General features: G+C 46.5%; 1 protein-coding gene across 1 annotated transcript; it reads left to right on the top strand.

Annotated features, from left to right (window-relative positions):
* The first annotated feature begins 5,600 nt into the window (after window positions 1-5,600).
* On the top strand, window positions 5,601-57,627 carry mpp4a (MAGUK p55 scaffold protein 4a). The gene is made up of 21 exons (XM_055871912.1): window positions 5,601-5,965; window positions 14,354-14,475; window positions 15,537-15,614; window positions 16,785-16,868; window positions 18,557-18,688; window positions 24,176-24,257; window positions 25,381-25,466; window positions 25,607-25,684; window positions 26,096-26,292; window positions 27,287-27,345; window positions 30,223-30,240; window positions 30,347-30,388; window positions 30,514-30,534; window positions 30,671-30,685; window positions 32,633-32,686; window positions 34,281-34,430; window positions 37,092-37,172; window positions 40,114-40,207; window positions 43,422-43,530; window positions 45,417-45,551; window positions 57,433-57,627. The coding sequence occupies exons 2-21, from the start codon at window positions 14,365-14,367 to the stop codon at window positions 57,616-57,618; spliced, it is 1,812 nt and encodes a 603-aa protein (XP_055727887.1). The 5' UTR covers window positions 5,601-5,965; window positions 14,354-14,364; the 3' UTR covers window positions 57,619-57,627.
* Window positions 57,628-64,562: the final 6,935 nt, after the last annotated feature.

A 64,562-nucleotide genomic window follows, 5' to 3' on the forward strand; every position in this document is an offset into this window, starting at 1 on the left:
ACTACAGGTCAGGGTAGTGGGGGGGGGGGATACTACAGGTCAGGGTAGTGGGGGGGGGGGATACTACAGGTCAGGGTAGTGGGGGGGGGGGATACTACAGGTCAGGGTAGTGGGGGGGGATACTACAGGTCAGGGTAGTGGGGGGATACTACAGGTCAGGGTAGTGGGGGGGGGATACTACAGGTCAGGGTAGTGGGGGGGGGGATACTACAGGTCAGGGTAGTGGGGGGGGATACTACAGGTCAGGGTAGTGGGGGATACTACAGGTCAGGGTAGTGGGGGGGGATACTACAGATCAGTGGGGGGATACTACATTATCCCCCCACTGATCTGGGGGGATAATATTTTTTATTAATAATGTAAAATTAACAGCTGTACAGAAAGACTCATGTGAAGGGCAAACTACACAGGAGGAACTTCTTGATGCAATTACAGCCTTTAAGGCTGGGAAAACTCCAGGGCTGGGTGGCATACCAGTGGAGGTTTACCAAACCCTTTCTGATTCACTCAGAGGACTGTTATTAGCATGGTTTAACCACTCCTATAAAATGTGTAGATGATCAGATACTTAACAATGTGGTCCGATTTCATTTTTACTGAAACAAGACCCAATGGATAAATATAAAGATCCAGTCCATTTAACAAATTGGAGACCCCTTACACTTCAGTGTTGTGATGCAAAAATGATATCTAAATGCTTAGGACTTAGAATTAAAAAGGTGTTGTCGGATATTAGTCATCCTAATCAGACAGGTTTTTTACATGGACAATACATTTTAAATAATATAAGACAAGTACCGGAACCAATGGAACACATTGAAAACTGACTTTGAAAAGTTTTTTTATAAACTAGGACTGGAATTTATATTTAAATGCATGGAATATTTTAATTTTGGAGAATCTCATAAAATGTGTGAAAGGTATGTATAGTAATCCTAGGTGTAAAATTGTAAATAAAGGCTACTTCTCAGAAACTATTAAACTGTCGTGGAGTAAAACAAGGTTGTCCACTATCGGCATATCTATTTATTATGGCCATCCTTGCTAACATGGAAAGGAAAATACCTGTCTATTTGTGGAAAAATTCACCTGAAAACTGTTGTTCTGATTAAAGAAGCAATAAAACTGGCCTTCTTTAGACTAGTTGAGTATCTGGAGCATCAACATTTATGGGTTCGATTACAGGCTCAAATTGGCCAGAAACAAATAACTTTCTTCTGAAACTTGTCAGTTTATTTTTGTTCTGAGAAATGAAGGCTATTCCATGTGAGAAATTGCAAAGAAACTGAAGATCTCGTACAACGCTGTGTACTACTCCCTTCACAGAACAGCGCAAACTGGCTCTACCCAGAATAGAAAGAGGATTGGGAGGCCCCGGTGCACAACTGAGCAAGAGGACAAGTACATTAGAGTGTCTAGTTTGAGAAAGAGACGCCTCACAAGTCCTCAACTGGTAGTTATATTAAATAGTACCCGCAAAACACCAGTCTCAACATCAACAATGAAGAGGCGACTCTGGGATGCTGGCCTTCTAGGCAACGCTGCAAAGAAAAAGCCCTAACTCAGACTGGCCAATAAAAAGAAAAGATTAAGATGGGCACATAACACAGACACTGGACAGAGGAACTCTGCCTAGAAGACCAGCATACCAGAGTCGCCGGAGTCTGCATGCTACGTGTTGCTTGGTCTATGTTGCTCTGCATGTCTGCATGCTACGTGTTGCTTGGTATATGTTGCTCTGCATGTCTGCATGCTACGTGTTGCTTGTCCTATGTTAGTCTGCATGTCTGCATGCTACGTGTTGCTTGGTCTATGTTGCTCTGCATGCTACGTGTTGCTTGGTTTATGTTAGTCTGCATGTCTGCATGCTACGTGTTGCTTGGTCTATGTTGGTCTGCATGTCTGCATGCTACGTGTTGCTTGGTATATGTTGCTCTGCATGTCTGCATGCTACGTGTTGCTTGGTCTATGTTGCTCTGCATGTCTGCATGCTACGTGTTGCTTGTCCTATGTTGGTCTGCATGCTACGTGTTGCTTGTCCTATGTTGGTCTGCATGTCTGCATGCTACGTGTTGCTTGTCCTATGTTGCTCTGCATGTCTGCATGCTACGTGTTGCTTGGTCTATGTTGGTCTGCATGTCTGCATGCTACGTGTTGCTTGTTCTATGTTGCTCTGCGTGCTACGTGTTGCTTGGTCTATGTTAGTCTGCATGCTACGTGTTGCTTGTCCTATGTTGGTCTGCATGTCTGCATGCTACGTGTTGCTTGTCCTATGTTGCTCTGCATGTCTGCATGCTACGTGTTGCTTGGTCTATGTTGGTCTGCATGTCTGCATGCTACGTGTTGCTTGTTCTATGTTGCTCTGCGTGCTACGTGTTGCTTGGTATATGTTGCTCTGCATGCTACGTGTTGCTTGTTCTATGTTGCTCTGCATGTCTGCATGCTACGTGTTGCTTGGTCTATGTTGCTCTGCATGTCTGCATGCTACGTGTTGCTTGTCCTATGTTGCTCTGCATGTCTGCATGCTACGTGTTGCTTGTCCTATGTTGCTCTGCATGCTACGTGTTGCTTGTTCTATGTTGCTCTGCATGTGGTCACTGCTCATTGTTTGTCTGTATTGTTATTGTAATTGTTTTTAATAACCTGCCCAGCGATTGCGGTGGAAAATTAGCTGGCTGGCAAAAACAGGCACTTTTTACTGAAACGTTGATTAATGTGCACTGTCCCTGTAAAAATAAAATAAACTCAAACTCAACCTGACAGAGCTTGAGAGGCTGTGGAGAAGAATGAGAGAAACTCCCCAAATACAGATGTGCCAAACTTGTAGCGTCATACCCAAGAAGACTCAAGGCTGTAATCGCTGACAAAGGTGCTTCAACAAAGTAGTGTGTGTAGAATGATGAGGAAACATTTTTTTAAGTCCGTTTTAAATTAAGGCTGTAACGTAATAAATTGTGGAGCAAGTCAAAGGGTCTGAACACTTTCCGAATGCACTGTATATATATACAGGCAGCAGAACGTTCTCCATGGCGTCTCCAGACTCTGTCACGTCTGTCACGTGCTCAGTGTGAACCTGCTTTCATCTGTGAAGAGCACAGGGCACCAGTGGCGAATTTGCCAATCTTGGTGTTCTCTGGCAAATGTCAAACGTTCTACCATTCCACACATTTTGTGTTAATAAACTAGTTTTGGCAAGTCGGTTAGGACATCTACTTCGTGCATGACACAAGTAATTCCAGAAAATGATGCCATGGCTTTAGAATAAATAAAAGCTGAAATAAATAATTCTCTCTACTATTATTCTGACATTTCACATTCTTAACATAAAGTGGTGATCCTAACTGACCTAAGACAGGGGATTTGTACTAGGAATAAATGGCAGGAATTGTGAAAAACTGAGTTTAAATGTATTTGGCTAAGGTGTATGTAAACTTCCGACTTCAACTGTATATATACACTACTGTTCAAAAGTTTGGGGTCACTTCGAAATGTCCTTGTTTTTAAAAGAAAAGCAAAAAAAAATGTCCATTTAAAATTGTAGTGTAGACATTGTTAATGTTGTAAATGACTGTTGTAGCTGATTTTTAATGATATATCTACATAGGGGTAAGAAGGTCCATTATCAGCAACCATCACTCCTGTGTTCCAATGGCACGTTGTGCTAGCTAATCAAAGTTCATAATTTTAAAAGGTTAAATGATCATTAGAGAACAATTTTGCAATTATGTTAGCACAGCTGAAAACTGTTGTTGCTGATTAAAGAAGCTCTGGTGACCAACTGGACCTGGTACTGTAGAACTTGAACTCTTGACCTCCTTTATGGCACCCAGAATGCAATGTTTATTGCCCATAATGCAACATGTATCGTAGAAATGGAAACTACTGGTTTGGGGGTATTGTGTATATAGATGGTGGACTGGGAACTAGGGTACAGTCATATAGCTATCCTAGCTCTGTACTACAACATCAATAACTAGCTCTGGCTACTGTACAATGACTGTTACCTCAAACGTATAGCGTATAGCTTTCCCTCATCCCAGATTGACTATTATCAGATGAATGCTGAATGGTATTTGTCCATGCTGCAATACTACCACTTTTGGGTCGTCGGGCAAACTTAATGATGGTGTTGGAGTCGTGTCTGGCCGTGCAGTCATGAGTGAACTGGGAGTACAGGAGGGGTCTGAGTACGCACCCCTGGGGAGCTCCAGTGTTGAGGATCAGCATGGCGGATGTGTTGTTACCTACTCTTACCACCTGGGGGCGGACTATCAGAAAGTCCAGGATCCAGTTGCAGAGGGAGGTGTTTAGTCCCAGAGTCCTTAGCTTAGTGATGAACTTTGAGGGCACTATGGTGTTGAACGCTGAGCTGTAGTCAATGAATAGCATTCTCACATAGGTGTTCCTTTTGTCCAGGTGGGAAAGGGCAGTGTGGAGAGCAATAGAGACAGCATCATCTGTGAATCTCTCTCTGTTTAGGTCCCAAATGTCTCCCTATATAGTGCACTACTTTTTACCAGGGCCCTATGGTGTAAAAAGTAGTGCACTATATAGGGAATAGGGCGCCATTTTAATTTTTATTGAATTTAATGTTTTTACCCCTCCTTCAGAGGACAAATATATTTTAGTTTTTTTTACAGCTTTTTTGTTACATAGACATTTAATATAGACATTTAATATAGACATTTAATATAGACGTTTTACATAGACATTTTACATAGACATTTTACATAGACATTTTACGTAGACATTTTACATAGACATTTTACATAGACGTTTTACATAGACGTTTTACATAGACGTTTTACATAGACGTTGAAAATAGACAGTTAACATAGACATTTAACATAGACATTTAATATAGACATTTAACATAGACATTTAACATAGACATTTAACATAGACATTTTACATTCATAATATCATTAATACATATAACATTTTTTTATTTTTATTATCCATAAATAATTTTTATATTTTTATTAATCAGTATATTTGAGTTTAACCATAACATGTGTTGTAATATTTGTTCTGTCTTTTCTGGAGGATAAGAAATTGTTTAAGAAAAAGGGTGATACTTTAATCTGTATAAAGGGGGGAAAGCCGTTTTTAATCAAAGGATGAGTCTTTCTTTATAATCTACTAGAGAACCATTTTGGGTTTAAGTATAATTTATGTACGAGTGAAGCTTTTAGTGAGAGGTCTAATGCTTTAATATTTAATCATTTTATCCCCCCCCCCAAACTCATATTCATTATATAAATAGGCACGTTTAATTTTGTCTGGCTTTGCATTCCAAATAAAAGCTAGAAAAGTGACCAAGTTGTTCAATGAGACTGTGCCATTTCACTTGTTGCTGCCAGTCCTTAATGCCCGCTGGCCCGATGGCTAGGCTAAAAGCAGAAAGAGTTAAGAGGCTTTGTGTGCCAGCTCAGGACGGCCAGTGAGGATACTCCCTGAGAGAAAGGGGGAGGGGGGAGGAGAGGGGAAAAGAGGGGGAGGAGAGGAGAGAGGGGTGCAGGAGAGGAGGGGGGAGGAGAGGAGGAGGACGGGGAAAAAGAGGGGGGAGAGAGAGAAGAGATAGCTCAGTTCATTCGCTCTGCTGCTGGCTCAGAGATTAACTGGGATAGAGAGGGATTACAGTCTGCCATCCCTAGGAACGCTTTGTTGTAAAATCACAGACATGTTGTCACCGGGGCTGTGTACTTTGTTCTGAAACATTACCTCAAAGATAAGGTGAACGTCACTGGATAGTTGCCTTACACTGAAGAGACCTGTTTCGCTGAAGAGACCTGTTTCGCTGAAGAGACCTGTTTCGCTGAAGAGACCTGTTTCGCTGAAGAGACCTGTTTCGCCGAAGAGACCTGTTTCGCCGAAGAGACCTGTTTCGCCGAAGAGACCTGTTTCACCGAAGAGACCTGTTTCACGAGGTCAGGGGTGAAGGATCAAGGAATTGTCTGAGAAGGTAAGGTTTCATTTTTTTACTTTTGTAAACATTGATTGGTAAGGTTGTTGTCAGTGATGGCGTGCCTGTATCAGAGAGAGTCAACTATTTGGATCAACTTTAAAAATAACAATCAGTCATACCACTGATCACATAAATACAATCCACTCTAGTCATTTTGTTCTCCTTCGGTCCATATTAAATTGTAGTTTTCCTTTGTACTCAAAACAATAGCTATTCGTTTTAAGAAAGCACAGTACAATCCACCATCTGACCTCGTCCAAGGACTTCAATCACAGTATGATAAATCCCTCAGTTTTCTCTTATATAATATCTGAGGTTTGTTTTAGCATTTAATCCCTGACTTCATCCATATGTTTACATATAGAACAGATCACCAATGTCAATGGAAGTTAACTCTAACCCTGGATGCTCCTAACTCTAACCCTGGATGCTCCTAACTCTAACCCTGGATGCTCCTAACTCTAATCCTGGATGCTCCTAACTCTAATCCTGGATGCTCCTAACTCTAACCCTGGATGCTCCTAACTCTAATCCTGGATGCTCCTAACTCTAATCCTGGATACTCCTAACTCTAATCCTGGATGCTCCTGACTCTAACCCTGGATGCTCCTAACTCTAATCCTGGATGCTCCTAACTCTAACCCTGGATGCTCCTAACTCTAATCCTGGATGCTCCTAACTCTAATCCTGGATACTCCTAACTCTAATCCTGGATGCTCCTAACTCTAATCCTGGATGCTCCTAACTCTAACCCTGGATGCTCCTAACTCTAACCCTGGATGCTCCTAACCCTAACCCTGGATGCTCCTAACCCTAACCCTGGATGCTCCTAACTCTAATCCTGGATGCTCCTAACTTTAACCCTGGATGCTCCTAACCCTAATCCTGGATGCTCCTAACTCTAACCCTGGATGCTCTTAACCATAACCCTGAAAGCTCCTAGTTCTCTGGTTTATTTTTAAATCTTCCGTTGTGTTGGTGGGATGTGTGGGGGGGTTAGCTCAACCCAGATGTGTGATGATAAAAGGTTACAGCAACAACTTTCTGAGTATTAGTCAACTTTAGCTACATCCTCTATTGTAACACACGGACAGTTGACTAGATCAACGTGTTTGCACAGCGTACAGACACCTGACCCAGCCAGGTCTCTCTAGTGACCCAGCCAGGTGTCTGTCTCGTGACCCAGCCAGGTCTCTCTAGTGACCCAGCCAGGTGTCTGTCTCGTGACCCAGCCAGGTGTCTGTCTCGTGACCCAGCCAGGTCTCTCTAGTGACCCAGCCAGGTCTCTCTAGTGACCCAGCCAGGTGTCTCTCTAGTGACCCAGCCAGGTGTCTCTCTAGTGACCCAGCCAGGTGTCTGTCTCGTGACCCAGCCAGGTCTCTCTAGTGACCCAGCCAGGTGTCTGTCTCGTGACCCAGCCAGGTGTCTGTCTCGTGACCCAGCCAGGTCTCTCTAGTGACCCAGCCAGGTGTCTCTCTCGTGACCCAGCCAGGTCTCTCTAGTGACCCAGCCTGGTGTCTCTCTAGTGACCCAGCCAGGTGTCTCTCTAGTGACCCAGCCAGGTGTCTCTCTAGTGACCCAGCCAGGTGTCTCTCTAGTGACCCAGCCAGGTGTCTCTCTAGTGACCCAGCCAGGTGTCTCTCTAGTGACCCAGCCAGGTGTCTCTCTAGTGACCCAGCCAGGTGTCTCTCTAGTGACCCAGCCAGGTGTCTCTCTAGTGACCCAGCCAGGTCTCTCTAGTGACCCAGCCAGGTCTCTCTAGTGACCCAGCCAGGTCTCTCTAGTGACCCAGCCAGGTGTCTCTTTAGTGACCCAGCCAGGTGTCTCTCTAGTGACCCAGCCAGGTGTCTCTCTAGTGACCCAGCCAGGTGTCTCTCTAGTGACCCAGCCAGGTGTCTCTCTAGTGACCCAGCCAGGTGTCTCTCTAGTGACCCAGCCAGGTGTCTCTCTAGTGCCCCAGCCAGGTGTCTCTCTAGTGCCCCAGCCAGGTGTCTCTCTAGTGCCCCAGCCAGGTGTCTCTCTAGTGACCCAGCCAGGTGTCTCTCTAGTGCCCCAGCCAGGTCTCTCTAGTGACCCAGCCAGGTGTCTCTCTAGTGCCCCAGCCAGGTGTCTCTCTAGTGACCCAGCCAGGTGTCTCTCTAGTGACCCAGCCAGGTGTCTCTCTAGTGACCCAGCCAGGTGTCTCTCTAGTGACCCAGCCAGGTGTCTCTCTAGTGCCCCAGCCAGGTGTCTCTCTAGTGCCCCAGCCAGGTCTCTCTAGTGCCCCAGCCAGGTCTCTCTAGTGACCCAGCCAGGTCTCTCTAGTGCCCCAGCCAGGTGTCTCTCTAGTGCCCCAGCCAGGTCTCTCTAGTGACCCAGCCAGGTGTCTCTCTAGTGACCCAGCCAGGTCTCTCTAGTGCCCCAGCCAGGTCTCTCTAGTGACCCAGCCAGGTCTCTCTAGTGCCCCAGCCAGGTGTCTCTCTAGTGACCCAGCCAGGTGTCTGTCTAGTGCCCCAGCCAGGTCTCTCTAGTGACCCAGCGAGGTGTCTCTCTAGTGACCCAGCGAGGTGTCTCTCTAGTGCCCCAGCCAGGTGTCTCTCTAGTGACCCAGCCAGGTGTCTCTCTAGTGACCCAGCCAGGTGTCTGTCTAGTGCCCCAGCCAGGTGTCTGTCTAGTGCCCCAGCCAGGTGTCTCTCGAGTGCCCCAGCCAGGTGTCTCTCGAGTGCCCCAGCCAGGTGTCTCTCGAGTGACCCAGCCAGATGTCTCTCTAGTGACCCAGCCAACATGAGGCCAGCTATGGAGGCTGAGACAGGACCACCCCAGGGCCTCTATGAGAATGGGGAGTCTCTAGCGTTAAAACCTTCATTGCAGGAATACCCTATCACTTCCATTGTTTGTTAGCTAGTGGTGGCTACAGTTAGCGGTTTGTAAAGACTGTTTAAAGGAAACAAAACCATGGATTATAGTTTCTCCTGGCCCAGAGACCACTTTCAGGGTGGGGAACCATCTAACATCAAGTTGTAAAATCCTGAACTTCCCCTTAACATGCAATAATACCAGTGAGACAGGAACATTCCCCTTTAACATGCAATAATACCAGTGGGAATGGAACTTCCCCTTTAACATGCAATAATACCAGTAAGATCAGAACTTTCCCTTTAACATGCAATAATACCAGTAAAATCAGAACTTCCCCTTTAACATGCAATAATACCAGTAAGATCAGAACTTCCCCTTTAACATGCAATAACACCAGTGAGATCTGAACTTCCCCTTTAACATGCAATAATACCAGTTAGACCAGAACTTCCCCTTTTAAAATCAAATCAAATCAAATTGTATTGGTCACATACACATGGCTAGCAGATGTTTTTGCGAGTGTAGCGAAATGCTTGTAAAAATGCAATAATACCAGTTAGACCAGAACTTCCCCTTTAACATGCAATAACACCAGTGAGATCTGAACTTCCCCTTTAACATGCAATAATACCAGTAAAATCAGAACTTCCCCTTTAACATGCAATAATACCAGTAAAATCAGAACTTCCCCTTTAACATGCAATAACACCAGTGAGATCTGAACTTCCCCTTTAACATGCAATAACACCAGTGAGATCTGAACTTCCCCTTTAACATGCAATAATACCAGTTAGACCAGAACTTCCCCTTTTAAAATCAAATCAAATCAAATTGTATTGGTCACATACACATGGCTAGCAGATGTTTTTGCGAGTGTAGCGAAATGCTTATAAAAATGCAATAATACCAGTTAGACCAGAACTTCCCCGTTAACATGCAATAATACCAGTAAGATCAGAACTTCCCCTTTAACATGCACTAATACCAGTAAGATCAGAACTTCCCCTTTAACATGCAATAATACCAGTAAGACCAGAACTTTCCCTTTAACATGCAATAATACCAGTAAGATCAGAACTTCCCCTTTAACATGCAATAATACCAGTAAGACCAGAACTTTCCCTTTAACATGCAATAATACCAGTAAGATCAGAACTTTCCCTTTAACATGCAATAATACCAGTAAGATCAGAACTTCCCCTTTAACATGCACTAATACCAGTAAGATCAGAACTTCCCCTTTAACATGCAATAATACCAGTAAGACCAGAACTTTCCCTTTAACATGCAATAATACCAGTAAGATCAGAACTTTCCCTTTAACATGCAATAATACCAGTAAGATCAGAACTTCCCCTTTAACATGCACTAATACCAGTAAGATCAGAACTTCCCCTTTAACATGCAATAATACCAGTAAGATCAGAACTTCCCCTTTAACATGCAATAATACCAGTAAGATCAGAACTTCCCCTTTAACATGCAATAATACCAGTAAGATCAGAACTTCCCCTTTAACATGCAATAATACCAGTAAGATCAGAACTTCCCCTTTAAAATGCAATAATACCAGTAAGATCAGAACTTCCCCTTTAACATGCAATAATACCAGTAAGATCAGAACTTCCCCTTTAACATGCAATAATACCAGTAAGATCAGAACTTCCCCTTTAACATGCAATAATACCAGTTAGACCAGAACTTTCCCTTTAACATGCAATAATACCAGTAAGATCAGAACTTCCCCTTTAACATGCAATTATAGGGTTAGTTTGTAAAGTGGTGAGGTTTTAATAATGGGTACAGGGTTAGTTGGTATAGTGGTGAGGTTTTAATGGGTACAGGGTTAGTTGGTATAGTGGTGAGGTTTTAATGGGTACAGGGTTAGTTGGTATAGTGGTGAGGTTTAATGGGTGCAGGGTTAGTTGGTATAGCGGTGAGGTTTTAATGGATGTAGGGTTAGTTGGTAGAGCGGTGAGGTTTTAATGGGTGTAGGGTTAGTTGGTAGGGAGGTTTTAATGGGTGCAGGGTTAGTTGGTAGGGAGGTTTTAATGGGTGCAGGGTTAGTTGGTAGGGAGGTTTTAATGGGTGTAGGGTTAGTTGGTAGTGAGGTTTTAATGGGTGCAGAGTTAGTTGGTAGGGAGGTTTTAATGGGTGCAGGGTTAGTTGGTAGGGAGATTTTAATGGGTGCAGGGTTAGTTGGTAGTGAGGTGTTAATGGGTGTAGGGGATAGTTGGTAGTGAGGTTTTAATGGGTGCAGGGTTAGTTGGTAGGGAGGTTTTAATGGGTGCAGGGTTAGTTGGTAGGGAGGTTTTAATGGGTGTAGGGTTAGTTGGTAGTGAGGTTTTACTGGGTGCAGGGTTAGTTGGTAGGGAGGTTTTAATGGGTGTAGGGTTAGTTGGTAGGGAGGTTTTAATGGGTGCAGGGTTAGTTGGTATAGTGGTGAGGTTTTAATGGGTGCAGGGTTAGTTGGTAGGGAGGTTTTAATGGGTGCAGGGTTAGTTGGTAGGGAGATTTTAATGGGTGCAGGGTTACTTGGTAATGAGGTTTTAATGGGTGCAGGGTTAGTTGGTAGGGAGGTTTTAATGGGTGCAGGGTTAGTTGGTAGGGAGGTTTTAATGGGTGCAGGGTTAGTTGGTAGGGAGGTTTTAATGGGTGTAGGGTTAGTTGATAGGGAGGTTTTAATGGGTGCAGGGTTAGTTGGTGTGGTAGGGCCATTTTTCTTTGTTTTCACCTCCCCTTTGTGTCACAAAGTGTAATGAATTGACACTCCAGAACAGTAGGACACAGGCCACACAGTAGGTGGAGGCATTACACCTCTCCCGAATGTTGGCGGACCGTAGAAAAAGAAAAGAAGAAGAGACTCACAACCACGTTTTTCTATGTATGAAGCTGCTATTCAATGGGCTAATAGTAGTACGGCCAAAATCAGTGTTTCACTAAAAAAAATTGTACATATCTATTTTCTCTATCTCTATTGTCTCTGTCCTCCCTGTGTCTTTATCTCTATTGTCTCTGTCCTCCCTGTGTCTTTATCTCCGGTGTCTCTGCCCCCCCTGTGTCTTTATCTCTATTGTCTCTGTCTCCCCTGTGTCTTTATCTCTATTGTCTCTGTCCCCTGTGTCTTTATCTCTATTGTCTCTGTCCCCCCTGTGTCTTTATCTCTATTGTCTCTGTCCCCTGTGTCTTTATCTCTATTGTCTCTGTCCCCTGTGTCTTTATCTCTATTGTCTCTGTCCCCCCTGTGTCTTTATCTCTATTGTCTCTGTCTCCCTGTGTCTTTATCTCTAGTGTCTCTGTCTCCCTGTGTCTTTATCTCTATTATCTCTGTCTCCCCTGTGTCTTTATCTCTATTGTCTCTGTCCCCTGTGTCTTTATCTCTATTGTCTCTGTCCCCCCTGTGTCTTTATCTCTATTGTCTCTGTCTCCCTGTTTCTTTATCTCTAGTGTCTCTGTCTCCCTGTGTCTTTATCTCTAGTGTCTCTGTCTCCCTGTGTCTTTATCTCTATTATCTCTGTCTCCCCTGTGTCTTTATCTCTATTGTCTCTGTCCCCTGTGTCTTTATCTCTATTGTCTCTGTCCCCTGTGTCTTTATCTCTATTGTCTCTGTCTCCCCTGTGTCTTTATCTCTATTGTCTCTGTCTCCCCTGTGTCTTTATCTCTATTGTCTCTGTCCCCCCTGTGTCTTTATCTCTATTGTCTCTGTCTCCCCTGTGTCTTTATCTCTATTGTCTCTGTCCCCTGTGTCTTTATCTCTATTGTCTCTGTCTCCCTGTGTCTTTATCTCTAGTGTCTCTGTCTCCCTGTGTCTTCATCTCTATTGTCTCTGTCTCCCTGTGTCTTTATCTCTAGTGTCTCTGTCTCCCTGTGTCTTTATCTCTATTATCTCTGTCTCCCCTGTGTCTTTATCTCTATTGTCTCTGTCCCCTGTGTCTTTATCTCTATTGTCTCTGTCCCCCCTGTGTCTTTATCTCTATTGTCTCTGTCTCCCTGTGTCTTTATCTCTAGTGTCTCTGTCTCCCTGTGTCTTTATCTCTAGTGTCTCTGTCTCCCTGTGTCTTTATCTCTAGTGTCTCTGTCTCCCTGTGTCTTTATCTCTAGTGTCTCTGTCTCCCTGTGTCTTTATCTCTAGTGTCTCTGTCTCCCTGTGTCTTTATCTCTAGTGTCTCTGTCTCCCTGTGTCTTCATCTCTATTGTCTCTGTCTCCCGGTGTCTTTATCTCTAGTGTCTCTGTCTCCCTGTGTCTTTATCTCTATTATCTCTGTCTCCTGTGTCTTTATCTCTATTGTCTCTGTCTCTCCTGTGTCTTTATCTCTATTGTCTCTGTCTCCCCTGTGTCTTTATCTCTATTGTCTCTGTCTCCCCTGTGTCTTTATCTCTATTGTCTCTGCCCCCCATGTGTCTTTATCTCTATTGTCTCTGTCCTCCCTGTGTCTTTATCTCTATTGTCTCTGTCCTCCCTGTGTCTTTATCTCTATTGTCTCTGTCCTCCCTGTGTCTTTATCTCTATTGTTTCTGTCTCCCCTGTGTCTTTATCTCCATTGTCTCTGTCTCCCCTGTGTCTTTATCTCTATTGTCTCTGTCTCTCCTGTGTCTTTATCTCTATTGTCTCTGTCTCCCCTGTGTCTTTATCTCTATTGTCTCTGTCTCTCCTGTGTCTTTATCTCTATTGTCTCTGTCTCCCCTGTGTCTTTATCTCTATTGTCTCTGTCCCCCTGTGTCTTTATCTCTATTGTCTCTGTCTCCCCTGTGTCTCTTCTTCTGCCTATCGCTTTCTCTGACCTTATCCCTGTCTGTCTTTGTCTCTTTTTCTGCCTGTCCCTGTCCATGTCTCTGTTCCGGTACCTGCCCCTGTCTCTTCTTCTGACTGTCTCTGTCCCGGGTCCCTGTCTCTTCTTCTGTCCGACTATGTCCATGTCTCTGTTTAGGTGTCTGTCCCTGCCACTTGTTTATGACTCTGTCCCTGTGACTGTCTTTATTCCTGTCCCTGTCTCTGTTCAGGTGTCTGTTCCTGTCTATGTCCCTGTCTCTTCTGCTGCCTGTCCCTGTTCCATTCCCTGTCTCTGTCTCTGCTTGTCTCTGTTCCAGTCCCTGTCTCTGTCTCATTTCCAGTCTATGTCTTGGTCTCTGCCTGTCCCTGTCTCTGTCCCTGTCTCCGCCTGTCCATGTCTCTGTTCCGGTCCCTGTCTCTTTCTCTGTTCCAGTCTCTTTCTGCCTGTCTCAGCCCCTGTCTCTATTCCAGTCTCTGTCTCTGCCTGTCTCAGCCCCTGTCTCTATTCCAGTCCCTGTCTGTCCCTGTCTCTATTCCAATCCCTGTCTCTATTCCATTCCCTGTCTCTGGCTGTCTGTCCCTGTCTCTATTCCATTCCCTGTCTCTGCCTTTCTGTCCCTGTCTCTATTCCAGTCCCTGTCTGTCCCTGTCTCTGCCTGTCTGTCCCTGTCTCTGCCTGTCTGTCCCTGTCTCTGCCTGTCTGTCCCTGTCTCTGTTTCGTGTCTCAATCTAAATTGCTGTATGTCTTTATCTCAATCTCTTCCCCCCCTCCCCAGGTCTGACAGAGATGCTGTCTGGTGTGGTAGAGGAGGTGAGGCTGGCTATCCACAGTGACATCAGTGGGTCTGAAGTCCTCTACAGCCTTCTCAGTGCCCCCTGGCTACAGTTCCTACTCAAGGTCTCAAATCTTTATTTTTTGATACAGTCTCTACTAAAAGGCTGTCATCTATATTTATTTTATACAGTCTCTGTCATCTAATCATTAATCCAACCCTTTATGAGCCAGACACACATCACCCAGATGTTGGCCATACATCTTCATCCTCCTGCATAAAATACTACTATAATGACATCTCTAAGTGTTAGTTAGCTTCTTATCAACCATACATGCTGATTTTACCTAGTAATCCATACCTTTTAATACATACATACAGACATACATGATAGTGACATGGTACATGAATTATATGTATCTAATGCTTGTTATCTTGGTGCTTTATACAGTAGTCGCTACGCTAGCCCTCTTTAATGTTATCTTGGTGTTTTCTACAGTAGTCGTTACGCTAGCCCTCTTTAATGTTGTCTTGGTGTTTTCTACAGTAGTCGCTACGCTAGCCCTCTTTAATGTTATCTTGGTGTTTTCTACAGTAGTCGCTACGCTAGCCCTCTTTAATGTTATCTTGGTGTTTTCTACAGTAGTCGCTACGCTAGCCCTCTTTAATGTTATCTTGGTGTTTTCTACAGTAGTCGCTACGCTAGCCCTCTTTAATGTTATCTTGGTGTTTTCTACAGTAGTCGCTACGCTAGCCCTCTTTAATGGTATCTTGGTGTTTTCTACAGTAGTCGCTACGCTAGCCCTCTTTAACGTTATCTTGGTGTATTCTACAGTAGTTGCTACGCTAGCCCTCTTTAACGTTATCTTGGTGTATTCTACAGTAGTTGCTACGCTAGCCCTCTTTAATGTTAACTTGGTGTATTCTATAGTAGTCGCTACACTAGCCCTCTTTAATGTTATCTTGGTGTATTCTATAGTAGTCGCTACGCTAGCCCTCTTTAATGTTATCTTGGTGTATTCTATAGTAGTCGCTACGCTAGCCCTCTTTAATGTTATCTTGGTGTTTTCTACAGTAGTCGCTACGCCAACCCTGTTTAATGCCTTACCTAGTGCCTATCTGTCTGTTTTGTCTCTGTAATGAACAGGTAAAGATGCATTGTATTGCATGTCTGTTCTCTCTACAGGTCTACGAGTGTCTGCAGAAGTTCAGAAGGCTTCCACCCAGTCCCTACCTGCCTTATGCCTCTGGTCTCTCTCACGAGGTCAGTCCACCCAGTCCCTACCTGCCTTATGTCTCTGGTCTCTCTCACGAGGTCAGTCCACCCAGTCCCTACCTGCCTTATGCCTCTGGTCTCTCTCACGAGGTCAGTCCACCCAGTCCCTACTTGCCTTATGCCTCTGGTCTCTCTCACCAGGTCAGTCCCTACCTGCCTTATGCCTCTGGTCTCTCTCACGAGGTCAGTCCACCCAGTCCCTACCTGCCCTATGCCTCTGGTCTCTCTCACGAGGTCAGTCCACCCAGTCCCTACCTGCCCTATGCCTCTGGTCTCTCTCACCAGGTCAGTCCCTACTTGCCTTATGCCTCTGGTCTCTCTCATGAGGTCAGTCCACCCAGTCCCTACCTGCCCTATGCCTCTGGTCTCTCTCATGAGGTCAGTCCACCCAGTCCCTACTTGCCTTATGCCTCTGGTCTCTCTCACCAGGTCAGTCCCTACTTGCCTTATGCCTCTGGTCTCTCTCACCAGGTCAGTCCCTACCTGCCCTATGTCTCTGGTCTCTCTCATGAGGTCAGTCCACCCAGTCCCTACCTGCCTTATGCCTCTGGTCTCTCTCACGAGGTCAGTCCATCCAGTCCCTACCTGCCTTATGCCTCTGGTCTCTCTCACCAGGTCAGTCCCTACCTGCCCTATGCCTCTGGTCTCTCTCACGAGGTCAGTCCATCCAGTCCCTACCTGCCTTATGCCTCTGGTCTCTCTCACCAGGTCAGTCCCTACCTGCCTTATGTCTCTGGTCTCTCTCACGAGGTCAGTCCACCCAGTCCCTACTTGCCTTATGCCTCTGGTCTCTCTCACGAGGTCAGTCCATCCAGTCCCTACCTGCCCTATGCCTCTGGTCTCTCTCACGAGGTCAGTCCACCCAGTCCCTACCTGCCCTATGCCTCTGGTCTCTCTCACGAGGTCAGTACGCTAGACTCTTAGGGAAGCGTCTGAAATTCTTTTTTTACCAGGGCCTAAAGGGGTCTGGTCAGAAGTAGTGCACTATATAGGGAATAGGGCTCTGGTCTAAAGTAGTGCACTATATAGGGAATAGGGTAGAATTTAGGACGTACACCCACTATCCGACAGAGAACTGGATGACTTGGGCTAACTGTGCAGGATCATGAATGACAGCTAATGGTATTGGTCTGGGGTTTGGGTATGCCTGTTAAACAGATCCTGTCCAACATCAGAGCAGTACCAGCCCCGTCCCCAGAGGCCAGACAGCTCTATAGTCTACTGAAGTCCCCCCATCTACAGGTAAGCTGTCAGAGCTTTCATTCACCTTATTCAGACCGTTGGGCTTTTACTGTCAGAACAGATTAGACTACTTGTGGCCTTCTCCCACTAGCGTGCTAACCCGAACATTAGCATGCTAACCCGAACACTACCGTGCTAACCCGAACACTAGCATTCTAACCTGAACAATAGCGTGCTAACCCGAACACTAGTGTGCTAACCCGAACATTAGCGTTCTAACCCGAACACTAGCGTGCTAACCCGAACATTAGCATGCTAACCCGAACACTAGCGTACTAACCCGAACGTTAGTGTGCTAACCCGAACGTTAGCGTACTAACCCGAACATTAGCGTACTAACCCGAACACTAGCGTACTAACCCGAACGTTAGCATGCTAATCCGAACACCAGCGTACTAACCCGAACGTCAGTGTGCTAACCCGAACGTTAGCGTACTAACCCGAACGTTAGTGTGCTAACCCGAACGTTAGCGTACTAACCCGAACACTAGCGTACTAGCCCGAACGTTAGCGTGCAAACCCGAACACTAGCGTGCTAACCCGAACACTAGCGTACTAACCCGAACACTAGCGTACTAACCCGAACACTAGCGTACTAACCCGAACACTAGCGTACTAACCCGAACACTAGCGTACTAACCCGAACACTAGCGTACTAACCCGAACACTAGCGTACTAACCCGAACACTAGCGTGCTAACCCGAACACTAGCGTACTAACCCGAACGTTAGTGTGCTAACCCGAACACTAGCGTACTAACCCGAACGTTAGCGTGCTAACCCGAACACTAGCGTACTAACCCGAACATTAGCATGCTAACCCGAACACTAGCGTACTAACCCGAACACTAGCATACTAACCCGAACACTAGCGTACTAACCCGAACACTAGCGTGCTAACCCGAACACTAGTGTGCTGTCTTGATTATTTTCCTTTCAATAAACTATTGTAGATGCGTAAAATGGCCGATGAAGTATAGCTTGACTCGGCTCAGTTTAGCTTGGCTTAGTATTGTGAAAGAGGCTATAGGACTTCCCTCTGTTGATCTGTGTTCCCCTTGCTGACTAACTGACTGACTGGCTAACTGACTAACTGACTGGCTAACTGACTGACTGGTTGGCTGACTTGCTGACTGACTGACTGGTTGGCTGACTTGCTGACTGACTGACTGACTGACTGACTGGTTGGCTGACTGACTCACTGACTGACTGACTGGTTGGCTGACTGACTCACTGACTGACTGACTAACTGGCTGGTTGGCTGACTAACTGACTGGCTAACTGACTGACTGGCTCGTTGGCTGACTGACTGGTTAGTTGACTTGCTGACTGACTGACTGGTTGGCTGACTTGCTGACTGACTGATTGGTTGGCTGACTTGCTGACTGACTGATTGGTTGGCTGACTTGCTGACTGACTGACTGGCTGACTTGCTGACTGACTGACTGGTTGGCTGACTTGCTGACTGACTGACTGGCTGACTGGCTAACTGACTGACTGACTGGCTAACTAACTGACTGACTGACTGGTTGGCTGACTTTCTGACTGACTGATTGGTTGGCTGACTTGCTGACTGACTAACTGACTGACTGGCTAACTAACTGACTGACTGATTGGTTGGCTGACTTGCTGACTGACTGATTGGTTGACCTACTTGCTGGCTGACTGCCCGTGTTCTTCCTCTCCCAGGCCCTCCTCTCAGCCCATGACATGGTGGCCCAGAGGGACTATGAGCCAGTCCTCCCTCCGCTCCCTGAGGACCTGCCGGAGGACGAGGAGGCCATGCGGATCGTCTGTCTGGTCAAGAACAAACAACCTCTGGTAAACATGTCGACTAGAACTCGACAATCCCACAACACAATGCTGTTACACTCACACACTGCTGTATTTTATTTATATTCACCTTTATTTAACCAGGTATTTATATATTATATATATAACCCTTTATTTAACCAGGTATTTATATATTATATATATAACCCTTTATTTAACCAGGTATTTATATATTATATATATAACCCTAACCCTTTATATAACCAGGTATTTATATATTATATATATAACCCTTTATTTAACCAGGTATTTATATATTATATATATAACCCTTTATTTAACCAGGTATTTATATATTATATATATAACCCTTTATTTAACCAGGTATTTATATATTATATATATAACCCTTTATTTAACCAGGTATTTATATATTATATATATAAGCCTTTATTTAACCAGGTATTTATATATTATATATATGACCCTTTATTTAACCAGGTATTTATATATTATATATATAACCCTTTATTTAACCAGGTATTTATATATTATATATATAACCCTTTATTTAACCAGGTATTTATATATTATATATATAACCCTTTATTTAACCAGGTATTTATATATTATATATATAACCCTAACCCTTTATTTAACCAGGTAGGCTAGTTGAGAAAAAGTTCTCATTTACAACTGCGACGTGGCCAAGATAAAGCAAAGCAGTTCGACACAAACAACAACACAGAGTTACACATGTAATAAACAAACGTACAGTCAATAACACAATAGAGAAAAAAAGAAAGTCTATATACAGTGTGTGTAAATGGCGTTAGGAGGTTAGGCAATAAATATGCCATAGTAACAGAGTAATTACAATTTAGCAGATTAAACTGGAGTGATAGATGAGCAGATGATGATGAGCAGATGATGGTGTGTAAGTAGTGATACTGGTGTGCAAAAGAGCAGAAAAGTAAATAAAAACAATATGGGGATGAGGTAGGTAGATTGGGTGGGCTATTTACAGATGGACTGTGTACAGCTGCAGCGATCGGTTAGCTGCTCAGATAGCTGATGTTTAAAGTTAGTGAGGGAAATGTAAGTCTCCAGCTTCAGTGATTTTTGCATTTCGTTCCAGTCAGTGTGTGTGCAAATGGCATGATGAGGTAAGGCAATAAATAGGCAATAAACTCTGTTACTGATGACGGCTCACAGTAGCTATAGGCACATTATCACGGGGAATACCCTGTGGCGTAAGTATCATGAACATGCAAAACAGTAATCTCTATTTATACCGTCTGTTAGTCACTCTGAAGACAAATCAGATGCTATAACCCGTAATGAACTGTAGTGGCTGCTTCTCTCTCTCTCTCGTAGCTCCCCTAAAGACTTCTGTCTCATCCCTGGGGCTGTTAACTTGTTGACTGGGGTCCTCGTCCTAATGTAACCTCAGACTCTATCTCTACTTATAAGAACGGTGGACGAGGTAGTGCCAGCGGAAGGTTTCTCCGTAGTCGTTGGGACAGCCTGCGGCGCATCACCCTCGAGAGACTCGTCCATGGGAGGAGAGCGTGGTCAGGGGAGTACTTAGCCGTGTCAGGGGGCCACAGGGACAGTTATACCTCTGCTGACCTGCTGGCCCCCCTGCTCCCTGGTCAGTCCCGGCCCCTCGCCCGCTTCGAGTCCGTCGGGTCGCGACACCTCCCTCGCCAAGACTCCGTAGGCAGCTGCAAGCTGTGTCGCCAGACAGAAGATCTCTGGGAGAGAGGCCTGAACCACTCTGCTCCCTCTGTCTGCGGCCCTGTACACACAGACGGTAGGAAGACAGAGGGGACACAGGAAGCAACTACAATACGTGTTAGTGTATTGTATTGCTTCAGATTTTCATCGTGTCACTTTCATTACTTTTTTTATCACTTTCTTTCCAGGAAGTATTTTTAAGTACGTGTGATTCGTCCTCATCATCACTGTGCCTAGTTACTTCTTTCTGCTGAGTTGGATCTTCTTAATGATCATAAATGTTTCTGCTTTCTTTCTCTTCCATCTTCTCCTCTAACCTCTGACCTCTAACCTCTAACCTCTACGACTGTCTTCCTCATCCACCTGTGGAGATAAAACATCGCCTGAGGACAAACAGAACGGAGACAACAGGAATTACGACCTAGGAAAGGGGCACTATGCCTACCCTCCTCCCTCTCACTGGAAGGGCCCCGTGCCAACCATCACTAAGTCCCCTGTCCGTCACTCCGCTTTGGGGGGCCACCCCTGTAAGACCCCAACTCCTGGTAGTAGTAGTAGTGGTGGCCCCCGGGCTCGGACGGCTCCCTCTAGCCCCATGACCAGGCGTCGGAGATGGCTAGGCTCCCAGAACGGAGCTAGCAGGGACCCCTCTCTGGATACGAACAAGCAGCCCAGCCTGGACGAGCTGAAGAGTACGGTCCAGGCTGTAGCCAGCAGCATAGAGAACAGCAGTAGTGATGTGCGTGACCTGAGCCAGAAGATGGTGTCCGCCACACAGTTGATGTCAGATAGCGTGGATGAGAATGCGCTAGCTCTCAACCTGCTAGTGGAGGTGGTCGATAAACTGCAGGGACTCATTATTGAATCCAAGTCTCACGACACACCTCCATCGCCTCCTCCTCGACCCATACTCTTCCCTTCACCTCCCTCTCCTCCACCTCCTCCTCGACCCATACTCTACCCTTTACCTCCCTCTCCACCGCCTCCTCCTCGACCCATACTCTACCCTTTACCTCCCTCTCCTCCACCACCTCCTCGACCCATACTCTTCCCTTCACCTCCCTCTCCTCCACCACCTCCTCGACCCATACTCTTCCCTTCACCTCCCTCTCCTCCACCTCCTCCTCGACCCATACTCTACCCTTTACCTCCCTCTCCACCGCCTCCTCCTCGACCCATACTCTTCCCTTCACCTCCCTCTCCTCCACCACCTCCTACACCTCAGCCTATACTCTTCCCTTTACCTCCCTCTCCTCCACCTCCTCCTCGACCCATACTCTTCCCTTCACCTCCCTCTCCTCCACCTCCTACACCTCAGCCTATACTCTTCCCTTCACCTCCCTCTCCTTCTCCTCCTCCACCACCTCCTCCTCGTCCTCGAGTCAAACTCTTCCCATCTCCTCCCCCTAGCCACTTTTTCTCCTCCTCCTCCTCCTCTTCCTCCTCCTCATCCTCCATCTGTGCCTATATGGATAGTCACCTCTCACCTCCAAGTTCCAGGAAGTCTTCCTCAGTCTTGGGTCAGAACGGCAGCAGTAAGAGGAGGGTGACCATCAGTGGTCCTCTTCAGAGACCTGGTAACGGACAGGACCACCTCTCCAACGGGTTTTCTGGTTCAGGTTCTAGAACACCGGAGAGTTCTAGAGCAGAGGAGGACCAGAACACCACAGGATGTTTTTCCACTAAGAAGAAGAAGAAGAAGAAGTAACTCTCCTGGTCCCCGCTCCTCCTTCATTTGCTCTGCTGTCTTCAACAACGAACATAACCGCGAAAGGTAAATAGACTGAATTCAGTTGACGGGGTTAACATCCCTAGTATTCTGCCTCCTGTATTTGGACTGTTAACCTCCTGTGATCTCAGTCAAAGGTACAGCGGTACATTCCTTCAGTCCAGTGTATAACTTACTTACTATCTCTCTTTTAATCTTGTCTACTGGTTATTGGTTACTCTGTCTGACCATTCTGGCATCTCTTCATTCTCAAAAATTCGATTCAACTTTCCATCACCATCACCATCATCATCATCATCATCATCATCACCACCATCATCATCATCATCTGCCTCCTTTGCCCTGCTGTTTCATATCATTAATTTCCTCCTGATCACATCTGTTCCTACCTGTATCACCAGCTCCATCAGCTTGACAGGGCATGTTTTGTTGATCGTCATCGTGTCCATCGCCATCGTGTCCATCGTCATCGCTTTCCTCTTTTCCCGTTTTCCCATGAACCAGAACGTGTCTTGTGTCATGACGCTGGCCTGGGGGTAGATTTATGACAGTCATAAATACCTCTCCCACCCTTTTTTCCTCTCTCTACCCTACTGATGTGACTATTGAAAATCCCTTGGTTAACATAGAGATTCTAGGGAAATCAGAAGGTGGGGGGAAATTAACCATATTTTGGTAATCCGACCAGTTGAACATATGCGTTGGTACTTAATGAATATGATGTCAGTTCGGTTGTCATCTGAGACATTATGACTGATGACAGGACGACATAAACTGTATCTGGGAAAGTCTACACATTATAGTTATCAGATTCATATGGAATTGTTGTGCAATTTAAATGTTAAAATATAAAATTATTTGTGATGGGATGAAATGTGATTTTAGCTTCTAAAATGTGAGATGTGGGTTTTCATGAGTGAATTAGGCCCGACTCAGTGGCCCGCCCACGTGAAGAGACGTTGGTTATAAACTATGAAACACACCCTCCTCTCCCTTCCTATATAAAGCCTTGACGACAATATAACTTCCTGTTCCGGGTACATTAGGATGACGATCCGATGTCAGAAGGGTTCAGATAATAACTACAGAACGAAGCCAACCTCAGCGTGAGCTTTGGTTGCGAATGGTATGAACTTTGAACTCTTATTCGCTACAGAAGTGATACCTCCTAGACGTTAAGTTAGCAACAGCAGCTGTAAACGTGGGCTAGGAAAGAACAGGCAGAGTATCCCGTCTACCACACAACGACGTTACTACAACGTACCCAATTTACCACCAGAGACATTCTTCCGAGGACAGGAAGATCTCTGTTGGCCAACATGACCAGCATCTATGACCAACCTACCGAAGCGCAGCTCAGAGTAAATATTTATTGCATTTTCCTTTTCCAAATGGGCGGTAATTTAGAATGCATAAGATTCTGTATTTACGATAGAGTAGCTGCCTACGGCCCGATAGAGACATCGCTTCTCCCTTTGTTCTTCAGTCTCCCGCTCTTTCACTCAAACCCAATCCCCTTTTCTTTGTGTAACCAGCTGTCATATCTGTTCCGTCCGCTAGGGACATTTTCCTTTACGACATAATTTGTAATCAAGGTATGATTCATTCTGTGTATATGTAATTCTGTGTGATTAGTTAGGTATTTAGTAAATAAATAATTAACCCCAATTTTGTATTGCTGATTCAACTTGTTAGCCAGGATTCATGAAGATAACCAAGAATTTACAACTTTCTGATGAGACTGAAATAAGGTGACGATTAATATTGACTGCTATTGATGTAAAATATTACTAGGTCTTTAAGAGTTTATTCAGAAGATAACAGCTCTATAAATATTGTTTTGTGGTGCCCCGACTTTCTAGTTAATTACATTTACATGATTAGCTCAATCATGTAATATTAATTACAGAGAAAGGATTTTATAGAATAGCATGTCATATCACTTAATCCGGCATAGCCAAAGACACGACACTAGTCTCCATTCACACAGAACACTTCAATTAGGGATTTTAACTTTTATGTCAAAGAAATGCATGTGATCACTTTTTTAATCTTGTACCCACCAGGGAGCCACGATAAAGAGGGACGAGGAAACAGGAGAGATATTCATAGCCCGGGTGATACACGGAGGCCTTGCAGATCGCAGTGGTGAGTCTGTCTGACTGGGTTCATTCACACTATTGACCTTTTCTTCTCAAATGTATTTACCTAGCCTTGACTTCCACCTAGCCTTGACTTCCACCTAGCCTCGACTTCCACCTAGACATGACTTCCACCTAGCCTTGACTTCCACCTAGCCTCGACTTCCACCTAGCCTCGACTTCCACCTAGCCTCGACTTCCACCTAGCCTCGACTTCCACCTAGCCTCGACTTCCACCTAGCCTCGACTTCCACCTAGCCTCGACTTCCACCTAGCCTCGACTTCCACCTAGCCTCGACTTCCACCTAGCCTCGACTTCCACCTAGCCTCGACTTCCACCTAGCCTCGACTTCCACCTAGCCTCGACGTCTACCTAGCCTCGACTTCCACCTAGCCTCGACTTCCACCTAGCCTCGACTTCCACCTAGCCTCGACTTCCACCTAGCCTCGACTTCCACCTAGCCATGATTTCCACCTAGCCTTGACTTCCACCTAGCCTCGACTTCCACCTAGCCTCGACTTCCACCTAGCCATCATTTCCACCTAGCCTTGACTTCCACCTAGCCTCGACTTCCACCTAGCCTCGACTTCCACCTAGCCTCGACTTCCACCTAGCCTCGACTTCCACCTAGCCTCGACTTCCACCTAGCCTCGACTTCCACCTAGCCTCGACTTCCACCTAGCCTCGATCCACCTAGCCTCGATCCACCTAGCCTCGACTTCCACCTAGCCTCGACTTCCACCTAGCCTCGACTTCCACCTAGCCTCGACTTCCACCTAGCCATGATTTCCACCTAGCCTTGACTTCCACCTAGCCTTGACTTCCACCTAGCCTCGACTTCCACCTAGCCTCGACTTCCACCTAGCCTCGACTTCCACCTAGCCTCGACTTCCACCTAGCCTCGACGTCCACCTAGCCTCGACGTCCACCTAGCCTTGACTTCCACCTAGCCTTGTGTGCTTTTTTTGTGGCTAATATAGAAACAATTGCCTGACTTGAGAGACTAGCATTTACCTGTACAGTCATGATTATCTCTATAAAACCTCTTAGCGACTTGCTGCTACCTGAGTCTGCAAGATCAAGTTGTGGATCCGAGGTTTCCTTACCAGAAAGTGTGTTTGTTGTGCAGGCCTTCTGCATGCAGGGGATCTGCTGGTGGAGGTGAATGGGAACCCTGTAGAAGGACTGGACCCAGAACAGGTCATACAGATACTGGTAAGTTATTCTTCTCTCTCTCTCTGTCTCTGTCTCTCTGTCTCTCTGTGTCTCTCTGTCTCTGTCTCTCTCTCTCTCTGTGTCTCTGTGTCTCTGTGTCTCTGTCTCGTTATTGTTCTGTTTTAAACTCATCCCTCTAGGTCCAATCTCAAGGCACAATTTTGTTCAAAGTGATTCCAAACACCCCACAATCAACTAAGAGCCAACAGCCAGCCTTGGTGAGGTCACCATAATAATCTCTCAAGAATCCAGCTAGTTTCCTAATAGCATGTGTGTTGTTTGTTTACTCATGTCCCTCCTCTCTGCTCCAACTTCTTCTTCTGCTTCTTCTTTGTCTTCTTCTTCTTCTTATGCTGCTTCTTCTTTTTCTGCTGCTTCTTCTTCTTCTGCTTCGTCATCTTCTTCTTATTTTTTTGCTGCTTTGTCTTCGTCTGCTGCTTCTTCTTTTTTTTCTTTTTTTGCTGCTTCGTCTTCGTCTGCTGCTTCGTCTTCGTCTGCTGCTTCGTCTTCGTCTGCTGCTTCGTCTTCGTCTGCTGCTTCGTCTTCGTCTGCTGCTTCTTCTTCTTTTTCTGCTTCTTCTTCTTCTTCTTCTTCTTCTTCTTCTTCTTCTTCTTCTTCTCTCTCCTCAGCTGTATGTGCGGGCCATGGCAGACTACTGCCCCCTGCAGGACCCAGCTATCCCCTGTCCTGACGCTGGCATGGTCTTCAGTAGAGGAGACCTGCTGGAGATAGTTGACCAGACAGACATCCACTGGTGGCAGGCTAGGAAGCTGCCCAGTGCCTCAGCCTGCGCCGGCCTCATCCCCTCCACCAGTCTGCTCAAGAGGTGGGGGGTGACAGACAGATAGACAGACAGACATAAACACCACAGCCTTCACAAGAGGTGGGACACCACCTGAGATCAATTCCATTTCAATTCAGTCAATCAGTTTACTTCCTGAAAATTGAATTGACCCCAAACCTGGAAGACTCCTAAGTTAAATAGTAGCCAGGCCAACATAACACAGTTACAGCGTTCAATGTAAATTGTTGGTCCCATTTTTCATGTGCAAAAATAAAAATATCACAGTAATGGTCTATATGCACAAAAAGCTTATTTTTCTAAAATGTAGTGATCACATTACATCCCTGTTAGTGAGCATTTCTCCTCTCCCAAGATAACCCATACACCTGACAGGTGTGATATATCAAGAAGCTGATTAAAGAGCAGGATCATTACACAGGTGCACCTTGTGCTGGGGGACAATAAAAGGCCACTAAAATGTGCAATTTTGTCACACAACACAATGCCACAGATTATTTTATTTTTTTGACAGTTTGAACTGAACCCAGGTCAGTGTGCTCATCCTGGTCAGTTCCCATGGAAACCTCTGAGGTGCCGTCCTGCTCCAGATGGTCACCTGGTGTCCATTCTTTATTGAACACACGACATTCAGAGTCCTCTTTTCGCTTTTTTCCCCTCGCTATCATTAAGCTTCAGTCATAGGATTTTTCATGTCGATGTTTTCGGGCATGTACTGTGAGCGTAGATTCGAATTGAGAGCGTGAGCACAGTGACTGTCTGGATGTAGGCCTTATACCAGCAGCTACTAGGTTACCACGCCATCTTTCAGAGCATTGGAAGAAGTCATTTTCAGGCCATTAAAACCCAACTCGGATATAATGACATTTATATATATAACAGCCCGATTTACATGAAAATGTAGGTTACCTTGGCTACGCAGACAATCGATCTGAGATCGACTTAAGTTTCCGGGATTTGTTGTTGTTGTTGTTGTTGTTGATTTAACCCCCTGGCCTCTCTGGTCTCCATTGTGCAGCAAACAGAGGGAGACGTGGTGGTCACAGCCTTTCCAGGCCCACACCTGCATCAAACCCTGTGAGTAACAGCACTAGACTGTCTGTACACCTATAGTATCACCTATACACTCTGTTTTAATGCCCACAAGTCGAGCTGTATTTATTAAGGATCCCCATTAGTTCCTACCAAGGCAGCAGCTACTCTTCCTGCATGTATTATGGATCCCCATTAGTTTCTGCCAAGGCAATGGCTACTCTTCCTGTGGTTTATTATGGATACCCATTAGTTCCTGCCAAGACAGCAGCTACTCTTCCTGGGGTTTATTATGGATACCCATTAGTTCCTGTCAAGGCAGCAGCTACTCTTCCTGGGGTTTATTATGGATCCCCATTAGTTCCTGCCAAGGCAGCAGCTACTCTTCCTGGGGTTTATTATGGATCCCCATTAGTTCATGCCAAGGCAGCAGCTACTCTTCCTGGGGTTTATTATGGATCCCCATTAGTTCCTGCCAAGGCAACAGCTACTCTTCCTGGGGTCCAGCAACATTAAGGCAGTTATATACAATTTAAAATATTACATGACAATACATTTTATAACACATTAAGTGTGTTCCCTCATTCCACTACTCTACTACCACATATCTACAATAAAACACCCACGTGTCCATGTGTAGAGTATGTGTGTTAGTATGTGTATGTACCTGTGTGTCTCTTCAAAGTCCCCGCTGTCCCATAAGGTGCATTTTTATCTGTTTTCAATCAAATGTTACGGCTTTCCTCTACTTTGAGCCATGAGAGATTCACATATTCTTCATGTTAGCTCTCCGTGTATATTTAAGGGCCAGCCGTGCTGCCCTGTTGCCCTGTTCTGAGCCAATTGTAAATTTCCTAAGTCACTCTTTGTTTGTAACTGACCACACGACTGGACAGAAGTCCAGGTGTGAGAAAACTAGGGCCTGTAGGACCTGCCTTGTTGATAGTGTTGTTAAGAAGGTAGAAACTAGGGCCTGTAGGACCTGCCTTGTTGATAGTGTTGTTAAGAAGGTAGAAACTAGGGCCTGTAGGACCTGCCTTGTTGATAGTGTTGTTAAGAAGGCAGAGTAATGCTTTATTATGGACAGTCTTCTCCCCATCTTAGCTACTGTTGCATCAACATGTTTTGACCATGACAGTTTACAATCCAGGGTAACTCCAAGCAGATTAGTCACCTCAACTTGCTCAATTTCCACATTTATTCATTACAATATTTAGTTGAGGTTTTGAGATTAGTGAATGATTCCTCCCAAATACAGTGCTATTCGTGTTTTAAAATATTTAGGACTACCCATTCTGAAACTGACTCCAGCTCTTTGTTAAGTGTCACAGTGATTTTCAGTCGCTGTAGTAGCTGACGTGTATAGTGTTGAGTCATTCGCATACATAGACACACTGTCATTAGTAAAACATTGAAAAAAGTAAGGGGCCTAGAGCGCTGCCCTGGGGAATGCCCGATTAAATTAAAGAACACCCTAGTTGTTCTGTTAGACAGTTAACCCTCAAACCACAATATAGCAGGGGATAACAGATACGTTTTTCCATCAGCAGACTATGATTGATAATGTCAAAAGCTGCACTGAAGTCTAACAAAACATTCCCCACTTTTTATCATAAATTTCTCTCAGCCAATCATCAGTCATTTGTGTAAGTGCCGTGCATGTTGACTGTCCTTCCCTGTAGGCGTGCTGAAAGTCTGTTGTCCATTTGTTTACTTTAAAATAGCATTGTATCTAGTCAAACATAATTTCTTCCAAAAGTTTACTAAGGGTTGGTTGGTAACAGGTCAACGTTCACAAAGCCGCAAGGCCAGATGGATTACCAGGACGTATACTCAAAGCATGCACAAACCCACCCGCAAGTGTCTTCCCTGACATTTTCAATTTCTCCCTGACCGAGTCTGTAATACTTACATGCTTCAAACAGCACCATAGTCCCTGTGGCCAAGAAAGTGAAGATAACCTGCCTAGGACTAAAGGCTAGAGGCTGGTCATGGCTCACATCAACACCATTATCCCAGAAACCCTAGACCCACTCCAATTCACATACCGCACCAACAGATCCACAGATAATGCAACCTCAATCGCACTCCACACCACCCTTTCCCACCTGGACAAAAGGAACACCTACTGTACACTACCAGTCAAAAGTTTTAGAACACCTGCTCATTCAAGGGTTTTTCTTTATTTTTACTATTTTCTACATTGTAGAATAATAGTGAAGATAGTGAAACTATGAAATAACACATATGGAGTCATGTAGTAACCAAAAAAGTGTTAAACAAATCAAAAAAATATTTTATATTTGAGATTCTTTTGAGCTATTAAACAACGGTATTGTCTCCACTGTGAAGTCTGAAAATGCCATAACGAGCTCACGCTCATTTTGTGTTGCCAAAGGAAAAGCGCCTTGGTATATTTTGCCCTTTCTCATATTCAGAGATTTCTCAGCCAAAAGAAAGAGAGACACTCTCTCACGACGTAAGTCCCGTCCTTAACGAATTCTCGCGTGATTTCAACACTTCCCTTTGTGTCACGTGAAAGAAGCAATCCCCTGTGTAAATTCACTGTTAAGACTATTGTTGATGTAAATGTTAGAGATAACTACTGATACAGTTAATTCAAGGGATCTCTCTATGTCAAAACCCTTAATGGTGCCCCCTCTTTCAGTTCATTTGGAAAGGATAAACAAAATGAATTAAATAAATCAGATACATTTCATTATTCAAGTCATTGTTTAGTAAATTATCTTGACTATCCATCCAGCCAAAGTCACAACACTCTTATAGTATGATTTATAGATAAGATGCATAGAGCTTCTGTAAAAGAAGGACCACAAAGCTTCACCTCACGTTGCGTGTTTGGTGTTTCAGTCCAAATGTCTTATGAGTTCTGTTTCCTTTGTCTTCTCTGCTGACCCTAAGTGAGCATGGCTGGTAATGGTACGTACAATATATAAACGTATACTTTTTGTTGGGGGGCGGGGATCTTGGACATTGATCGAGACAGTAGCAGGATCTCTGTTTGACCTTCTGTTTTCTCTTCCAGAGGACGACGTTAAGACCAACAATGGGAATGGTGCCATAGCAGGTAACCACGTCATCCTTATTCTATTTCATATCACTCTTATAATAATCTGTTGTGTACTAACTACTATTGCTACGTAATAACAGGCAGTGAATTAACACACTTTTTTAAAATCTGTCTTTCTATAGACGAAGAAGATTTTGAATCTGGTAGGTAAGTCTTTGTAGAGTCATGTTTTTTGATAGATTTTTTTTTCAATATAGGGTGTAATAATAGAGACTAATAACAGAGACTGTTACTCATGAGGTTTTCTTCTCTTTATTTTCCACCGTTGTGATATTCTAGAGGACCTCAGAGAAGGTCAATATACCAATTCATATTTCTTGCTGTGAATCGTTTTGTCAACTTACCATTTGACTGTTTACTGTAGTAGTTATGTACCTGTATTCTCTTGGTTTGGAGAGTATAAAATAATATTATAATGAATTTTCAGAAGAGGACAATACAGTGCCTTCATAAAGTATTCACGCCCCTTGACTTTTTCCACATTTTGTTGTGTTACAGCCTGAATTTAAAATTGATTATATGTAGATTTTTTGGTCAATAGCCTACACACAATACCCCATAATGTCAAAGTGGAATAATTTTTTTAGATTTTCTTTGAAAGGCACTAAAGTATAACTGCAAAAAAATGTGGCAAAGTAATTAACTTTGTGTTATGTTTGGAGGAAATACAATACAACACTTTACTGAGTACCGCTCTCCATATTTTCAAGCATAGTGGTGGCCGCATCATGTTATGGGTATGCTTGTCATCGTTAAGGACTGGGGAGTTTTTCAGGATAAAAACAAAACAGAATGGAGCTGAGCACAGGCAAAATCCTAGAGGAAAACCTGGTTCAGTCTGCTTTCCACCAGACACTGGGAGATGAATTCAACTTTCAGCAGGACAATAACATTAAACTCAAGGCCAAATCTACACTGGCGATTAATTCACCTTTCAGCAGGACAATAACCTAAAACACAAGGCCAAATCTACACATTAAATACCTATAGAGTTACAGATTTGACTTAAATCTACTTGAAAATCTGTTGCAAGACCTGAAAATAGTTATCTAATAATGATCAACAACCAATTTGAGTTTGAAGAATTTGGAAAAGAATCATGTGCAAATGTTGCACAATCCAGGTGTGGAAAGCTCTTAGAGACTTACCCAGAAAGACTCAAAGCTCTTAGAGACTTACCCAGAAACACTCACAGCTCTTAGAGACTTACCCAGAAAGACTCTCAGCTCTTAGAGACTTACCCAGAAAGACTCACAGCTCTTAGAGACTCACCCAGAAAGACTCAAAGCTCTTAGAGAATTACCCAGAAGACTCACAGCTCTTAGAGACTCACCCAGAAAGACTCACAGCTCTTAGAGACTTACCCAGGAAGACTCACAGCTCTTAGAGACTTACCCAGAAAGACTCACAGCTCTTAGAGACTTACCCAGAAAGACTCACAGCTCTTAGACACTCACCCAGAAAGACTCAAAGCTCTTAGAGACTTACCCAGAAAGACTCACAGCTCTTAGAGACTTACCCAGAAAGACTCACACCTGTAATCGCTGCCAAAGGTGCTAAAAATATTTAACTCAGCGGTGTGAATCCTTATGCAAATTATATATTTCTGTATTTCATTTTCAATAAATGTGTAAAAAAATTCTAAAAACATGTTTTCACTTTGTCATTATGGGGTATTGTGGGTAGATGAGTGAGAATTAAAACATATATTTATTCAATTTTGAATTCAGGCTGTAACACAACAAAATGTGGAATAAGTCACGGGGTATGAATACTTTCTGAAGGCACAGAGCAGCTCACAGATTACTGCACCTGTACATAGCCCATCTATAATTTTGCCCAAACAACTACCGCTTCCCCTACTGTATTTATTTATTTATTTTGCTCCTTTGCACCCCATTATTTCTATCTCTACTTTGCACATTCTTCCACTGCAAATCTACCATTCCAGTGTTTTACTTGCTATATTGTATTTATTTCGCCACCATGGCCTTTTATTGCCTTTACCTCCCTTATCTCACCTCCTTTGCTCACATTGTATATAGACTTATTTTTCTACTGTATTATTGACTGTATGTTTGTTTTACTCCATGTGTAACTATGTGTTGTTGTATGTGTCGAACTGCTTTGCTTTATCTTGGCCAGGCCGCAATTGTAAATGAGAACTTGTTCTCAACTTGCCTACCTGGTTAAATAAATAAAATAAAATGAATATAATAATATCGTAATGAATTTTCCCAGTGTATTCCGAAGAGGCGGAAGAAGGAACACATACCATGAATGGCATCTACATCCGTAAGCTGGTTTTTTGATTGACACTTTTATTAATCAATCATTCTTCTTTTTTTTGTAAGGTAACGATGCTCCCACCATATATTTACAGCTTTGTTGTTGTTGATGACGATGATGTTAATTTCGTAGTCGTTTATGTTGTTGTTGATGACGATGATGTTAATCTCGTAGTCGTTTATGTTGTTGTTGATGACGATGATGTTAATCTCGTAGTCGTTTATGTTGTTGTTGACGATGATGTTAATCTCGTAGTCGTTTATGTTGTTGTTGACGATGATGTTAATCTCGTAGTCGTTTATGTTGTTGTTGACGATGATGTTAATCTCGTAGTCGTTTATGTTGTTGTTGTTGACGATGATGTTAATCTCGTAGTCGTTTATGTTGTTGTTGATGACGATGATGTTAATCTCGTAGTCGTTTATGTTGTTGTTGACGATGATGTTAATCTCGTAGTCGTTTATGTTGTTGTTGACGATGATGTTAATCTCGTAGTCGTTTATGTTGTTGTTGACGATGATGTTAATCTCGTAGTCGTTTATGTTGTTGTTGACGATGAAGTTAATCTTGTAGTCGTTTATGCTGTTGTTGATGACGATGATGTTAATCTCGTAGTCGTTTATGTTGTTGTTGACGATGATGTTAATCTCGTAGTCGTTTATGTTGTTGTTGACGATGATGTTAATCTCGTAGTCGTTTATGTTGTTGTTGTTGACGATGATGTTAATTTCGTAGTCGTTTATGTTGTTGTTGATGACGATGATGTTAATCTCGTAGTCGTTTATGTTGTTGTTGACGATGATGTTAATCTCGTAGTCGTTTATGTTGTTGTTGACGATGATGTTAATCTCGTAGTCATTTATGTTGTTGTTGTTGTTGATGATGTTAATCTCGTAGTCGTTTATGTTGTTGTTGTTGACGATGATGTTAATTTTGTAGTCGTTTATGTCGTTGTTGACGATGACGTTAATCTCGTAGTCGTTTATGTTGTTGTTGTTGTTGATGATGTTAATCTCGTAGTCGTTTATGTTGTTGTTGTTGACGATGATGTTAATCTCGTAGTCGTTTATGTTGTTGTTGACGATGATGTTAATCTCGTAGTCGTTTATGTTGTTGTTGACGATGATGTTAATCTCGTAGTCGTTTATGTCGTTGTTGACGATGACGTTAATCTCGTAGTCGTTTATGTCGTTGTTGACGATGACGTTAATCTCGTAGTCGTTTATGTCGTTGTTGACGATGACGTTAATCTCGTAGTCGTTTATGTTGTTGTTGACGATGATGTTAATCTCGTAGTCGTTTATGTTGTTGTTGACGATGATGTTAATCTCGTAGTCGTTTATGTTGTTGTTGACGATGACGTTAATCCCGTAGTCGTTTATGTCGTTGTTGACGATGACGTTAATCTCGTAGTCGTTTATGTTGTTGTTGACGATGACGTTAATCTCGTAGTCGTTTATGTCGTTGTTGACGATGATGTTAATCTCGTAGTCGTTTATGTTGTTGTTGACGATGATGTTAATCTCGTAGTCGTTTATGTTGTTGTTGACGATGATGTTAATCTCGTAGTCGTTTATGTCGTTGTTGACGTTGTTTCCAGCGGGATTCCGGCGTAGCTTCCGTCTGTGGCGGAGGATGACCCAGTCCTGCTCCTGTTCTCCCAGCACCCAGGCTCTGTCCAGCCCCTACGAAGAGGTGGTCAGCTACCAGAGACGACCTGACGACCCGCACAGACTGATCATCCTCGTAGGTGAGGAGCTCACCGCTTATATATTGTTTATATTCTGTATCAGAAGATAATGATGATGATAAATGATTTGTTATTGTCCATTGTCACGGGGAAAACAGAAATGACTGTTCCTAAACCCTCTGAAACAGTCTTACACACACAGCTTATAGGTTGGGGTATGACATCTACTGTAGTGTGTAGTGGTGTAGGACTGACACAGTGTGTGTTTACAGGTCCTTCTGGTGTAGGACTGACACAGTGTGTGTTTACAGGTCCTTCTGGTGTAGGACGGACACAGTGTGTTTTCTACAGGTCCTTCTGGTGTAGGACGGACACAGTGTGTGTGTTTACAGGTCCTTCTGGTGTAGGACAGACCACAGTGTGTGTTTACAGGTCCTTCTGGTGTAGGACTGACACAGTGTGTGTTTACAGGTCCTTCTGGTGTAGGACTGACACAGTGTGTGTTTACAGGTCCTTCTGGTGTAGGACGGACACAGTGTGTTTTCTACAGGTCCTTCTGGTGTAGGACGGACACAGTGTGTGTGTTTACAGGTCCTTCTGGTGTAGGACTGACCACAGTGTGTGTGTTTACAGGTCCTTCTGGTGTAGGACGGACCACAGTGTGTGTTTACAGGTCCTTCTGGTGTAGGACTGACCACAGTGTGTGTGTTTACAGGTCCTTCTGGTGTAGGACGGACCACAGTGTGTGTTTACAGGTCCTTCTGGTGTAGGACGGACCACAGTGTGTGTTTACAGGTCCTTCTGGTGTAGGACTGACCACAGTGTGTGTGTTTACAGGTCCTTCTGGTGTAGGACTGACACAGTGTGTGTTTACAGGTCCTTCTGGTGTAGGACTGACACAGTGTGTGTCTACAGGTCCTTCTGGTGTAGGACTGACACAGTGTGTGTTTACAGGTCCTTCTGGTGTAGGACTGACACAGTGTGTGTGTTTACAGGTCCTTCTGGTGTAGGACTGACACAGTGTGTGTGTTTACAGGTCCTTCTGGTGTAGGACAGACCACAGTGTGTGTTTACAGGTCCTTCTGGTGTAGGACTGACCACAGTGTGTGTGTTTACAGGTCCTTCTGGTGTAGGACAGACCACAGTGTGTGTGTTTACAGGTCCTTCTGGTGTAGGACGGACACAGTGTGTGTGTTTACAGGTCCTTCTGGTGTAGGACAGACCACAGTGTGTTTACAGGTCCTTCTGGTGTAGGACTGACACAGTGTGTGTGTTTACAGGTCCTTCTGGTGTAGGACTGACACAGTGTGTGTTTACAGGTCCTTCTGGTGTAGGACTGACCACAGTGTGTGTGTTTACAGGTCCTTCTGGTGTAGGACTGACACAGTGTGTGTTTACAGGTCCTTCTGGTGTAGGACGGACCACAGTGTGTGTTTACAGGTCCTTCTGGTGTAGGACTGACACAGTGTGTGTTTACAGGTCCTTCTGGTGTAGGACTGACACAGTGTGTGTTTACAGGTCCTTCTGGTGTAGGACTGACCACAGTGTGTGTGTTTACAGGTCCTTCTGGTGTAGGACTGACCACAGTGTGTGTGTTTACAGGTCCTTCTGGTGTAGGACTGACACAGTGTGTGTTTACAGGTCCTTCTGGTGTAGGACTGACCACAGTGTGTGTGTTTACAGGTCCTTCTGGTGTAGGACTGACCACAGTGTGTGTGTTTACAGGTCCTTCTGGTGTAGGACTGACACAGTGTGTGTTTACAGGTCCTTCTGGTGTAGGACTGACCACAGTGTGTGTGTTTACAGGTCCTTCTGGTGTAGGACTGACACAGTGTGTGTTTACAGGTCCTTCTGGTGTAGGACTGACACAGTGTGTGTTTACAGGTCCTTCTGGTGTAGGACTGACACAGTGTGTGTTTACAGGTCCTTCTGGTGTAGGACTGACACAGTGTGTGTTTACAGGTCCTTCTGGTGTAGGACTGACACAGTGTGTGTTTACAGGTCCTTCTGGTGTAGGACTGACACAGTGTGTGTGTTTACAGGTCCTTCTGGTGTAGGACTGACACAGTGTGTTTACAGGTCCTTCTGGTGTAGGACTGACCACAGTGTGTGTGTTTACAGGTCCTTCTGGTGTAGGACTGACCACAGTGTGTGTGTTTACAGGTCCTTCTGGTGTAGGACTGACCACAGTGTGTGTGTTTACAGGTCCTTCTGGTGTAGGACTGACACAGTGTGTGTTTACAGGTCCTTCTGGTGTAGGACTGACACAGTGTGTGTGTTTACAGGTCCTTCTGGTGTAGGACTGACCACAGTGTGTGTGTTTACAGGTCCTTCTGGTGTAGGACTGACACAGTGTGTGTTTACAGGTCCTTCTGGTGTAGGACTGACACAGTGTGTGTGTTTACAGGTCCTTCTGGTGTAGGACTGACACAGTGTGTGTGTTTACAGGTCCTTCTGGTGTAGGACTGACACAGTGTGTGTTTACAGGTCCTTCTGGTGTAGGACTGACACAGTGTGTGTTTACAGGTCCTTCTGGTGTAGGACTGACACAGTGTGTGTTTACAGGTCCTTCTGGTGTAGGACTGACACAGTGTGTGTTTACAGGTCCTTCTGGTGTAGGACTGACACAGTGTGTGTTTACAGGTCCTTCTGGTGTAGGACTGACACAGTGTGTGTTTACAGGTCCTTCTGGTGTAGGACTGACACAGTGTGTGTTTACAGGTCCTTCTGGTGTAGGGGTGAATGAACTGCGGAAAAGACTGATCAAACTCAACCCACGCACCTTCCAGGGAGCTGTACCTCGTAAGTTTATATTCCATCTGTAGTGTCTAGTATCATATGTTGTATTCAGTGGTGGAAAAAGTACACAATTGTCATACTTGAGTAAAAGTAAAGATACCGTCATAGAAAGTTACTCAAGTAAAAGTTTAAGTCACCCAGGAAAATACTACTTGAGTAAAAGTCGAAAAGTATTTGGTTTTAAATATACTTAAGTGTCAACGGTAAATGTAATTGCTAAAATATTACTTAAGTATCAAAAGTAAAAGTATGAATCATTTCAAATTCCTTCTATTAAGCAAAGCAGACTGCATCATTTTCTTGTTTTTAAAAATGTACAGATAGCCAGGGACACACTCCAACACTCAGACATTATTACAGATAGCCAGGGGAACACTCCAACACTCAGACATCATTACAGATAGCCAGGGGAACACTCCAACACTCAGACATTATTACAGATAGCCAGGGGAACACTCCAACAGTCAGATATCATTACAGATAGCCAGGGGAGCACTCCAACACTCAGACATTATTACAGATAGCCAGGGGAACACTCCAACACTCAGACATTATTACAGATAGCCAGGGGCACACTCCGACATCATTTACAGATAGCCAGGGGAACACTCCAACAGTCAGATATCATTACAGATAGCCAGGGGAGCACTCCAACACTCAGACATCATTACAGATAGCCAGGGGAACACTCCAACACTCAGACATCATTACAGATAGCCAGGGGAACACTCCAACACTCAGACATCATTACAGATAGCCAGGGGAACACTACAACACTCAGACATTATTTACAGATAGCCAGGGGCACACTCCAACACTCAGACATCATTACAGATAGCCAGGGGAACACTCCAACACTCAGACATTATTTACAGATAGCCAGGGGAACACTACAACACTCAGACATTATTTACAGATAGCCAGGGGCACACTCCAACACTCAGATATCATTACAGATAGCCAGGGGAACACTCCAACACTCAGACATCATTTACAGATAGCCAGGGGAACACTCCAACACTCAGACATTATTTACAGATAGCCAGGGGAACACTCCAACACTCAGACATTATTTACGAAAGATACATTTGTGTTTAGTGAGTCCGCCAGATCAGAGGCCGTAGGGATGACCACATGTTCTCATGATAAGTGTGTGAATTTCCCCATTCTCCTGTCCTGCTAAGTACTCAGCATGTAACGAGTACTTTGTGTTGTCAGGGAAAATGTATGGAGTAAAAAGTACAATATTTTCTTTTGGAATGTAGTGAAGTAAAAGTAAAAGTTGTCAAAATATAAATAGTAAAATAAAGTACAGATACCCCAAAAAACTACTCAAGTAGTACTTTAAAGTATTTATCCTGAAGTACTTTACACCACTGGTTATATTCCATCTGTAGTATCGTATGTTTATATTCCCTTTAAGTGCCTTTGTAGTTGGATAGAAATCATCCAACTGTTATGAAATCATCCAACTGTTATGAAATCATCCAACTGTTATGAAATCATCAGAAATCAGAAATCATCCAACTGTTATGAAATCATCCAACTGTTATGAAATCATCAGAAATCAGAAATCATCCAACTGTTATGAAATCATCAGAAATCAGAAATCATCCAACTGTTATGAAATCATCAGAAATCAGAAATCATCCAACTGTTATGAAATCATCAGAAGTCAGAAATCATCCAACTGTTATGAAATCATCAGAAATCATCCAACTGTTATGAAATCATCAGAAATCATCCAACTGTTATGAAATCATCAGAAATCAGAAATCATCCAACTGTTATGAAATCATCAGAAATCATCCAACTGTTATGTTGAATATAATAATTAACTACATGTATCAATCTGACTCCATTATAGTGGAAATAAATGCAAACAGGCCCTGTGGAGGATCTAGTCAAGGCCTTGGTACTACCACTTAGTATGATTTATAATGAACATGTGTCTAACTTGCACCGTTATGCAATTATTAAAAAGGTACACAACGCAGAAATTGCTCCGCCATTTCCTGGTTAATAATACAATTGGAATAGTTTGCCTAATTTGAGTTTAAGTCACAAAACAAGCAAGTATAGTGTAGAGAATGATTGTACCATCTAATCCGCTGTGAAATATATTTTCCATAACCCCAAAATATTGTATTTTCAGCTGTTTGAAGTTTTACAAAGATGCAAAAAGCTGCCCTCTTATGGCTGCAATCCTATTAACGGGATCGATATGACAACAGCCAGTGAAAGTGCAGGGCGCCAAATTCAAACAACAGAAATCTCATTATTAAAATTCCTCGGGCATACAAGTATTTCACACCATTTTAAAGATACACTTCTTGTTAATCCCACCACAGTGTCCGATTTCAAAAAGGCTTTACAGCGAAAGCACCACAAACGATTATGTTAGGTCACCGCCAAATCACAGAAAAACACAGCCATTTTTCCAGCCAAAGAGAGGAGTCACAAAAAGCAGAAATAGAGATAAAATTAATCACTAACCTTTGATGATCTTTATCCAATGACACTCATAGGACATTATGTTACACAATACATATATGTTTTGTTCAATAAAGTTCATATTTATATCCAAAATCCTCCGTTTACATTGGCGCCATGTTCAGAAATGCCTCCAAAATATCCGGAGAAATTGCAGAGAGCCACAGAAATACTCATCATAAACTTTGATGAAAGATACATGTTTTACATAGAATTAAAGATACACTTGTTCTTAATGCAACCGCTGTGTCAGATTTTAAAAAATCGTTACGGCAAAAGCTGTATGTCTCCAATCCCCTCTATGGCATTTTATCTTGCCACATAACCGGACTTGCGTTCTGTTCTGACTGATGTTATTATGTTGAATGTTGTAGAGGTTGTCCTCTATGCTGTGATGGGATACAGGTTGGTTGTAATTCTGTATTGATGTGTTTTATTTTATCGTCCTCAGACACAACGCGACCAGCCAGAGATGGAGAGGGGACTGGTAAAGAATATAACTTCGTCACCAAAGAACTGTTTGATTACATGGTGTGCAACCACAGGTAATGCCAGTGATTTGTTTTCATATGAGTTCTAATCATTTCCAAGTAGCTCTAGCTCTTAGACTAGCGGTTAAGACCATTGGGCCTGTAAGCGAAAGGTCGCTGGTTCGAATCCCTGAGCCGACAAGGTGAAAAATCTGTAGATATCCTTAACGCTAATTGCTCATGTAACTCACTCTGGATAGGAGCGTCTGATAAATGACTCAAATGTAAAATGTGATATTATTAAGTTCCCCTTCCCTTCTGTTACGCTACAACCTTATTCTAAAATAGATTCAATTGAAATTGTTCGTCATTAATCTATACACAATACCCCATAATGACAAAGCAAAAAACAGGTTTTTTGAAATTTTTGCAAAAGTAAAAAATATATATGAAATATCACATTTACATAAGTATTCAGGCCTCTTACTTAGTACTTTGTTGAAGCACCTGGTAGCAATTACATCCTCGAGTCTTCTTGGGTATGACGCTACAAGCTTGACACACCTGCATTTGGGGAGTTTCTCCCATTGTTCTCTGCAGATCCTCTCATGTTCTGTCAGGTTGGATAGGGAGCCTTGCTGTACAGTCAGGTCTCTTCAGAGATGTTCGATGGGGTTCAAGTCCGGGCTCTGGCTGGGCCACTCAAGGACATTCAGGGATTTGTCCCAAAGCCACTCCTGCGTTGTCTTGGCTGTGTGCTTAGGGTTGTTGTCCTGTTGGAAGGTGAACCTTCATCCCACTCTGAGGTCCTGAACGCTCTGGAGCAGGTTTTCATCAAGGATCTCTCTGTACTTCGCTCCATTGATCTTTCCCTTGATCTTGACTAGTCTCCCAGTCCCTGCTGCTGAAAGACATCCCCACAGCATGTTGCTGCCACCACCATGCTTCACCGTAGGGATGGTGCCAGGTTTCCTCCAGACGTGACGCTTGGCATTCAGGCCGAAGAGTTCAATCTTGGTTTCATCAGACCAGAGAATCTTGTTTCTCATGGTCTGAGAGTACTTTAGGCCTGATTGGTGGAGTGCTGCAGAGATGGTTGTCCTTCTGGAATGTTCTCCCATCTCCACAGAGGAACTCTGGAGCTCTGTCAGAGTAACCGTCGGGTTCTTGGTCACCTCCAAGATCAAGGCACTTCTCCCACGATTGCTCAGTTTGGCCAGGTGGCCAGCTCTACGAAGAGTCTTGGTGGTTCCAAACTTCTTCAATTTAAGTATGATGGAGGCCACTGTGTTCTTAGGGACCTTCAATGCTGCAGACATGTTTTGGTACCCTTCCCCAGATCTGTGCCTCAACACAATCCTGTCTCAGAGCTCTATGGACAATTCCTTCGACCTCATGGCTTGGTCTTTGGTCTGACATGCACTGTCAACTGTGGGACCTTATATAGACAGGTGTGTGCCTTTCCAATTCCAATGTCCAATAAATTTTATTTACTACAGGTGGACTCCAATCAAGTTGTAGAACCATCTCAAGGATTATCAATGGAAACAGGAGCTCAATTTCGAGTATCATAGCAAAGGGTCTGAATTTGTAAATAAGGTATTTCTGTTTTTTATTTTTTATAATTTTTCAATTAATTTGTCATTATTGGTGTATTGTGTGTAGATTGATTAGGGATTTGATTTTTGTAATTCATTTTAGAATAAGGCTGTAACAAAACAAAATGACCCTTTGGAGTTAGAAATCTATATAAGGTCCCACAGTTGACCTCTTTTGCGACATGGCAGGATTAACCTTACTTCCTGATTCTGAATCAACAGTCATTTCATAAGAGATGAAAACAGAATACATGGCAGGATTGACCTTACTTCCTGATTCTGAATCAACAGTCATTTCATAAGAGATGAAAACAGAATACATGGCAGGATTGAACTTACTTCCTGATTCTGAATCAACAGTCATTTAATAAGAGATGAAAACAGAATACATGGCAGGATTGACCTCACTTCCTGTTTCTGAATCAACAGTCCTTTCATAAGAGATGAAAACAGAATACATGGCAGGATTGACCTTACTTCCTGTTTCTGAATCAACAGTCCTTTAATAAGAGATGAAAACAGAATACATGGCAGGATTGACCTTACTTCCTGTTTCTGAATCAACAGTCCTCTCATAAGAGATGAAAACAGAATACATGGCAGGATTGACCTTACTTCCTGTTTCTGAATCAACAGTAATTTCATAAGAGATGAAAACAGAATACATGGCAGGATTGACCTCACTTCCTGTTTCTGAATCAACAGTCCTTTCATAAGAGATGAAAACAGAATACATGGCAGGATTGACCTCACTTCCTGTTTCTGAATCAACAGTCCTCTCATAAGAGATGAAAACAGAATACATGGCAGGATTGACCTCACTTCCTGTTTCTGAATCAACAGTCCTCTCATAAGAGATGAAAACAGAATACATGGCCGGATTGACCTCACTTCCTGTTTCTGAATCAACAGACCTTTCATAAGAGATGAAAACAGAATACATGGCAGGATTGACCTTACTTCCTGTTTCTGAATCAACAGTCATTTCATAAGAGATGAAAACAGAATACATGGCCGGATTGACCTCACTTCCTGTTTCTGAATCAACAGTCCTTTCATAAGAGATGAAAACAGAATACATTGGGGGGATTGACCTTACTTCCTGTTTCTGAATCAACAGACCTCTCATAAGAGATGAAAACAGAATACATGGCAGGATTGACCTTACTTCCTGTTTCTGAATCAACAGTCATTTCATAAGAGATGAAAACAGAATACATGGCCGGATTGAACTCACTTCCTGTTTCTGAATCAACAGTCCTTTCATAAGAGATGAAAACAGAATACATGGCCGGATTGACCTCACTTCCTGTTTCTGAATCAACAGTCCTCTCATAAGAGATGAAAACAGAATACATGGCAGGATTGACCTCACTTCCTGTTTCTGAATCAACAGTCCTCTCATAAGAGATGAAAACAGAATACATTGGGGGGATTTCATAGGTTTATCAGAGTTGTTATATAAGTGTTTGTAATATAGTTGTACTACAGTTCATGTAGTATGTATCTTTGGTGTGTCCTAGGTTCCTGTATTGATGACCAGTATTGATGCTGTCAGAGACGTGATAGACAGTGGATTTCTATAATGTATCTTTGGTGTGTCCTAGGTTCCTGTATTGATGACCAGTATTGATGCTGTCAGAGACGTGATAGACAGTGGATTTCTATAATGTATCTTTGGTGTGTCCTAGGTTCCTGGAGTATGGTGAATATAAAGGCCATCTATATGGAACCAGTATTGATGCTGTCAGAGACGTGATAGACAGTGGGAGGATGTGTGTTATTGACATTGAGCCACATGTAAGTTATATTCCTATACTCCTGTATCTATAGGAAGGTTTTTACACTACCGATATCACAGCAGGGAAAATGATTCATTGTGGATTTGTTAACACTAAACAGTAATGACAACTTGATAATGGGTTGGTTTAAAATTAATACAGCTGAAGTCGGGAGTTTACGTACACCTTAGCCAAATATATTTAAACTCAGTTTTTCCACAATTCCTGACATTTAATCCTAGTAAAAATTCCCTGTTTTAGGTCAGTTAGGATCAGCACTTTATTTTAAGAATGTGAAATGTCAGAATAACAGTAGAGAGAATTATTTATTTCAGCTTTTATTTATTTCATCACATTCCCAGTGGGTCAGACGTTTACATACACTCAATTAGTATTTGGTAGCATTGCCTTTAAATTGTTCAACTTGGGTCAAACGTTTCAGGTAGCCTTCCACAAGCTTCCCACAATAAGTTGGGTGAATTTTGGCCCATTCCTCCTGACAGAGCTGGTGTAACTGAGTCAGGTTTGTAGGCCTCCTTGCTCGCACATGCTTTTTCAGTTCTGCCCACAAATGTTCTACAGGATTGAGGTCAGGGCTTTGTGATGGCCACTCCAATACCTTGACTTTGTTGTCCTTAAGCCATTTTGCCACAACTTTGGAAGTATGCTTGGGGTCATTGTCCATTTGGAAGACCCATTTGCGACCAAGCTTTAACTTCCTGACTGATGTCTTGAGATGTTGCTTCAATATATCCACATAATTTCCCTCCTCATGATGCCATCTATTTTGTGAAGTGCACCAGTCCCTCCTGCAGCAAAGCACCCCCACAACATGATGCTGCCACCCCCGTGCTTCACGGTTGGGATGGTGTTCTTCGGCTTGCAAGCCTCCCCCTTTTTCCTCCAAACACAACGATGGTCATTATGGCCAAACAGTTCTATTTTTGTTTCATCAGACCAGAGGACATTTATCTAAAAAGTACGATCTTTGTCCCCATGTGCAGTTGCAAACCGTAGTCTGTTTTTTTATGGATTTTTTTTTAATGAAACTGTAGTCTAGCTTTTTTATGGCGGTTTTGGAGCAGTGGCTTCTTCCTTGCTGAGCGGCCTTTCAGGTTATGTCGATATAGGACTCGTTTTACTGTGGGATTAGATGCTTTTGTACCTGTTTCCTGCAGCATCTTCACAAGGTCCATTGCTGTTGTTCTGGAATTGATTTGCACTTTTCGCACCAAAGTACGTTCATCTCTAGGAGACAGAACACGTCTCCTTCCTGAGCGGTATGACGGCTGCGTGGTCCCATGGTGTTTATACTTGCGTACTATTGTCTGTACAGATTAACGTGGTACCTTCAGGCGTTTGGAAATTGCTCCCAAGGATGAACCAGACTTGTGGAGGTCTACATTTCTTTTCTGAGGTTTTGGCTGATTTCTTTTAATTTTCCCATGATGTCAAGCAAAGAGGCACTGAGTTAGAAGGTAGGCCTTGAAATACATCCACAGGTACACCTCCAAATGACTCAAATGATGTCAATTAGCCTATCAGAAGCTTCTAAAGCCATGACATCATTTTCTGGAATTTTCCAGGCTGTTTAAAGGCACAGTCAACTTAGTGTATGTAAACTTCTGACCCACTGGAATTGTGATACAGTGAATTATAAGTGAAATAATCTGTCTGTAAACAATTGTTGGAAAAATGACTTGTGTCATGCACAAAGTAGATGTCCTAACCGACTTACCAAAACTATAGTTTGTTAACAAGAAATGTGTGGAGTGGTTGAAAAACAAGTTTAATTGACTCCAACCTAAGTGTATGTAAACTTCCGACTTCAACTGTATATAACTGCCGTTTATTCATTTAAACATTTCTTTTATACAGTATGTGTATATGTATTGTGTTTTTCAGAGCATCCTGTCCGTGAGGAATAAGAAGTTCAAACCTTATGTCGTTTTTATAAAGCCTCCCAGTACAGAACGACTGAGACAGACACGGAGGGATGCACGCGTCATCACCAGCTATGTTGTCAACAGACCTTTTAAAGTGAGATGAATGTGTTGTCATTGTCAGGCCATCCCTTTTTGGATGTAGATAATTAGGGTTGTAAAGACTCCCCGGTCGCGATTCAAATATTTAAGATAGTACTGTTACAAATCGCAGATTCAATCAAATATTTTGCTCATACTTTCTACCATTTCCAGAAAATACCTCATCTGTTGTGTAAACTGACTCGTCCCTCTCCTGTGTCGAACTGCGTGTATTAACCGTATTGACATCCATTGATCTACAAGTCATTTTGATGAAACAAAATCCAGCCAACATCAGTAGCCTAGTCAAACTGCCCTGTGCCCAGCTTCGCCCCGCTGACCAACATCAGTAGCCTAGTCAAACTGCCCTGTGCCCAGCTTCGGCCCGCTGACCAACATCAGTAGCCTAGTCAAACTGCCCTGTGCCCAGCTTCGGCCCGCTGACCAACATCAGTAGCCTAGTCAAACTGCCCTGTGCCCAGCTTCGGCCCTCTGACCAACATCAGTAGCCTAGTCAATCTGCCCTGTGCCCAGCTTCGGCCCGCTGAACAACATCAGTAGCCTAGTCAAACTGCCCTGTGCCCAGCTTCGGCCCGCTGATCAACATCAGTAGCCTAGTCAAACTGCCCTGTGCCCAGCTTCGGCCCGCTGACCAACATCAGTAGCCTAGTCAAACTGCCCTGTGCCCAGCTTCGGCCCGCTGACCAACATCAGTAGCCTAGTCAAACTGGGCCCTGTGCCCAGCTTCGGCCCGCTGACCAACATCAGTAGCCTAGTCAAACTGCCCTGTGTCCAGCTTCGGCCCGCTGACCAACATCAGTAGCCTAGTCAAACTGAGCGTTGTGCCCAGCTTCGGCCCGCTGACCAACATCAGTAGCCTAGTCAAACTGCCCTGTGCCCAGCTTCGGCCCGCTGACCAACATCAGTAGCCTAGTCAAACTGCCCTGTGTCCAGCTTCGGCCCGCTGACCAACATCAGTAGCCTAGTCAAACTGCACTGTGCCCAGCTTCGGGCCGCTGACCAACATCAGTAGCCTAGTCAAACTGCCCTGTGCCCAGCTTCGGCCCGCTGACCAACATCAGTAGCCTAGTCAAACTGCCCTGTGCCCAGCTTCGGCCCGCTGACCAACATCAGTAGCCTAGTCAAACTGCCCTGTGCCCAGCTTCGTCCCGCTGAACAACATCAGTAGTCTAGTCAAACTGGGCCCTGTGTCCAGCTTCGGCCCGCTGACCAATATCAGTAGCCTAGTCAAACTGCCCTGTGCCCAGCTTCGGCCCGCTGAACAACATCAGTAGCCTAGTCAAACTGCCCTGTGCCCAGCTTCGGCCCGCTGACCAACATCAGTAGCCTAGTCAAACTGCCCTGTGCCCAGCTTTGGCCCGCTGACAAACATCAGTAGCCTAGTCAAACTGCCCTGTGCCCAGCTTCGGCCCGCTGACCAACATCAGTAGCCTAGTCAAACTGCCCTGTGCCCAGCTTCGGCCCGCTGACCAACATCAGTAGGCTAGTCAAACTGCCCTGTGCCCAGCTTCGGCCCGCTGACCATCATCAGTAGCCTAGTCAAACTGGGCCCTGTGCCCAGCTTCGGCCCGCTGACCAACATCAGTAGCCTAGTCAAACTGGGCCCTGTGCCCAGCTTCGGCCCGCTGACCAACATCAGTAGCCTAGTCAAACTGCCCTGTGCCCAGCTTCGGCCCGCTGACCAACATCAGTAGCCTAGTCAAACTGCCCTGTGCCCAGCTTCGGCCCGCTGACCAACATCAGTAGCCTAGTCAAACTGCCCTGTGTTCAGCTTCGTCCCGCTGAACAACATCAGTATTCTAGTCAAACTGGGCCCTGTGTCCAGCTTCGGCCCGCTGACCAACATCAGTAGCCTAGTCAAACTGCCCTGTGCCCAGCTTCGGCCCACTGACCAACATCAGTAGCCTAGTCAAACTGCCCTGTGCCCAGCTTCGGCCCGCTGACCAACATCAGTAGCCTAGTCAAACTGCCCTGTGCCCAGCTTTGGCCCGCTGACCAACATCAGTAGCCTAGTCAAACTGCCCTGTGCCCAGCTTCGGCCCGCTGACCAACATCAGTAGCCTAGTCAAACTGCCCTGTGCCCAGCTTCGGCCCACTGACCAACATCAGTAGCCTAGTCAAACTGCCCTGTGCCCAGCTTCGGCCTCCTGACCAACATCAGTAGTCTAGTCAAACTGCCCTGTGCCCAGCTTCGGCCCGCTGACCAACATCAGTAGCCTAGTCAAACTGCCCTGTGTCCAGCTTCGGCCCGCTGACCAACATCAGTAGCCTAGTTAAACTGCCCTGTGCCCAGCTTCGGCCCACTGACCAACATCAGTAGCCTAGTCAAACTGCCCTGTGTCCAGCTTCGGCCCGCTGACCAACATCAGTAGCCTAGTCAAACTGCCCTGTGCCCAGCTTCGGCCCGCTGACCAACATCAGTAGCCTAGTCAAACTGGGCCCTGTGCCCAGCTTCGGCCCGCTGACCAACATCAGTAGCCTAGTCAAACTGCCCTGTGTCCAGCTTCGGCCCGCTGACCAACATCAGTAGCCTAGTCAAACTGCCCTGTGCCCAGCTTCGGCCCGCTGACCAACATCAGTAGCCTAGTCAAACTTGGCCCTGTGTCCAGCTTCGGCCCGCTGACCAACATCAGTAGCCTAGTCAAACTGCCCTGTGCCCAGCTTCGGCCCGCTGACAAACATCAGTAGCCTAGTCAAACTGCCCTGTGCCCAGCTTCGGCCCGCTGACCAACATCAGTAGCCTAGTCAAACTGCCCTGTGCCCAGCTTCGGCCCGCTGACCAACATCAGTAGCCTAGTCAAACTGCCCTGTGCCCAGCTTCGGCCCGCTGACCAACATCAGTAGCCTAGTCAAACTGGGACCTGTGCCCAGCTTCGGCCCGCTGACCAACATCAGTAGCCTAGTCAAACTGGGCCCTGTGCCCAGCTTCGGCCCGCTGACCAACATCAGTAGCCTAGTCAAACTGCCCTGTGCCCAGCTTCGGCCCGCTGACCAACATCAGTAGCCTAGTCAAACTGCCCTGTGCCCAGCTTCGGCCCGCTGACCAACATCAGTAGCCTAGTCAAACTACCCTGTGCCCAGCTTCGGCCAGCTGACCAACATCAGTAGCCTAGTCAAACTGCCCTGTGCCCAGCTTCGGCCCGCTGACCAACATCAGTAGCCTAGTCAAACTGCCCTGTGCCCAGCTTCGGCCCGCTGACCAACATCAGTAGCCTAGTCAAACTGGGCCCTGTGTCCAGCTTCGGCCCACTGACCAACATCAGTAGCCTAGTCAAACTGCCCTGTGCCCAGCTTTGGCCCGCTGACCAACATCAGTAGCCTAGTCAAACTGCCCTGTGCCCAGCTTCGGCCCGCTGACCAACATCAGTAGCCTAGTCAAACTGCCCTGTGTCCAGCTTCGGCCCGCTGACCAACATCAGTAGCCTAGTTAAACTGCCCTGTGCCCAGCTTCGGTCCACTGACCAACATCAGTAGCCTAGTCAAACTGCCCTGTGCCCAGCTTCGGCCCACTGACCAACATCAGTAGCCTAGTCAAACTGCCCTGTGTCCAGCTTCGGCCCGCTGACCAACATCAGTAGCCTAGTCAAACTGCCCTGTGCCCAGCTTCGGCCAGCTGACCAACATCAGTAGCCTAGTCAAACTGCCCTGTGCCCAGCTTCGGCCCACTGACCAACATCAGTAGCCTAGTCAAACTGCCCTGTGTCCAGCTTCGGCCCGCTGACCAACATCAGTAGCCTAGTCAAACTGCCCTGTGCCCAGCTTCGGCCCGCTGACCAACATCAGTAGCCTAGTCAAACTGGGCCCTGTGTCCAGCTTCGGCCCGCTGACCAACATCAGTAGCCTAGTCAAACTGGGCCCTGTGCCCAGCTTCGGCCCGCTGACAAACATCAGTAGCCTAGTCAAACTGCCCTGTGCCCAGCTTCGGCCCACTGAACAACATCAGTAGCCTAGTCAAACTTGACCCTGTGTCCAGCTTCGGCCCGCTGACCAACATCAGTAGCCTAGTCAAACTGCCCTGTGCCCAGCTTTGGCCCGCTGACAAACATCAGTAGCCTAGTCAAACTGCCCTGTGCCCAGCTTCGGCCCGCTGACCAACATCAGTAGCCTAGTCAAACTGCCCTGTGCCCAGCTTCGGCCCGCTGACCAACATCAGTAGCCTAGTCAAACTGCCCTGTGCCCAGCTTCGGCCCGCTGACCATCATCAGTAGCCTAGTCAAACTGGGCCCTGTGCCCAGCTTCGGCCCGCTGACCAACATCAGTAGCCTAGTCAAACTGGGCCCTGTGCCCAGCTTCGGCCCGCTGACCAACATCAGTAGCCTAGTCAAACTGCCCTGTGCCCAGCTTCGGCCCGCTGACCAACATCAGTAGCCTAGTCAAACTGCCCTGTACCCAGCTTCGGCCCGCTGACCAACATCAGTAGCCTAGTCAAACTGCCCTGTGTTCAGCTTCGTCCCGCTGAACAACATCAGTATTCTAGTCAAACTGGGCCCTGTGTCCAGCTTCGGCCCGCTGACCAACATCAGTAGCCTAGTCAAACTGCCCTGTGCCCAGCTTCGGCCCACTGACCAACATCAGTAGCCTAGTCAAACTGCCCTGTGCCCAGCTTCGGCCCACTGACCAACATCAGTAGCCTAGTCAAACTGCCCTGTGTCCAGCTTCGGCCCGCTGACCAACATCAGTAGCCTAGTCAAACTGCCCTGTGCCCAGCTTCGGCCCGCTGACCAACATCAGTAGCCTAGTCAAACTGGGCCCTGTGTCCAGCTTCGGCCCGCTGACCAACATCAGTAGCCTAGTCAAACTGGGCCCTGTGCCCAGCTTCGGCCCGCTGACAAACATCAGTAGCCTAGTCAAACTGCCCTGTGCCCAGCTTCGGCCCGCTGAACAACATCAGTAGCCTAGTCAAACTTGACCCTGTGTCCAGCTTCGGCCCGCTGACCAACATCAGTAGCCTAGTCAAACTGCCCTGTGCCCAGCTTTGGCCCGCTGACAAACATCAGTAGCCTAGTCAAACTGCCCTGTGCCCAGCTTCGGCCCGCTGACCAACATCAGTAGCCTAGTCAAACTGCCCTGTGCCCAGCTTCGGCCCGCTGACCAACATCAGTAGCCTAGTCAAACTGCCCTGTGCCCAGCTTCGGCCTGCTGACCATCATCAGTAGCCTAGTCAAACTGGGCCCTGTGCCCAGCTTCGGCCCGCTGACCAACATCAGTAGCCTAGTCAAACTGGGCCCTGTGCCCAGCTTCGGCCCGCTGACCAACATCAGTAGCCTAGTCAAACTGCCCTGTGCCCAGCTTCGGCCCGCTGACCAACATCAGTAGCCTAGTCAAACTGCCCTGTGCCCAGCTTCGGCCCGCTGACCAACATCAGTAGCCTAGTCAAACTGCCCTGTGTTCAGCTTCGTCCCGCTGAACAACATCAGTATTCTAGTCAAACTGGGCCCTGTGTCCAGCTTCGGCCCGCTGACCAACATCAGTAGCCTAGTCAAACTGGGCCCTGTGCCCAGCTTCGGCCCACTGACCAACATCAGTAGCCTAGTCAAACTGCCCTGTGCCCAGCTTCGGCCCGCTGACCAACATCAGTAGCCTAGTCAAACTGCCCTGTGCCCAGCTTTGGCCCGCTGACCAACATCAGTAGCCTAGTCAAACTGCCCTGTGCCCAGCTTCGGCCCGCTGACCAACATCAGTAGCCTAGTCAAACTGCCCTGTGCCCAGCTTCGGCCCACTGACCAACATCAGTAATCTAGTCAAACTGCCCTGTGCCCAGCTTCGGCCTCCTGACCAACATCAGTAGTCTAGTCAAACTGCCCTGTGCCCAGCTTCGGCCCGCTGACCAACATCAGTAGCCTAGTCAAACTGCCCTGTGTCCAGCTTCGGCCCGCTGACCAACATCAGTAGCATAGTTAAACTGCCCTGTGCCCAGCTTCGGCCCACTGACCAACATCAGTAGCCTAGTCAAACTGCCCTGTGTCCAGCTTCGGCCCGCTGACCAACATCAGTAGCCTAGTCAAACTGCCCTGTGCCCAGCTTCGGCCCGCTGACCAACATCAGTAGCCTAGTCAAACTGGGCCCTGTGTCCAGCTTCGGCCCGCTGACCAACATCAGTAGCCTAGTCAAACTGGGCCCTGTGCCCAGCTTCGGGCCGCTGACCAACATCAGTAGCCTAGTCAAACTGCCCTGTGCCCAGCTTCGGCCCGCTGAACAACATCAGTAGCCTAGTCAAACTTGGCCCTGTGTCCAGCTTCGGCCCGCTGACCAACATCAGTAGCCTAGTCAAACTGCCCTGTGCCCAGCTTCGGCCCGCTGACAAACATCAGTAGCCTAGTCAAACTGCCCTGTGCCCAGCTTCGGCCCGCTGACCAACATCAGTAGCCTAGTCAAACTGCCCTGTGCCCAGCTTCGGCCCACTGACCAACATCAGTAGCCTAGTCAAACTGCCCTGTGCCCAGCTTCGGCCTCCTGACCAACATCAGTAGCCTAGTCAAACTGCCCTGTGCCCAGCTTTGGCCCGCTGACCAACATCAGTAGCCTAGTCAAACTGCCCTGTGTCCAGCTTCGGCCCGCTGACCAACATCAGTAGCCTAGTCAAACTTCCCTGTGCCCAGCTTCGGCCCGCTGACCAACATCAGTAGCCTAGTCAAACTGCCCTGTGCCCAGCTTCGGCCCGCTGACCAACATCAGTAGCCTAGTCAAACTGCCCTGTGCCCAGCTTCGTCCCACTGACCAACATCAGTAGCCTAGTCAAACTGAGCGCTGTGCCCAGCTTCGTCCCACTGACCAACATCAGTAGCCTAGTCAAACTGGGCCCTGTGCCCAGCTTCGGCCCTCTGACCAACATTAGTAGCCTTGTCAAACTGCCCTGTGCCCAGCTTCGGCCCACTGACCAACATTAGTAGCCTAGTCAAACTGAGCGCTGTGCCCAGCTTCGTCCCACTGACCAACATCAGTAGCCTAGTCAAACTGGGCCCTGTGCCCAGCTTCGGCTCTCTGACCAACATTAGTAGCCTTGTCAAACTGCCCTGTGCCCAGCTTCGTCCCGCTGACCAACATTAGTAGCCTAGTCAAACTGCCCTGTGCCCAGCTTCGGCCCTCTGACCAACATCAGTAGCCTAGTCAAACTGGGCCCTGTGCCCAGCTTCGGCCCGCTGAGACCAAGATCAGTAGCCTAGTCAAACTGCCCTGTGCCCAGCTTCGGCCCGCTGACCAACATCAGTAGCCTAGTCAAACTGCCCTGTGCCCAGCTTCGGCCCGCTGAGACCAAGATCAGTAGCCTAGTCAAACTGCCCTGTGCCCAGCTTCGGCCCGCTGAGACCAAGATCAGTAGCCTAGTCAAACTGCCCTGTGCCCAGCTTCCACTCGCTGACCAACATCAGTAGCCTAGTCAAACTGCCCTGTGCCCAGCTTCGGCCCGCTGACCAACATCAGTAGCCTAGTCAAACTGCCCTGTGCCCAGCTTCGGCCCGCTGACCAACATCAGTAGCCTAGTCAAACTGCCCTGTGCCCAGCTTCGGCCCTCTGACCAACATCAGTAGCCTAGTCAAACTGCCCTGTGCCCAGCTTCGGCCCTCTGACCAACATCAGTAGCCTAGTCAAACTGCCCTGTGTCCAGCTTCGGCCCGCTGACCAACATCAGTAGCCTAGTCAAACTGCCCTGTGCCCAGCTTCGTCCCGCTGACCAACATTAGTAGCCTAGTCAAACTGCCCTGTGCCCAGCTTCAGCCCTCTGACCAACATCAGTAGCCTAGTCAAACTGCCCTGTGCCCAGCTTCGGCCCGCTGACCAACATCAGTAGCCTAGTCAAACTGCCCTGTGCCCAGCTTCGGCCCTCTGACCAACATCAGTAGCCTAGTCAAACTGCCCTGTGCCCAGCTTCGGCCCGCTGACCAACATCAGTAGCCTAGTCAAATTGCCCTGTGCCCAGCTTCGGCCCGCTGACCAACATTAGTAGCCTAGTCAAACTGCCCTGTGCCCAGCTTCGGCCCGCTGACCAACATTAGTAGCCTAGTCAAACTGCCCTGTGCCCAGCTTCGGCCCGCTGACCAACATCAGTAGCCTAGTCAAACTGCCCTGTGCCCAGCTTCGGCCCACTGACCAACATCAGTAGCCTAGTCAAACTGCCCTGTACCCAGCTTCGGCCCACTGACCAACATCAGTAGCCTAGTCAAACTGCCCTGTACCCAGCTTCGGCCCGCTGACCAACATCAGTAGCCTAGTCAAATTGCCCTGTGCCCAGCTTCGGCCCGCTGACCAACATCAGTAGCCTAGTCAAACTGCCCTGTGCCCAGCTTCGGCCCGCTGACCAACATCAGGTAATGGAAGGCAGCGTGTTCCTGATCTTGCGGCACCTTCAGCATTGAAATCCTCAAATGGCTTGCGTGATATTAGGCTTTTAATAGTTGAATGACAACCTCTGTAATTGGTTATTGCTATCTATGCGCTGTTGAAAATTGTGTTTTTACCAGAATAAAATAAATCTAACTGAAGCATACCTCTCATCTGGCTCAAACCTACTGAACGGGGTTTACAATATATTTTATGTTGATTGCTCAGGTTCACCATCAGCAATAGTTTTGGTCGTTTTCCTATAAACAATCAGTGTATATGGTCGTTTTTTTTTAGATATACAGTGTAAAATTGATAATTTCATAACGAGGACAAGCAATCACTTTGCGAGGCGCACTGCATGGCCAAAGCAGGCAGAGACAATAAACTCACTAAAAACTCCCAAATAGTCAAAATGATTTGATTTTGAGATGGGGGTGAAATCCAAAGTTGTGCTACAGTACATATTCACAGGCTATGTCCATAGCTAATCCATAAACAATAAATATGAATACATTACTAACTCAAACATTTAATCTGCAAAAAATGACAAGTTGATTAGTGATGGTGATTTCAACGTGGGGGGAACAAAAACACATAGGCTACATTGCCCACCCTAATCTGGTACTGGTAATATGGTGGTAGATGCTTAGTCTCCCTTTTGGCTCTAATCTGATAGTGGTAGATGCCTAGTCTCCTTTATGGCTCTAATCTGGTAGTGGTAGTGTGGTGGTAGATGCTTAGTCTCCCTTTTGGCTCTAATCTGATAGTGGTAGTGGGGTGGTAGATGCTTAGTCTCCATTATGGCTCTAATCTGATAGTGGTAGTGGGGTGGTAGATGTCTAGTCTCCCTCATGGCTCTAATCTGATACTGGTAGTATGGTGGTAGATGTCTAGTCTCCCTTATGGCTCTAATCTGATAGTGGTAGTTGGGTGGTAGATGTCTAGTCTCCTTTATGGCTCTAATCTGATAGTGGTAGTGGGGTGGTAGATGTCTAGACTCCCTTATGGCTCTAATCTGATACTGGTAGTATGGTGGTAGATGCTTAGTCTCCCTTTTGGCTCTAATCTGATAGTGGTAGTGGGGTGGTAGATGCTTAGTCTCCCTTTTGGCTCTAATCTGATAGTGGTAGTGGGGTGGTAGATGCTTAGTCTCCATTATGGCTCTAATCTGATAGTGGTAGTGGGGTGGTAGATGTCTAGTCTCCCTTATGGCTCTAATCTGATAGTGGTAGTGGGGTGGTAGATGTCTAGTCTCCCTTATGGCTCTAATCTGATAGTGGTAGTGGGGTGGTAGATGTCTAGTCTCCCTTACAGCTCTAATCTGATAGTGGAAGATGTCTAGTCTCCTTTATGGCTCTAATCTGATAGTGGTAGTGGGGTGGTAGATGTCTAGTCTCCCTTTTGGCTCTAATCTGATAGTGGGGTGGTAGATGTCTAGTCTCCTTTATGGCTCTAATCTGATAGTGGTAGTGGGGTGGTAGATGCTTAGTCTCCATTATGGCTCTAATCTGATAGTGGTAGTGGGGTGGTAGATTTCTCCCTTATGGCTCTAATCTGATAGTGGTAGTGGGGTGGTAGATGTCTAGTCTCCCTTATGGCTCTAATCTGATAGTGGTAGTGGGGTGGTAGATGTCTCCATTATGGCTCTAATCTGATAGTGGTGGTGGTAGATGTCTAGTCTCCCTTATGGCTCTAATCTTATAGTGGGGTGGTAGATGGCTAGTCTCCCTTATGGCTCTAATCTGATAGTGGTAGTGGGGTGGTAGATGTCTAGTCTCCTTTATGGCTCTAATCTGGTAGTGGTAGTGGGGTGGTAGATGTCTAGTCTCCCTTATGGCTCTAATCTGATAGTGGGGTGGTAGATGTCTAGTCTCCTTTTGGCTCTAATCTGATAGTGGTAGTGGGGTGGTAGATGCTTAGTCTCCATTATGGCTCTAATCTGATAGTGGTAGTGGGGTGGTAGATGTCTAGTCTCCCTTATGGCTCTAATCTGATAGTGGTAGTGGGGTGGTAGATGTCTAGTCTCCCTTACAGCTCTAATCTGATAGTGGAAGATGTCTAGTCTCCTTTATGGCTCTAATCTGATAGTGGTAGTGGGGTGGTAGATGTCTAGTCTCCCTTTTGGCTCTAATCTGATAGTGGGGTGGTAGATGTCTAGTCTCCTTTATGGCTCTAATCTGATAGTGGTAGTGGGGTGGTAGATGTCTAGTCTCCCTTATGGCTCTAATCTGATAGTGGTAGTGGGGTGGTAGATGTCTCCATTATGGCTCTAATCTGATAGTGGTGGTGGTAGATGTCTAGTCTCCCTTATGGCTCTAATCTTATAGTGGGGTGGTAGATGGCTAGTCTCCCTTATGGCTCTAATCTGATAGTGGTAGTGGGGTGGTAGATGTCTAGTCTCCCTTATGGCTCTAATCTTATAGTAGGGTGGTAGATGGCTAGTCTCCCTTATGGCTCTAATCTGGTAGTGGTAGTGGGGTGGTAGATGTCTAGTCTCCCATATGGCTCTAATCTGATAGTGGGGTGGTAGATGGCTAGTCTCCCTTATGGCTCTAATCTGATAGTGGTAGTGGGGTGGTAGATGTCTAGTCTCCCTTATGGCTCTAATCTGATAGTGGTAGTGGGGTGGTAGATGGCTAGTCTCCCTTATGGCTCTAATCTGGTAGTGGTAGTGGGGTGGTAGATGTCTAGTCTCCCTTATGGCTCTAATCTGGTAGTGGTAGTGGGGTGGTACACAAACATAGACATATTCAGCTCAGAGAGGCCCAGCTCAGAGAGGCCCGGCTCAGACAGATCCAGTTTAGAGAGGCCCGGCTCATGATCTCCATCAGCAGCAGGTTTTAATTTAGAATGGAACATTAATTTGTTTATGCAACAAATGTTAGTGCATTGAATCGTATCGCATTGAACCGATTCTAATCGATTCGTTCCTTAATCAAACCAAATCCCCATGAATCGTATGGTTCCTGTATCGTATCGGAGCCCAGATGCACATCCCTATAGATTAGACATTACGGACCCCCTGCTCTTTCCATGAAATAGACTCAGGAAGGTTTTCTTCATAGTTTGTACACTCAGTGTATATATTTGATGTTGATGCGTTCAAATATACTATAATATACTATACTGACCCGCCTGCTCATATTCTGTCTTGGATAATCAAACTTGTCAGACACGATTGAGTTCCTCTGTTTTTATAATGCTGTCTGGCCCCTCCTCTGCTCCTCCCTGGCCCCTCCTCTGCTCCTCCCTGGCCCCTCCTCTGCTCCTCACTGGCCCCTACTCTGCTCCTCCCTGGCCCCTCCTCTGCTCCTCCCTGGCCCCTCCTCTGCTCCTCACTGGCCCCTCCTCTGCTCCTCACTGGCCCCTCCTCTGCTCCTCCGTGGCCCCTCCTCTGCTCCTCCCTGGCCCCACCTCTGCTCCTCCCTGGCCCCTCCTCTGCTCCTCACTGGCCCCTCCTCTGCTCCTCCGTGGCCCCTCCTCTGCTCCTCCCTGGCCCCTCCTCCGCTCCTCCCTGGCCTCTCCTCCCCCCCACCCCTCTTCCTCCTTCCCCTTAGGATGTTGACTTTGAGGAGATGGAGGATGCTGCCAGGTTCATGGAGGGGAAGTACGGTCAGTACTTCGACCACGTCATAGTCAACGAGGAGCTGCAGGATGCCTGTATGCAGCTGTTCAATACCATACAGCTGGCTCAGGAGGGACCACATTGGATACCTGCCGCATGGCTCAGTGCTGAGGACTAGAGAAAGGAGAGGGAGGAGAGGGAGGGAGAGGAGGAGAGAAGGGGAGAGGAGGGGTAGGGGAGGAGAGGAGGAGAGGGGTAGGGGAGGAGAGGAGGAGAGGGGTAGGGAGGGCAGGAGAGGAGGGGAGAGGAGGAGAGGAGGGGAGAGGAGGAGAGGAGGGGAGAGGAGGAGAGGGAGGGCAGGAGAGGAGAGGAGGAGAGGGAGGGCAGGAGAGGAGAGGAGGAGAGGAGAGAGGAGGGGTAGAGGAGGAGAGGAGGAGAGGAGGGGAGAGGGAGGAGAGGGAGGGCAGGAGAGGAGAGGAGGGGAGAGGGAGGGCAGGAGAGGAGAGGAGGGCAGGATGCCTGTATGCAGCTGTTCAATACCATACAGCTGGCTCAGGAGGGACCACATTGGATACCTGCCGCATGGCTCAGTACTGAGGACTAGAGAAAGGAGAGGGAGGAGAGGGAGGGCAGGAGAGGAGGGGAGAGGAGGGGTAGGGGAGGAGAGGAGGAGAGGAGGGGTAGGGAGGGCAGGAGAGGAGGGGAGAGGAGGGGTAGGGCAGGAGAGGAGGAGAGGAGAGGAGGGGAGAGGGAGGGCAGGAGAGGAGGGGAGAGGGAGGGCAGGAGAGGAGGGGAGAGGGAGGGCAGGAGAGGAGGGGAGAGGGAGGGCAGGAGAGGAGGGGAGAGGAGGGGCAGGAGAGGAGGAGAGGGGGGGCAGGAGAGGGAGGGAGGGGTAAAGCAGGAGAGGAAGGGAGGGGTAAAGCAGGAAAGGAGAGGATGGCAGGAGGGAAGAGGAGGGGTAGGGCGGGAGAGGAGAGGAGGGGTAGGAGAGGAGAGGAGACGAGGGCAGGAGAGGAGGGGAGAGGGTGGCAGGAGAGGAGGAGAGGGTGGCAGGAGAGGAGGAGAGGGGGGGCAGGAGAGGAGAGGGAGGGGGCAGGAGAGGAGAGGGAGGGGGCAGGAGAGGAGGGGAGGGCAGGAGAGGAGAGGGAGGGCAGGAGAGGAGGGGAGGGGAGGGCAGGAGAGGAGGGGAGGGCAGGAGAGGAGAGGAGAGGGAGGGGGCAGGAGAGGAGAGGGAGGGGGCAGGAGAGGAGAGGGAGGGGGCAGGAGAGGAGGGGAGGGCAGGAGAGGAGGGGAGGGCAGGATAGGAGAGGGAGGGGGCAGGAGAGGAGGGGAGGGCAGGAGAGGAGAGAAGGGCAGGAGAGGAGGGGAGGGCAGGAGAGGAGGGGAGGGCAGGAGAGGAGAGAAGGGCAGGAGAGGAGGGGAGGGCAGGAGAGGAGGGGAGAGGAGAGGGAGGGCAGGAGAGGAGAGGAGGAGAGGGAGGGCAGGAGAGGAGAGGAGGAGAGGGAGGGCAGGAGAGGAGAGGAGGAGAGGGAGGGCAGGAGAGGAGGAGAGGAGGGGAGAGGGAGGGCGGGAGAGGAGGGGTAGGAGAGGAGGGGAGAGGAGGGGTAGGGCAGGAGAGGAGAGGGGAGGGGAGAGGGAGGGCAGGAGAGGGGAGAGGGAGGGCAGGAGAGGAGGGGTAGGTCAGGAGAGGAGGAGGGGAGAGGGAGAGGAGGGGTAGGGCAGGAGAGGAGAGGAGGGGAGGGAGAGGAGGGGCGTGGAGGGCAGGAGAGGAGGGGAGGGGAGAGGGGCGAGGAGGGCAGGAGAGGAGGGGAGGGGAGAGGAGGGGTAGGGCAGGAGAGGAAGGGAGGGGTAAAGCAGGAGAGGAGGGGAGGGGTAGGAGAGTAGAGGATACGAGGGCAGGAGAGGAGGGGAGAGGTGGGAAGAGAGAGGGCAGGAGAGGGGGAAGGAGAGGGAGGGGGCAGGAGAGGAGGGGAGGGGAGGAGAGGGAGGGGGCAGGAGAGGAGGGGAGGGCAGGAGAGGAGAGGAGAGGAGGGGAGGGCAGGAGAGGAGGGGAGGGCAGGAGAGGAGAGGAGAGGAGGGCAGGAGAGGAGAGGGAGGGGGCAGGGGAGGGGGCAGGAGAGGAGGGGAGGGCAGGAGAGGAGGGGAGGGCAGGAGAGGAGGGGAGGGCAGGAGAGGAGACGGAGGGGGCAGAAGAGGAGGAGAGGAAGGCAGGAGAGGAGAAGAGGGCAGGAGAGGAGAGGGAGGGGGCAGGAGAGGAGAGGGAGGGGGCAGGAGAGGAGAGGGAGGGGGCAGGAGAGGAGAGGGAGGGGGCAGGAGAGGAGGGGAGGAGAGGAGAGGGAGGGGGCAGGAGAGGAGGGGGCAGGAGAGGAGGAGAGGGCAGGAGAGGAGAGGGAGGGCAGGAGAGGGAGGGCAGGAGAGGGAGGGGGCAGGAGAGGAGGAGAGGGCAGGAGAGGAGGAGAGGGCAGGAGAGGAGAGGGAGGGGGCAGGAGAGGAGAGGGAGGGAGGGGGCAGGAGAGGAGAGGGAGGGCAGGAGAGGAGGGGAGGGCAGGAGAGGAGAGGGAGGGAGGGGGCAGGAGAGGAGGGGATGAGGGATATACAACAGGCGTTGTTGAACAGGATAATTCAGATGGCGGATGTTTCAGACGAACTAGGAGGGAGAGACAGCAAACGATACATTCAATGTTGAAATTAAAACTGGAAAGTAAAGTCCAATGTAGTTAGAAGGTGCCTTTATGTATATTTGTATTGTACCTCAAATGTATGTGACAATAAAACATATATATATGTATATGTATGTTATACAGTACCAGTCAGACGTTTGGACACACCTACTCATTCAAGGGTTTTTCTTTATTTTTACTATTTTCTACATTGTATAATGATAGTGAAGGCATAAAAACTATGAAATAACACATATGGAATCATGTAGTAACCCTCATGAAGCTGGTTGAGAGAATGTCAAGAGCGTGCAAAAGCTGTCATCAAGGCAAAGGGTGGCTACTTTGAAGAATCTAAAATATATTTTGATTTATTAAACACTTTTTTGGTTACTACATGATTCCATATGTGTTATTTCATAGTTGTGATGTCTTCACTATTATTCTACAATGTAGAAAATAAAGAAAAACCCTTGAAAGAGTAGGTGTGTCAAACTATTGACTGATACTTTATATATGTTTTAGTACTGTTCTGTGTTATAACGGTTGGTTTAGTTTGGATTGAGTGAGTGCTGAGCAGAGAGGCTGTGTTGTGCCATCGTAGTAAACATTTATAACACTGATAGAGACATCTCTCTTTATATCTATATATATATATATATCTCTGTTGTAACCTCTGAAACAGTTCATGTCCTGGGGACTGCTCCTCTAAATATGTGACTGTCATGGATTCACCTAATACTCAGTATGATGTATTTCTCAGGTGATGTACTGTGTATTTCAAATAAAATCTAAGTTTATTGGTTGCGTACACAAATATGCAGATGTTGCATCTCAGGTGCAGTGAAATTATTGTGTTTCTAGGTCCAACAGGGCAGAAAAAACACCTAGGGGGAGGGCAGGAGAGGAGGGGGAGGGCAGGAGAGGAGGTGGAGGGCAGGAGAGGAGGAGGAGGAGGGGGAGGGCAGGAAAGGAGGAGGGGGAGGGCAGGAGAGGAGAGGAGAAGAGGAGGGCAGGAGAGGAGGGGGATTGGAGGAGGAGGGCAGGAGAGAAGGAGGAGGAAGAGGGGGAGGGCAGGAGAGGAGGAGGAGGGCAGGAGAGGAGGAGGGGGGGGCAGGAGAGGAGGAGGAGGGCGGGAGAGGAGGGGGAGGGGAGGGCAGGAGAAGAGGGGGAGGGCAGGAGAGTAGGAGGTGGAGGGCAGGAGAGGAGGAGGAAGAGGGGGAGGGCAGGAGAGGAGGAGGAGGGAGAGGGCAGGAGAGGAGGAGGAGGGGGAATAGGGCAGGAGAGGAGGAGGAGGAGGGGGAATAGGGCAGGAGAGGAGGACAGAAATAACACCAAGAAAATAATTATAATAATAATAATATCAGAATGTCCAGGGAATAGATGTATATATATAATGGCGTACATAGATATGATGGTCATTAGTGCCTTCGGAAAGTATTCAGACCCCTTCCCTTTTTCCACATTTTGTTTTACGTTAAAGCCTTATACTAAAATGTATTAAATTCATTTTTTTCCTCATACATCTACACACAATACCCCACAATGACAAAGTGAAAAAAAAGGTTTTTATACATTTTGGCAAATAAAAAAAATAATAAAAAAAGAAATACCTTATTTACATAAGTATTCAGACCCTTTGCTATGAGACTCGAAATTGAGCTCAGGTTCATCCTGTTTCCATTGATCGCCCTTGAGATGTTTCTGCAACTTCAGTGGAGTCCACCTGTGGTAAATTTTATTAATTGATTGGACATGATTTGGAAAGGCACATACCTGTCTATAAAAGGTCCCACAGTTGACAGTGCATGTCAGAGCAAAAACCAAGCCATGAGGTCGAAGGAATTGTCCGTAGAGCTCCAAGACAGGATTGTGTTGAGGCACAGATCTGGGGAAGGGTACCAAAACATTTCTGCAGCATTGAAGGTCCCCAAGAACACAGTGGCCTCCATCATTCTTAAATGGAAGAGGTTTGGAACCACCAAGACTCTTCCTAGAGCTGGCTGCCTGGCCAAACTGAGCAATCAGGTGAGAAGGGCCTTGGTCAGGGAGGTGACCCAGAACACGATGTTCCTCTGTGGAGATAGGAGAACCTTCCAGAAGGACAACCATCTCTACAGCACTCTACCAATCAGGTCTTTATGGTAGAGTGGCCAGACGGAAGCCCCTCCTCAGTAAAAGGCACATGACAGCCCACTTGGAGTTTGCCAAAAGGCACCTAAAGACTCTCAGACCATGAGAAACAAGATTCTCTGGTCTGATGAAACCAAGATTGAAGTCTTTGGCTTGACTGCCAAGCGTCACGTCTGGAGGAAACCTGGCACCATCCCTACGGTGAGCATGGTAGTGGCAGTATCATGCTGTGGGGATGTTTTTCAGCGGCAGGGACTGGGAGACTAGTCAGGATTGAGGGAAAGTCCAACAGAGCAAAGTACAGAGAGATCCTTGATGAAAACCTGTTCCAGAGCGTTCAGGACCTCAGACTGGGGCGAAGGTTCACCTTCCAACAGGACAATGACCCTAAGCACACAGCCAAGACAACGCAGGGTGGGCTTCGGGACAAATCTCTGAATGTCCTTGAGTGGGCCAGCCAGAGCCCGGACTTGAACCCCATCGAACATCTCTGAAGAGAGGTTGGATGGGCAGCGACACTCCCCATCCAACCTGACAGAGCTTGAGAAGATCTGCAGAGAAGAATGAGAGAAACTTCCCAAATACAGGTGTGCCAAGCTTGTAGCGTCATACCCAAGAAGACTCGAGGCTGTAATCGCTGCCAAAGGTGCTTCAACAAAGTACTGAGTAAAGGGCCTGAATACTTATGTAAATGTGATATTTCCATTAGCTTTTTTAAAGACATTTGATTAAAAAAAATGTAAAACTAGTTTTTGCTTTGATTATGGAGTATTGTGTGTAGATTGATGAGTGGGGGAATAAACTATTTCATCAATTTTAGAAAAAGGCTGTAACGTAACAAAATGTGGAAAATTCAAGGGGTCTGAATACTTTCCGAATGAACTGTATGAATAGAAAAGGCGTGTACAGCAGTGGTTATATAGGATGAGCCTTGACTAGAATACAGTATATACATATGAGGTGGGTAAAACAGTATGTAAACATGATTAAAGTGACCAGTGTTCAATGACTATGTACATAGGGCAGCAGTCTCTAAGGTTCAGGGCAGGGTACTGGGCGGAGGCCGGCTAGTAGTGGCTGTTTAACAGTCTGATGGCCTGGAGATAGAAGCTGTTTATCAGTCTCTCGGTCCCAACTTTGATGCACCTTCACTCTCCTCCTTCTAGATGGTAGCAGGGTGAACAGGCTGTGGCTCGGGTAGATGGGGTCCTTGATGATTCGGTCTTCCTGTGACACCAGGTGCTCTAGATGTCCTGGAGGGCACGCAGTGTGCCCCCGGTGATGCATTGGGCAGACCGCACCACCATCTGGAGAGTAGAATGGAGGCGGGATCTGATTTACCGAAGGGAGAGTTGGGAAGGGCCTTGAAGCCATTCCGGATGGGAGAGTAGCAATGATCAAGACTTTGTGATGTGCGTGTAGCACAGATGTGTTGATAGAATTCTGGTTGCATTTTCTTCAGATTTCCTTTATTAAAGTCTCCAGCTACAATAAATGCGGCCTCAGGATATGCGTTTTCCAGTTTGCACAAAGTCCAGTATAGTTCCTTGAGAGCCGTTGCGGTGTCGGCTTGGGGGGGTGGGGGTTGTTCAAGGAAGTGATGATGATCAAAGAAAACTCTCACGGGAGGTAATGCGGTTGGCATTTGATGGTGAGGTATTCCAGATCGGGTGAACAAAAGGACTTGAGTTGCTGTACGAGAAAATCCCGCAGGCTAAATGGACAGGGACAATATATCCTGAGAGAGCCGTGATTCCTTAAAACAGAGTATGTTGTCGGATGTTTCTCCGGAAGGAGATCCTCGCCCTGAGCTTGTCTACTTTATCGTCCAGGGACTGAACGTTAGCGAGTAATATACTCTGAAGCAGTGCCTGAGGGCTTCCTGGGGCTGATGGCACCACCACCTGAGTCTGACTACTTCTTCTGAATTTTGCTGCAGCTCCCAGAATGAATAGAGCTGCCACAGGAAGTTTAAACCGAGGATCTAGGTCAGGGAAGTCGAATCTCTGGTGAGTGACCGCCGATCTAATGTTAAAAAAGGTATTTCCGGCTGTAAGTTCTGAGCAAGTTAGCTAGGAAATCTAGAAACAGGGTGTCTGCCATCTTGTATCTTTTACACACTATCAGACATACAGGTTGCATCCCAAGTGGATGAGCAGCAGGTGGCTAGAGAGAGAAAAAATATATCGTGTTTTGGAGGTTTATTTGATTCACCAAGCTCCAAACTGCCTCTGGAAGCAACATCAGCACGGGAACTGTTCGTCGGGAACTTCCCGCGTTGTATTGATAAAATGGAGGACTCGTTGTGCTATCAATACTGCAGGAGTTGTAT

Source organism: Salvelinus fontinalis, chromosome 19, assembly GCF_029448725.1.
Source record: "Salvelinus fontinalis isolate EN_2023a chromosome 19, ASM2944872v1, whole genome shotgun sequence".
In the NCBI taxonomy this organism is placed as follows: Eukaryota; Metazoa; Chordata; class Actinopteri; order Salmoniformes; family Salmonidae; genus Salvelinus; species Salvelinus fontinalis.

Bases quoted from the DNA above. Each gene is read 5' to 3' on its own strand.
- mpp4a (XM_055871912.1), top strand. From the start codon at position 14,365: ATGCTGTCTGGTGTGGTAGAGGAGGTGAGGCTGGCTATCCACAGTGAC. The intron at 16,869-18,556 runs GTAAGCTGTCAG...TTCCTCTCCCAG, and splicing joins TGAAGTCCCCCCATCTACAG to GCCCTCCTCTCAGCCCATGA. The intron at 25,467-25,606 runs GTAAGTTATTCT...TCATCCCTCTAG, and splicing joins AACAGGTCATACAGATACTG to GTCCAATCTCAAGGCACAAT.